The following is a 64,076-nucleotide window of genomic DNA, read 5'->3' as shown; positions in this document are numbered from 1 at the left end:
CTGAACGCTTCATCGTTGAATCGCCGTTCAACTTTCTAAATGTGTGTCGTCTTTAGGAGATGGGAGCTTATACTTTTAACGTGTTTAGCTTTTCAACTTTTAACGTTATTCAACATTTTTCCTCATGATTTTATAATGGTTGTCTATGGGAATTATCGTTCAACTTTTTGGTCAACTAGCCTCTTTTCGTCAGCTTCTGTCATCGTCATACTTTGGCGTAAAAACGCCAATGTCAAAAGCATCTATCATCTTTTAACTTTATCTGTGTAAAGCAGCGTCCTCGTATCTTTCATACTTTTCAACTTGTGAGAATTTAAATATTGTGTGTTTTTTGTTAAATTTTCAGCTTTTCCATTAGTGTGGATTGCGTGAGCTAGAGTGCGTGATGTCACAGCTACAGTGAGAGGGTGCGCTTTTTAAACACAGAACTTCTGTCTTTAACTCGTCACTACAGCCACAATTTTTACTCTATCAATGTAATTATTTCACTAAATCGTAGTCATACTTGTCTTCTTTCTTATGATGTGTCTGGCTATAACCTCAGACCTATACTTTAGTTGCTATCGACCTCAAAGCGCAGAGAGATCCTGAATCTTATAGACTCTAATGTTTATTTTTGGCAGACGTCTGGGGAGAAGAACAAGAGGAGACATATTTTGAAATTGCGACTGTGGCTACAAACTTTCATCCTCAAACATAAAATTAACTCCAGTTGTTTAGGGAAGCCTTGGGATTCATAAAATGAAAATACTTTTGTAATAACTATTGGGTTTTTTTTGGAATAAGCCTATTCATCAAGGGTGAAAGTTTGCTTTCACAGAGCAGAGTGAGCCTGATTTTCCTGCCTTTCGTCTCCATGGCGATGGCGCAGCTGCAGATTTGACTGACAGGGCAAACTCCTGATGCTTAGTGTACACAGCAGTTCATTGCTTATTACTGATTATTCAACTACACTATTGGATTGTGTAGTAATTAAGCACACACTTCCTCTTAATCCTTTCAAAATAAAAGCACCAATGCCAATTATTAGCTTTAACTGCATTGTTTTTGTCTTTGAATGGTTAATTATGATTATTTAAAGACTGATTGACAGTTACGGTATTACCCCTACACATTTCCTCTAAATCCTTTCAAAATAAAAGCACCATTGCAATTTATTTGATTTAAAGGAACATTTTTGGTTCTGACTGAATAATTACAGATCGTTAATGAGACTATTTTGCAGTTCAGCAAATACCCACACAAACGCATGTCACGTTTCATGTCACTTCCTGTTTTATCCTGAAAGGACTTCCTGTTTCACCTCAGCTGTTTCCTGTTCCTGCCGACCTTCAGGAGGAGGTCGCGCCTGCCGCAGTTCCTGCCGATCTCCATGAGGAGGTCGCGCCGGCTGCAGTTCCTGCCGGCCTCCAGGAGGAGGCCGTTCCTGTCGCAGCTCCCGCTGCAGTTCCTGTCGACCTCCAGGAGGGGGTCATTCCTGCATCGGTTCCTGGCGGCTCTGCATCGGTTGCTGGCGGCTCGGCTCCGGCTGCACCTGCATCGGTTCCTGGCGGCTCGGCTCCGGCCGCACCTGCATCGGTTCCTGGTGGTCCGGCGCCAACCGCATCTGCATCGGTTCCTGGTGGTCCGGCGCTGACCACGTCTCCGGTTCCGGCCTCGCCTCCACGTCTGTCCTCGTCTCTGGTTCCGGCCTCGTGTCCACGTCTGTCCTCGTCTCTGGTTCCGGCCTCGCCTCCACGTCTGTCCTCGTTTCTGGTTCGTCTGCCGGACTGGTGGCCTCGCCCTCGTCACCTCCTGCCGGTTGGGTGGCGTTGCCTCCTGCGGCGACGTCCGCCTCGGCTTCGCCGTCGTCGGGGCCGCTCGCCTGGGGAACGTCCCCTCCTGCCACGACAATGGCGCGGCCTCTGCCGTCGTCGTCCACCACGACTCTGGGGTCCTTGGATCACCTCCGTCGGGAGGAGGATGGATTTGGCTCCGCCCTCCCGGACTCGCCAGCCTGGCTCTTGGGCATGGGGAGTGCCGTCTCGGCCTGGCGGCCGCGAAACCTGCCCTCTCCTCGCCACCATTCCCCGTGAAAGGACAGTTTGGACCTTGTTTTTGTGTTACGGACTCATCATGGACTCCCATTCCTGCCCTGTCTTATATCATTGGGATCATTGATTCGGTCCCTCCTCCTGAGACCATCCTCCGCCCGCCCTGGTTTGGGGGGGGGGGGGGCTTCCGTGGGCGCCGTGGTAGACGCCCTAGGGGGAGGGGTACTGTCACGTTTCATGTCACTTCCTGTTTCATCCTGAAAGGACTTCCTGTTTCACCTCAGCTGTTTCCTGTATCCCGGTTTCACTATGCACACCTGACAATAATCCAGTAATCAGACCCTGTACTTAAACACCACCTCAGCCCACAGTCAGACGCCAGATTGTCAAGTCATAGTACTTCTATCCAGCGTTCTAGTTATCATCTCATGTTTTTGATCCTGCTTGCTCATGATCACCGAATCCTGTCTGACCGATAGTTTAGAAATCACTCACATGACTGCTCAATCTTTACAAAATAAAAGCACAATGTAATTTATTACCTTAACTGGCAAGATTTTTGGTTCTGACTGGTTAACTATGACTACTTATTAAACTATTACACAGTTAAGCAATTACCTACAAATACTTGACATACTTAAATACTAGACATCTTTTTACCTTGGTCAACTTTTGAAACATTGTCAACTTTTTAATCTTGTCACCGTTTAACCTTGGTCATCTGTTTAATCGTCATCTTTTTAATCGCTGTCATCGTTTTAATCTTTGTCAACGTTTTGTCGTTTTCATCTTTTGTCGTAGTCACATCAGCAGCTTAATCAGTGTTTGGCATCGTTGCAACAGCAGATCAGCTCTCCCGCGTAATTTCTCGAGAAATTACTTTTTCTAGTAGTATAAAGCATACTACAGACATAATAGTAAAACTATTTCAATTACATTTAACTAAATAAAAAGACTCACGAGAGTCCAAAAACAAACCCTTTTTACTCCATCAATGTTCATTTTCAATAATTGTAGCCCATTACTCTCAAAACATACTGTAACTCTTCAGTGAATATTTTTACCAAAGTTACATTTTTTGTGATAGGAGAAAAAAGTGTTCATACTTAGGTTACGGATACATTTGATTAAACAATTCAATAATTGCACTTGCTAATTGCTTTTCGTTTCGTCCTTGATTTACTTTACTTTATTTTGAAATGGGAAGTGCTTGCTTTTATCTCATTAATCAGCTTATAGTCTTTGTCCAAAATGTAATATTAAGACAAATCAAGTTTCTGAAAGACTAATTCAGGAAGCGTTGCTGTGGACGCCTCTCCAGATTGCTAAACTCGTACTTACGGTAAATCGGACATGACATCAAGCAGTGAATGTGGGTGTTTTCCGCATTCCCCGACTGCTTGTTAGCTCCAGCTCCAGTCCAGCGCGCAGTGGAGAATACTTCAATTTCAACAGACATTTCTCCAGAACAAAACAGTGATACATAAATGGGATAGAGGACGGTTCATGTGAACGTCCGACCTGGAAGCAGAGGAGTCACGGGGTAATTACACTAACAGCAGTCGCCGTTGAGGTTAATTCCATATTTATGACGACACGTTATTTCCCTGTAGGTTTATGTCCGTCGAAATTATTTCTTCTCTGTCTCTACAGATGAGATGAGACATTTTACTGACATTATATTCAGACAACGGTATAACAACAACAATAATAACACAGCTGCTTTTGGTATTTTGCTTGCGTGGTGAGTGTGGGGATTGACATCGACTTGGTTTCCCCATCTGTCAGACTGAATTACCATGTCAGAATCCTCTCTATCGTGCAGTACTCAAAGGAGTTAATTTCTGTGGGAGCCCCTTAGTTACTGAGTCAGATCCCCAAATACATGACTTGCAGTGGGAAACTGGAACTACCTGTTCTACTTTCTTCTCTGCACAGTTCAGTAAATTATTTTTACTGAAGTCACTGAGGCTTCTTTAGTTTTTTATGTTGAATGTTAAGGTTTATATCAGTACTTGTTCACTGTCCATATCTTATGTAATAAATGGAAGAAATATTAAATTGACAGTCATAAAAGCAAATACTATAAAATAGTACAATATTTGAACAAGATGGAGAAGCCCTTCTAAGCTTCGTTGTGTCTACATACAAAGATGTATAAACTAAAACTAAACTAAGTGAATTTTGAATAGTAAAGGACTTTTGTTAATGCGTGAGCTGCATCCTTTACAGTTTTACTTACTGTTAAGAGCATTAAAAAAAACAAAAACAAATAATCTACAAAATCTGATAAATTATTCTTAGGGACCTCCCCGTTGTCACTAATCTACTGTCCTGACAATCTACTGTCAGGTCTGTCCATGCAGAATCTCTCCCTTTCATTATTTCATAAAAGGAGCAGCGATATAGTTCATCACCTTTCTCTGGCCTAACATTGTTCACCACAGCACAGCATTGTTGGCAGGGTGACATTGTACCCCTCCTTATTATGTTTCACCATAATCCAATGTGAGTTCAGAATATTCCGCAACAAAATAATTGAAATCGCCATTGTATAATGTATATTTGGCCATGTGCCATATGCAGTCAAGACCACATGCTGTGTCTACATGTGTCAGCTCACACTCTAACTCTAACTAACATATGGCAGTTTTCAATTTATTCTCACTAGACAATTGCTCATTGAAGGCTCATGAAGGCAAAGAAGAGGTTAACTTCGGTTATTAGTGAATGTTTTAACCTCATCGCAAACTTCATGAGGTGAACATTCTCTGGTTCTGTCACTCACAGTTTTCACAGTGAGAAAATATTTGGAGACTGGCCCTGTGATTAGCTGAACATGTTTATACTTGCTTTTTACTATTGCCAAGGCAGTTTTTTGAGTCCCACATGGCAAACTCAATTCTTTAATCAGAGAGTATTCCTGGTCTCAGTTGACTACTTACTAAGGCATACCTTTATATACTTTGTATTTTAGGGGTGGAATAGTTTGCACAGCAGCCCTGCATATGTGTTTTTGTGCTCCAGTTCTTGACAAAATGGCTGTAAAACAGGTTTAGTTCCTGTGCTGGAGTGGAGGAACTGGTCACAGAAGTATATGTTGTTCCCTTATATGCTTTGATTCCCTCGCACAACTGCTGAGAAGTTGTTAAGGTATTGAAGTGAGCAGTTTTCTATAATTTGCTTTGGCTGATTTAATGCCATTTTATCAGCAGTCATCCATGTTTTTAATAGAAAAGATACAGATCAAGGGTATAGTTTTGTACACAAAAAGGTTCATATGATGCATAACTGCGGTAGTGTATTCATCAAGGAACCGGTACATTAATAATCAGCTTACAGCTATAGTGCTGAAATGAAAAGTGTGGTTGTTTTCATTTTCATCAAATAATTTATATACAGATGTTGGTCATGTAATTAGAATATCAGAAATAATTTATTTATTTCACTAATTCTATTCATTACACCAAGTCTGATAATTTTCAAATGTTTATTTCTTTAATTGTGATGATAATAACGAATACCCCAAATTCTGCATCTTAAAATTACATTATTACTTAATACCAACACAAAAAAAGCATTCTTAGAAATCTCGGCATACAGAACAGTATGTATGAACATGAAAGTATGAGCATGTGCAGCACTCAATACTTAGTTGGGGCTTCTTTTGCCTGAATTACTGCAACAAAGCAGCATGGCATGGAGTCGATCATTCTGTGGCACTGCTCAGGTATTATGAGAGTCCAGGTTGCTCTGATAGTGGCCTCCAGCTCTTCTGCATTGATAAATCTGAAACTTTACACTGGACCTCAAGCAATGCTTATTCTGTGCCTCTCCTCTCTTGCTCCAGACTTTGGGACTCTGATTTCCAAAGGAAATGCAAAACTTACTTTTATCAGAGAACATACTGTAACTTTGAAGCACTCAACAGCAGTCCAGTGCTTTTTGTCTTCAGCCGAGACAAGATGCTTCTCACGCTATCTTTTGTTACAGAGTGACTTGACATAAGGAATGCGACGGCTGAAGCCCATGCTTTGCATATGTCTGTGCGTAGTCCCCCACATTGTTGAATGGGTTTTGTTTCCCAATTCTTTCCAGGGTAACTCCTATTGCTTGAACACTGTTTTCTGCTACATCTTTCCCTTGCCTTTGCCTCTGTAATAATACGCTTGGACACAGAGCTCTGTGAACAGCCAGCCTCGTTTGCAATGAGCTTATGTGTCTTGCCCTCTTTGGTGTCAGTGGTCGTCTTTTGGACAACTGTCAAGTCAGCAGTCTTCCCCATGACTGCGTAGCCTACAGAACTAGACTGAGAGACCACTTTGCAGGTGTTGTAAGTAAAATATCTTTTTAGAGTGTGGCACCAAGTGTCTTTAGAATATTGTGAAAAGATTTAGTATTCATTTTCTGTGATACTGAATTTGGGATTTTCATTAGTTGTCAGTTATAATCATCACAATAAAAGAAATAAATATTTAAAATATGTGTTCGTAATGAAAGAAAATAATATACAAGTTTCGCTTTTTGAAAATTTGAAATTAATAAAAATAAATCATGATGATATTCTTAATTATATGATCAGCACCTGTAGTATCGAACTGTCCTTCCATGCGAGTCAGGATTTGTGTAATTTGTTAGAACGCCACTGTCTGTCTAGTCAAGTGCTCTGTTTAAGGTTGCAAATGTCTTGAGTTATACCATGGGCCCAACCTCACTGCCTCCTTCTTCAGAGGGACAACAGCGTCTAACATTGTACGCAGTGAAGGTGCAGCATCATCAACAGGGCGATTTTAACTGTTCATGAATGGGATTAAAGTGACTGCTCTTCTCTGTGAAAAAATTGGAACATTTGTTTCCAGCCAGTGTACAGTAATTCATGTTAAACTAGATAAAGCATTTCCATAGGAAAATGCACAGTGAATGCTGCCATGCTGAATGTATTCCTGGAGCTGAAACATTTACGTCAGCTGAAAATAGCTGAAGCATGTAAAGCACAGATGCATGTATTTGAAGAGAATGAGTTGTTTAAACTGAACTGAATGTTTGCAGAACAAGCTGAAGCAGTTAAATTTCAAATTGAGAAAAGTTGAAACAGATTTGCTGAAATTGAAGAACTGATGAAAATACAGAAAGACACAATATACCTAAATGTGACAAACAGCTAAATCTCAAATGAATAGGTTTAAGTTCAAGAGATAAAAGAATAGCTTAAGGTTATGGAAACATTTAATACACCTAAAAGTAGCTGTGGAGGGAAAAACTGGAGCTTTGACATAAATGTGTGCAGGTAATTGCTAAAGAGTAAAATAGTCTCTAGTCATAAATCAACTAAAATCAGAAATACTGCTATCTTTAGCTAAGGATAAGGATTGCTGCTTTTATTTTGAAAGGATATCAAGGAAGCCTGTGCAGGTAATTGCTCAACTGTATATTAGTCTAATAACTAGTCATAATAGAGCAGAAATATTGCTATTTTTAGCTAAAAATCAGGATTCGGGCTTGGAAGGATTTTAAGGGGCTGTGTGCTTAAAAGCTAAACTGTAAAATAGTCTTATTAACCAGTCACAATTACCCATTCAATACCAAAAATTATGTTATTAAAGCTATACATTTGGATTGGTGCTTTTAATTTGAAAGGATTCAGAGTGTGTGATTTATTTCTAAACAATCAAACAGTGTAACAGTGCATAGAGCTGCTACACTGAGCATTAGGAGTGTGACCAAGAGAGTTGCACCTCTGCTAAACAGGCTCCTTACAGCAATACCATTATACCTATCACAAAAATAAGTAAATGTAAGTAAACAATCGGTACGAAATAAATAAGGAGGGATGTACCTTAGGCTAACACATTCATAACTAAACAACTGTTGTAATGTGGTTTACCTTGGAGAATAATACTAATACCAATATTAGTGTTAAGGTATGTGCACTTACTCATACAAACATATACATATCATATACATACACATATGCATTGTTATACATATCCCATACTACTTAATAATAGTCATACAACACGACAATTTCTATATTCACACATTATTGATATTAGTAGTGATAAGTACCAGTAATACTTACAGTTGGGTTTGGAAAGCCTGTTTATCAGGTCAGGTGTTGAGTGTCCCACTACAAGGTTAGTAAAGCTGTAGCTTAACATTCACCCAAAGGGTAAGGCAGACGTTGGTGCATGAACAATGCCACTTGTAAAAGCCAAGGTGATGGGAGGAGCTCGGCCACTACGCACAGCACAAGGACGTGCAGACGGTCCACATACCCCGGGCGGAAAACAAGGACCCCCCACACTCCAAATGAACCACACGCATACAGACTCACACAAACACAGACGCACACACACCCACATGTATATCAACACACACACCATAAACTCTCTCACAACAAACTAGTCAATCGTACGTGAACCCATGCAATCTTAGATACATTCTCGCACGCACACTGTTCGCTTGTGGCCTTCCATTCCACAAAGGAAGCAAATCACTGGTCTACACTATCACTGGCTTTGGTTGGTTGATTGGTTGTTTCTCTCTCGTGTGAGGCTTACCAACATTACGAGTTAGTCTTTGCTGAAATGGAGGGTTTAGCTGGTAGTTCAGCAAACTTAGCAGCCTCCTCAGCCGAGTTTGGATTATGTTCTTTCATCCAACCCTGTAGCTCAAGGAAAAACCTTTCACAAGTATTGCTCCAATATTATAACTTCATCAACCTCATTGATTGTTTTTGGGACCTCGCAGCGTGACGTGCAACAACTTTTTTACGTTCTACAAACTTGGCCAGCGGATCTTGTGAAAATATCACACACTCTAGCTCACGCAATACACACAAAAAAACACCCTATGTCTAAACTGCTCTAAATGAGAAAGTATTGAAGATATTAAAAAGCTGAACAAAAGATCAATCATTGAATAGTTGAAGATTGTTTTGTAGTTCAGATGGTCTCTGTAGCTTAAAGTATGCTGAAGTAGTTAAAGCTGAAAAAAGACAAAGCTAAAGAGGGTTTGAAAATGGTTTTCCATCAATTTCAATAGGAGAATAGAGAGGGAGTTTCTCCTCTTCACTGTTGCTGTCAAATTAAAAGCTTGCTGTATGTGGGATTTGTTGGGTTTAGTTGTGTAAGGTCTTAAACCTTACCTTGTAAAGTGCCTTGAGATAACCTTGTTGTGATTTGGCGCTATATAAATAAAATTGAATTGAATTGAATTGAATTTTGCTTAAAAAAACTTAATAGCGTGAAAAATATAAAAGATATGGATGGGAAAATAATATCAGAAGAAGAAGAAGAAGAAGCTAATGTGGGAGAAATGTGACCTCTCTTCCTAAGTCCCATCAGAACTCTAGCTGCAGCATTTTGAATAAACTGTAGGCTTTTTAAGGAGCTGTTAGGACATCCTATGAGTAAGCAGTTACAGTTATCCAGCCTAGAGGTAACAAATGCATGAATTAGTTTCTCTGCATCGCTCTGAGAGAAGATGCTTCTGATTTTAGCTATATTTGTAAGGTAAAAGTAGGTGGTTCTGGATCCTGGTCAAAGATGACACCAAGGTTCCTCATAGTAGAATCTTAAGCTAATGTCATGTTTAGGTTATTTTTAGGCCTAACGATAAGAATTTTACAACAATTTTATCTGAATTTTAGTAAGGACAGAGACTAGACTATTGTCTGAAGCTAAGAGAAGATTTTTAATGACTCTAACCAGAGCGGTTTCTGTGCGTACAGGTTATTCCCAGTCAGGTGTTCAGATAATTGGTTAGCCACGATTTTTTTTTTAATTTTAGAAATAAAGGGTAAATTTGAAATGGGCACTTACAAGTTTTCATCTGGCCTTGCAACGGAAAGTAGTAAGAAACAATGACGGTGTAAGAATCGGTGCCATTTGAGGAATGACCAATCAGAGCAAAGCATTCTTTAATTTTATTAGTAGTTCTCAGCACAGACCGCTGATGGCTTGTTGAGAAATAGCATTCTAATAATAGGACAGTGACACAAAAGGAGAATAAAAAAATTAAAATAATTACATAAAAGAAATTAAAAAAAAAATCTCATTGCATTCAATATTTAAACACACAAGTATTGTAACACAATAATGGTCATTTAAGCATTCACAAATTGATTCGGAAAAATCAGTAATGATGCACATGTGGACTCTGAAATAGGTCTGTTGGGTTGTATAAAAATATCTTAAATGAAGCCCTGTAGTTTATGGCTCATGTGCCTGTTCCTGTGGTACTAGGTCCCTGTTCAGGTTCGAGAAGCTGACACACTCTTCACATTTAAGATTAGGCTTAAAACCTTCTTTTATGATAAAGCTTATAGTTAGAGATGGTTTAGGTCACTGGCAATGATCGTTAGTCACAGGAACCATCTAGTAGTTAAGCTGCAATAGACATAGACCCTGAGTGACTTAATTTAAACACTGAGCTCCTCTTTTTCCTTCTATCTCTATCATATAACCTCCCATCATTGATCTGTGTTTAACTAACCTTGTTTATTTCTCTCCAGTAGTTGTGCTTCTCCCTCTCGCTCTTCTCCCCACTCTGACCCCATTTAACATCAAACTCTTTTGTGTCTGTGATGGGCAGATGCGGATCCAACCATCTTGCCTGTCTCCAGTTCCTGGTCCCACCATCTTCTCTGTGCTGTTGTTGATCGTTGTTGTTGCTGTGCTTTTCTCTCTGTCTATCCCCTCACCCCAACCAGTCGAGGCAGATGGCCGCTCACATTAAACCTGGTTCAGCTGGAGGTTTCTTCCTCCTTAGAGAGGGAGTTTTTCCTCTCCACTGTTGCAGTCAAATTGTAATTAATTCCAATTAAAGGCTTACTGTATGTGGGATTTGTTGGCTTTAGTTATGTAAGGTCTTAAATCTTACCTTGTAAATTGCCTTCAAGATAACTTTGCTGTGATTTGGCACTATATAGATAAAATTGAACTGAATTCAAAAGACCACATTTTATTGTTATTGTTGTGTTCTGTAAGAGCAACTGTCTTCATGGTTGTTAAATTAATATTAGGTAACTCCTCTTTATTTTTTAATTTTGGTTTCAGGTGGTCAGGGAGCTGACACAGTATCTATGAGGAAAAGAATCTCCCTCCAATCCTGGCTCACTTTAAACAGGCAGGTGATCTTCCTCCCCAGAGGTGGTCAAACAGAGTCAGCCACGTAGCAACCGGCTACAAGAGTACGCTGAAAAACTCCACACTCTGAGCTGAAACAAAACAAATGCACAATTCCTTTTCTGTCAGTGGGTTTTACAACAACAAGCTTGCAAAACCAGCATCCTGGATGTAGCATAGGAGAGTCCAAACCACCCGTCTCTACAGAATCCCCAAGACCCACTCTAAGGAAATCTGTTACATGTTTTAGGATCCGCTATGAGGGTGTAATGCTTGAAGAGAATCTAGAAGGTGCATGACTCTGTGTCTGTGTCCTCAACTTCACTCTCGGTTGTCACGGTTTAAGGTGACAAAAACAGTTTATAATTATTCTGACACTGACTCATTGTTAGTCTTAGTGACTGTTGTAACTAGTCAATCATCAAAGTTATGTGACTTTTGTGGCCATATCTAAATCTGACAATCTTTACTTATACCTCAGGTCCAACAAGAGTTTGAAGTATGATGAACCACTCAGTGTTGCCTGATATATAACCTGGATAGAACTGGAAGAGGACTACAGGGACCAAAGCAAATCACCATGGCAGTTTTCAAGCCTGAAAACGTAGAGGACTTGTATGACATTGGAGATGTTTTGGGAAGGTATAGTAACAGTATTTACTCCCCTTGGCATTTCTCGTGATTTGGTGCCTCACAATCTGGAATTACAGATGCAGCGGTTCATTTTCACTGATTCGAGTCGGGTTACAGGTGCTGACCCTCCTCATAACAGTGCCACAGTTAAAGCAATTCCAGGGTAAAACCAAAAGGTGGAGCTTTGATCACAAAAACTTAGTCGTAGCACTTCAAAGCGACCACCTTTTTTACTGCAGTATGGTCGTGTCGCCACTACGCAACGGGTGCGTGCCCGACTAAAGATTTTTAATCCTACAGAAGGTGAAAAAAATCAGGGTGCTGGTCTCGTTTTTAACCACAAGATGGCGCAAAGATGTGAGGTTCAACTGTTCATTTCTTTCTGTGTCTGCACATTAAGCACAAAAAACAATGTCATGTTATTGTATCATTACATGTAGAGTAGTTCATTTTTAAATATTATAGATTATTTTGCGTCTTTGCTCGCTAGTGCGCACTAGTGTTTGTTGTCAACTGCCGAAGCTGCTGATGTCTTTACACAGTTCCCAGGCCAGCCGAGAGACACAGCCAATCCAATCCGACAATATAAGTATAATAACATAAAATAGGAATCCTTATTTATTCATCAATCTGTGTTATAAATGTATTTTATATGTATATTTGTACTTGTCTTCCGGTGTGTTGGTCATGAAGAAAAAATACAAAACAAACTGGATTCTCGTTTCTCTTGATATGAGCGACAAACAGAATTTAAGTGTTGTTGTTTTTTCGACACATGGCACGGAGTTGGAATTAAAGCTGATTTTTCGTTTTGAGAAAAAATCAGAGAATGAAAAAACAAGTCGTTCTCTCGTTATAGCAGCTTTTAAGTTGGTGGAGAAACCAAACTCTTAAAATTTACTCAGACCGCAATGACCTATAATTATAACCATATAATTATGACCATATAATTTGCGCTGACTCTGAACAGTTAAACCAGTAAGATTTAGCAAATGTTCTTTAAATGGAAGCTCCAACATTTTACCGGAATGACATTAATCACAATATCTGCAGAAAAACAAACTTTTATTACACAGGCAACACAGTGGATTTGGAACTCGCTCTGTGCCGTAAACACGGCGTCTGATGTTAATTCAGTTGCTAAAGCAAACTTCACATCCCTTCCCCCTACTCCATATTGGCACAGAGACATTAACTTATTGTCACCACTCGGTCAATAGGTGTAAAATACTTTAGCTCCGAGACAAAGAAAAAGCTCCACTTAACGTTTTTTAAACGCTCTTCCTATGGTATTTCACACAAGTCTGGCAGACTACCACTGCTAACTTGTAGAGGATATTATATAATAAAAATAAATTAATTGTATTAAACTCTCTCTCTATGGTATGCCAGAACGCCAGGAGTCAGCAGATCTCCGACTCATTAATGCAGCAAGTCTGCATGAGTTATAAGGACTGTTTTACACTTATTTAGTCGAAGAAAAAACTCGAGAGGAGATCGGACAATTCGCTCAGCTGCACCTAGTCTGTGGAATGCTCTCCCAGAGCACACGAGAACGCCACAGACTGAGGAGGCTTCGTAAAACTTATTTTTTTACCGGAGCTTTCAAAGTTGGCAAAATCCAGAGTCGCTCAGATTTATTTGCGACATCTGATTCTCCCGCAGGTATATGTCCCAATAAAATCGAACGCTGTACGTGGGAGCGCACACTCGGTCTGTCTAAGCATACAGTACAGCTGCTTATTTCGGTTTTGAACTGCCATAACTTGGAAATACTACTATACTAAATACTACAATCGTCTGCTAAATAATACAGGCAGCCAGCCCTATTAGTCATTTGTTATTATCGTGTAGGCCAAAATATAAAAATAAGATTACAACGCTGATTGTTCAGTAATTACAACTTCTGCTTCCACTGATATTCGAACCCGGGACAAAAAAAACTGATGAATCAAGACTGTTAAACATTAACTAACCATTACACCACCAAGACATTATAATGTTGCTCTACGTGGGCCTATATGACATGGTCTTAGTACGGCGTCATAGGTGCCAGTGTGGGGGCTGATCGCCACCTATAGGCCAAAAAGATGTAAGACACTGCAACGCGGTAAAAACAAGATAATACTGCGCTGCAAATGAAATCTGATTGCGGTAAAGGTTGACACTTCTGCTATCACAAGTGCTACGACTGTAGTACTTGTCATAGAACCCTGATTATACAGGTCAGACACTAAGTATAATGTAGAAACAGTTCTGAGCCCTTAGAACTGATTATGTCATATCACACATTGTTTGGTTGGTAGACAGACAGACAACAGGGACCCTACAGCCTCAACTCAAAAGCTGAGAAATTGCAGCTTTGTAAAATTGGAATTTATGTCAGAGTTGAGTATTGTACTTTCTTTATTCATCATAGACAAGCTTGCCAACTACCTTCTGGAGATTTATCAGTTACTGGGAATATTGGATTGAATTCGACTTTACCAAATGTACCTAATTTGTCATATATATTTGGTCAGCCACTTGGATGTAGTGTGTGTCAGCCAGCTTTCTTCAGGAGCTGTTTTCAATTTAAAAAGCATATCCAGAAATAAATTTACAAAGAAAAATCAAAGAAAGGAAAGAAAGGCACCTGGGTGAAGAGGAAAAGTTGATGCTCACACAAGGTGGACACCAAAGTTCTCTGAAAACAAAATCTACTTTTTAGACTTTTTGGAGCACACACTGAGCACGGTAGAAGTGCATTTTCTCCTTCATATTTTGAGACTTTATCCAATGGAGACGGACGTCGTCATACTCTGAAACGGCCCCCTGTCGTCACAGATGCAGAAAGTTCTCCCTGCAAATCCTGAACCACCACCCCCACAATGATACTGAACCAAAACTGGACTTCTGCCGTCCCCCCCCCCCCTCACTCCTCTCACACCATGAACAGACAGACATGGCAGCGCTCAAGTTCTTCTATACAAAGTGTTCAGTTCTTGGGTGTTTCAACGAACATCAAAGTCTATTCACTTTACCAAGGGATCAATAAGTGAGGACTTTGTGGGTCAGTTGTATTTTAAACGGCCCCCGGTGCCAGAAACACTGCTTCAGCATTTGTACATATGTGCATTTCAAACGAGGGTGCATACAATACTGGATTTGTTTCACGGCTCCTATTGGGAAAAAAGGATCTATTCTTACAGTCCGTCATCCACTCACTGAAGTAAGTACATGCTTGATACTTTTAATGTTTTAAAATGTTAGTTTGTCAGTTTAAAATGCAGTAACCCATGTGTGAGGCAAGCTAATAGCTTGCTATGCTAACAGTTACAGCCAGTCGACCGAGCCTTTGTCCCCTTTAAATGTGCTTATGTGGGCTCCTGCAGCCACATACCTGTGTGGAGAAAAGCTAATAGCTATCGGCCTTCGAGCGGCTACAGGCAGGGAGCGGTGGATCGAGCTTATGTCCTGTGGACGTGTTGCTGCTCCTATTTTTGTGTTGCGTTAGCCGTTAGCATGCCGTTAGCCCTTTGCACTTTAGAGCTACAGCTAGGCAATTACTACACTATAGATATTGCAGATGAACGGTTATGTCTGTTATTACCCCGTCCTGTGTCACAGCCTAAATCAACTTGTGATACGGGGGTATGTCACTGTTTTATCAAATTCTAACATGATTAGTTGGAATAGTAACTGTTTTGTGTTGCAAGCTTAGTTGCTAATTAGTCACATCTCTACAATAACTGCTGCTTATCTGGTCAGTTACCTATAGCGTGTGTACCATAGCCATTATATTTGTAGGACCAATACAATTTACAGTAAATGTAACATTAACTTTTTCTATACTGTAGGGGGGCACGTTACAGTTACCCACATGCAAGGAGGTTGTCAAACAGAAAAATCACTGCAGACTGTTTGTACACAGACATCTGCTGCCTAGCTCAGGAGTGAAGGTATGTACATTTGTATGTACCAACAGTAAGATAGGCAATAGAAGATTTTAATTTTAATTAGTATACACTGTTTAGATTTTATATTTGAATTGTAACAACTATGTTTATCTACTGTTTTAGCAAAGGCATGCCTGTCCTGTTGTTTGTTTTATCTTTTTGTCTGGTATTGTGTATTGTTACATTAGAGAAGGTTTTGCATGATACTGAATATTTCACTAATCTACATTTCAGATTGCAGTACCCTTGTTTTAATGAGGTGATGGTGAGGACAGCCACAGCTTCCATCTGGTAGAGGACTGCTTCAGCTCAGTCTTAATAGTGATGAGAACAAGAATCACCACATCTCCCTGGTCATCTGTCTACAACTATACAGTACCTGTCCTGCTGCAGAAACAAATCTCCAACATAACCAAGTTTACCCCCCTACCCAGGACATGGTCTGTCTTCTCTACATCAATCAAGCATTTCATCTGCAAGGCCCTGCAAAAGCTTCTGTCCTTAAACCCCCAGACTTCTTAATTAACTCAGTAACCTATACATTGCACATTGGAGTGTGGGACATGTCCGGAACACCTCCCCAGGGAGGCGTCCAGGAGGCATCCGAAATTGGAGTAGTGGTGCATTTTTTGGTTGACAATAAAGTTGGCTTTAACTATTACGTATTTCAATGAACTATGTTTTTCTGAGGGGGAAAACACTTTTATTCAGGAAATCATAGTAGCCTCTGTAGACTAGATACATGTAACAACTTCAGATGCAGAGCAATACAGTATTACTGTCAGATTTATCAAGAATGATCAAAAAACATAACTAAAAGCAGTAAAAATACGTTAGTTCAGTATAGAATTTGAACCAATGCTTTTTGTTCCCAGGTAGGTCATGCACTGATAGCTCTCAATATTAATGCACATTTTTTTAACAAAATTATGTCAGAGCAGCAGCACAAGTAGGACAAAAACAGTGTAAAATGGATTTATATTATTTCAGGTTTCAAACTTTTATATATTTGTATAATGTAAGCAAAAGTAGTGTTTTCTATTAACGAGAGTTTTCCAGGTAAGTTGTGTTGTGAATATTCAAGCTGCTTAGGCCATTTAGCATAAGCATTAACAACCTCTAGTCGCTTTGCAAATTACATAAATCAAATAAATTGAAGTAAATGCGATATTTTCAAGACACATCTTGCATTAGCCGAATTGTGGTGACCTCAACAGCCTCCTCGTCAGCTTCAGGGTGAGATTTGGGATCGTAGATGTATGGTTGTACTACGCTACCAGACCAGCTGGCTATTGTTGTGCAGTCCTGTAGTGGATCTTCTTCTGTGGAGGATTGCGTGACATCCACTGTTACAATGTTCCACCGCTATGTGCTTGGATTTACAACCTGAAAGGACGAGTGTCATTGTTGCGGTCTCACCGAAGGAAGCAATAAGAGACATCAACAATACAATAAGACAGTTTCAGGTCCTTTTCAAATGTGGCGAAGCTTTATTTACAAAAAAAGTAGTTCAAAAATGGTTTGCACTGTAACGTCACCAAAAATTACAGAAAAGATGACAGTACACCCATCAAGTTTTAACAAATGTGCAATAAAGATTATACGCTTGAATGCGTTTCAGTTTTATATTCAGTTAATTTCGTTATTACTGCTTTCACCTGTACCACATAAAGTCATTGCAGAGCTACAACCATGTTCCTACAAGGTTATCCAGCTGTTTATTTCGTTATTCCTTCTTTCCTGTCCGTCTGTTGAATGAAAGTGGGCGGGGCCATCGACGTCCCAGAGCAGGGACACTGGGGAAAAGGGGAAACGCGCATCAACATGCAGGACAAAGATCTGCGTTCCCAAGAGGTTCACCAGCCGCTTTCAGTGGTGACACGTACATGGACATTGTTCTGCCCGCTTTCATGTAGACACAAAACTCGTCAAAGCAAAAGAGCTCAGTGCAGCATTTGCAATTACATGTATATTAACACTAGAACTACTGGGTTTTCTAAATATACCCATTCCTACTACAAGGTGGTCAAATGATCTGCTCGGCTAGCTGAGACCTTGAATCATCTGTGAACAGCTGCTTTTGTTAGGTAAAGAGGGCCATCACTGACCACTCTAGGTGGTGGGTTGCGTGGGCTTGCTGATCCTGCACCTGCCTGCAAGGCTGCACAGTTCCTATGAATCTATGAGTGACATCCACTTCCCCTTTCCAAAGGGGAAACGCGCATCAACGTGCAGGACAAAGATCTGCGTTTCTCTGCCTGCTACAGCCTTGGCTGCGTTGGGTTGTTAGTCTCCCTTTCATCTCTACCATATGAAATGTGTTCCTACGAAGTTGATCAGCCGCTTTCAGAATCTGAATAATTTTTATTCCCCAGGTTTGAACAGGACAAACATTATTTTTATTTACAAAAAAATAAAAAATCAAACGTTCACATGTGATTTGCCCGCTTTGATGTAGACAAAACTTTTCAAAGCGTTTTACTTTACATTCTGTTTATTTAGTTATTCCCACTTTCATATGTGTCTGATTAATAAAAGTGGGCGGGGCTATCGGTCCCGTAGCAAAGGTAAGCGCTGACTGTGGGGGCTGGGCGCATCAACATACAGGACAAAGACCTGTGTTCCTCTGCTACAGCCTCCTCTTTCAGCATGTTGTTTTGGCCCGTTATTCCCCCCGTTATTCCACCTGTTCCACATGTTGACAAAGTTGACCAGCCGCTTTCATGTAGACACAAAACTCTTCAAAGCATTTTACTTTACATTCCGTTTATTTCGTTAATAAATGTCCACATACCAAATAACATGGCAATCAAAATAACTGACGCATTGTCCACCCACCGTCGTCATGAACGCAGACCGGAACGTTAATGGTCAGTCAAAACATTGACATTACGTCTGTATGGCAAACGTTTTCTAGGACCCCTTACAGTAGCTGTCCCATCTAGATGCCTGACTTAAAAAAGTAAGACGGCGGTATAATAACAATGGGAATTTACAACAAAACATTTATATTAATTCCGTGGCTTCACCTTTTATTTTAAGATAGGTCAAAGCAACATTTAACAAACCTGACCACTGAAATCCTAGAGACACTCAAAACAAATGTATTCTTGTTCTACTTTTATCTAAAATTCAAAATCAGAATTTACCAAACTGTTTCAATAGCGGGAAGACCCCCTGACTTTAATCTTACCTAACCAAAATTGATAAAGGTTATAAAAGACATTTCCCACACATTGGTCATTTGAATATAATAAACAGAAGCCCCCAATGTAATGCAACTCCCAACCAGACATACAGTAACTATGCCATACAATATACTATGTATATAGTACCAAACAGTGTAACATCACAAAGTAAGAAATAAATATCAGAACCCAGGCATGGGTTGATTTTTCATTGTTTAAATTTCAGGAGAATGCTCACTTCTACCCAGCTTAATCATTACAGCTGGTGCTAAACAAAGGTACAAGTGTTTTTCATGTATTTAGGGTAGTCCAGGTGGAGTGCATTAACCAGTCCAAAGATAGAAAATCAAGGGCAGATTGGCCAGTTCATCCATCACCACACTCCCCTCCATGATGATTCTCAGTCTGAAACACATGCATGGGGGATGACAGGAAAAGGAACAAGAGCAAAATGCAGAACACACAGAAAAAGCATATGAAAATGAACGTTATTTGTCCTTACATACACTAAACCTCGCAAAGGTTCTGGTGATATTGTTGGTCAATTAGCTTACATGTCTACTTTTAATTAAAACGTTTTCCTTAAACAAACGTCCTATGAAGAAAAGACATGTTGCTACGATAGCTAACACTATGACAGGCAGGTCAGTTAAATAATGTTTTTCCACTGCTAAGAAACGTCCCATGAAGCAAAGCCATGTTGCTAGGTTAGCTAACATGTGACTGACAGGTCATATACAGTTAAACATTTGTTTTTTGTTTGTTTTTTACCACTAACCAACGTCCCATGAAACAAAAATATGTTTGCTAACCTCTGACTGACAGTCCCGAGGTGAGCAAAGAAGTGAACTTAATGCTAACGTTAGTTAGCTAATAGAAAGGCTACACTACAGTGGAAAAACGTTCTTACTTACCAGATTTTACATTAGTTCAACCGTTGTTCTCAGGTGGAGATATGAGTCTGTCGGAGTAGATTTGTAGCTTTATCCGCTGTTTTGCAAGGCATTTAGTGCCTGTAGTCCGCGTCGCAGAATTGTTTGACTGAGAAGAAGGTTTTCTGCTGCGGCATGTAAATGAACATTTATTAACAAGTTATGGCCGTTTCAAACCTAAATAAGTGGCTGTGGACTGCGCTCTACATCATTACGAGGCCAAGCGTGCTGAAATTACTATTGAGTGCTGATATATTACTATTACCACGACCCATAATCATGGAAATATGTGAAGCCAGTATATTGTATCAGATGTTGGAACGGTGGGTGTGTACATATTCTCAACAGATGCCTGCTATCTAAAGACACAAAAAAGCGGAGAACGAAAAGCATGTCTTAAACTAGACAGAGCAATTATAACTTTGCAGTGAACAGAAAATAACTAAGACATTAACTATGTTGTTCAAAGAAGAAATTGAAGTTGCACAAGAAGAGCATAGACAAGGGATTGAACTCACACAGATGATTTTCATGATTTAAGGTGGTTCTTTTGTTGAGTAGGCAGTCCTTAGCTTTTGGCAGAGCATTCTACAAGCTTGTAGTTTGTCACTCTTGATTTTAATGCATTTTAACAAATGCATCAGTGCAAAAATACAGAACTCTGTGTTGGATTTGTTGTTTTTGTTATCTGTACTGAAATGCAGTTTACTAACATATGTACTGTATTTGTAAAGTTTGGCATAATATTGGGGGTTTAATAAAACTCTATGCCGTTATCTATATTTAATTCTGGGTTGCAGCCTCTCCAAACAAATTTAACCTTCATTCCAATACTTCAACTACACAAGTGAAGATTAATTTTGAGCATGGTAAAGGCCTCAGTGATTGAGAGTATTATCATGTTGGGTTGTAATTCAATGTCTCCAACAAGTTGGAATCAGTTTGGGTGTGTACAGGGGGGGGGGGGTGTTTTTGCAGTTTGATCTTCTAAAAACAAGAGCTTCATCTCTCACTTCCTACCTAACCTGTGGGCATGTGAGTTATAGTCTTGGCCTGGATTGTTTGATGTGATGTACTGTATTAATATCTGGTCAAAGTCTTTAAAAGCTCCTAGTAAAAACTTCAATTCTGGTATTCACAGTGAATTGTTTTCTTGCCTTTTCCAGTGGGCATTTCGGTCAGGTTCGACAGGTTCGTGAGAGAGCCACTGGGACTACTTGGGCTGCGAAGTTCCTGAAGATTCGGAAGAATGCGTACAGCCGACTGGGTCTGGACAGGGACAGTGTGGAGCGGGAGGTGGAAATTCTCCAAGCTGTGCAACATTCTAACATTGTAACTCTCAAAGACGTTTTTGAGAGTCGATCTGAAGTGGTGTTAATTCTGGAGCTGTGAGTTGACAATAGTGTGTGTGTGTGTGTGTGTGTGTGTGTGTGTGTGTGTGTGTGTGTGTGTGTGTGTGTGTGTACGTGCACGTACGTGCGTGCATGTGACTGGGACTTTCTCCTATGCTGTTGTTCTGGTTTATCCTTTTCCCAGACTAAATGGAGTGTGTAGCTGCAGTTAATAAATGCTACAGGAAAACCAGAGGTGTAGCTTGTGTTAGCTCATAAATGGTGGATTTGTTTTTGGTACTGTTATAATTAAGCCCTGTTATATGAGTACATATTGTTATTAATTGGATAAGGTAGACTGACAAGTACCTGTTTAAGAACAGGAGTAAAGAAATAAACATAGTCTAACAATACTCTACATAAATGAAATACCTGGGACGGGTATTGTAAATTATTCTGAGATTCTTACTCGTAATGATACTTGCTATTAAAACTGCACTAATACAAAACTAGATGTTTAGATTAGATGTTGAGATTATGCAAATGTCTGACCTTTTGTGTAATTATAAAAGTACACTAGTGACTGAGGGCCTCTAACGTAATATTTCACTGTATAAACCTGAATGTCCATTGTAATTTACTGACATGAGACAAGAGTTACTGGGCACGTTAATCAAAGGCTTGTTGGAATTTTTTTAGGGTAGCAGCTGGTGATAGCTGAGCTAAATGGGATACTTTGCAAACCCAGCGCTCACTTGTGTTAGCTAAGAGATAATATACACATGTGAGTGCAATATTATCTCACACTGTGCGACCTGTTTTGGCTTTGGGTTTTGCTTTAAAATGCAGTATGAGCCAAAAGTAATCAAAATTTTTTTTTGTACCAATTTTGAATTTAGAATATACTAAACTCACATACTGTAGAGATGCGCTGTAACAAAATAAAAGTAAAATACAGTGATCAAATTACATATTTTACTCTTATTGTTAGTATTAACCATGAATATGAACTTACAGACATGTTTTAACAAATCAGTTTTCTTATTTCACACAAAATAAGAGAAACACCTTGAACCTTCTGTTTGCTGTTTTAGTATTAGCGGAGGGGAGTTGTTTGACTTCATTGCTGAGAAGGAGAGTCTATTGGAGAGTGAGGCCATTGAGTTCATGAAGCAGATCCTGGAGGGATTGGGATTTATGCACAGCAGGAACATTGCTCACTTTGACCTGAAGGTAAAAGTAAATGGACTCAAATGATAGGTTGGTAAGCTCAGTTTAAACCCTGTTTGTACTGTCTCTAAATAGCTCACACACACTAAAAACCTAAATTGTGTAACAGCATGCACACATGTAGGACCAAAAAGGCTGTTGTTCTGCTAATGTGCTCCTCACACTTTGCCTTTTATAGAGCCACATGGTTATTGACTGAAACGAGAAAATGCAAAGAAAATATGCACTATGCAGTGCTGTAATGCTGAAATTATTCTACAAGAACTGCTGAAACATCATCTCTCTTATCTTGTTATCTTATCTTATAACTTTTAGCAAATTACATTGAAATATGTGTTTCCATCAAACCAACATTAATCTTTCTTCTTTCAGCCAGAGAACATTATGCTGTTGGACAAAGCGTTACCACATCCCAACATCAAATTAATCGACTTTGGTCTGGCCCACCGCTTTGTTCCGGGTGAAGAGTACAGGAGCACAAGTGGCACGCCACAGTACATTGGTAAGGAGTAGTGCTTTCATTGATAACATTTTTCGAATTGTAACTTTTAATTTGTAATGATAAATTGTTTGCTATACTGTAAAAGACATACAGTAAGTAAGTTATAGCAAGACAACAATGAAATGAAGCAACCACCAGGCCTTTTGAACAACAGTATAATTATTCAAAAAAAAGGAAAATAATCTAAACTACCAGATATTACAGAAAGTTGACAAGTGACAGACTGAAATTGTGGCCTGGTGGACCAACTGTCCAACTGGACCAACCTGAAAAAGAGCAAAAGTCTAGCCACCACCGAATGACAGGTTTTGACCCAGTCAGATGGCAATTGTTAACCTTTTTTTGTCTACTTTTTTTTAGATTTTTTTTTAAAATACATCTGATGGTTAGTGTTTAGTTCAGTGTACAGTTGTTGAGTTATTGTACAGTAATTGTTCAGACGCTAAATCAGGTCCCAGTTTTGGCACATTGGTAAGCATGTCGCGTTCCTGTCGCCCAGTAGTGATGTGTCGTTCGTGAACGATTCGTTCAATATGAACTAGTCTTTCATATGACTCGGGAGGAACGAGTCCTCTCAGTGAACGACTCGTTCAGTACGTGCAGTACCTTCTCTCGCCACATGGCAGCAGCTGCTTAAGCTCAGTCAGCAGGACAGAAAACAGAAATGATTTGTTCAGGACTGACTCAACTGAGCGTCGTTCCTCAAGGATTAGTTCTTTTGTCACGTGACAGTCGGACTGCGTAGGCTCTGTAGAGGAGCAAGCGCTCTAGTTCATTCCTAATTCGTTCCTACGGATTCTTATGGATCGTTCGTTCGTTCTTTTGTCACGTCACAGCTGTGGCTCAGCTACGGTGCTGTGTGGACTGATAAACAAGGAAATGAGCGATGTCTGATTTCTGACATTTATTTATTTGTTACCTGGCAGCCGATATATATTATTTATTCATGGAATCATAATTAATTAGTGGTCTTTGATTCTTGAAGATGTGTGTAATGTTATTATGTATATAATGTAAAGTGTGTTTGTAAATAAATACTTGCAAACATTATATCAACATGATAATTTTGTGGTCCTGTGTACTCTGCCACAATTATAAAATATATTATTATTATTATTATTATTAATAATAATAATAATAATAATAATAATAATAATAATAATAATAATAATAAATGCACCAATGCACCAGGTAAATATTTTAGGGAACTTATTGTTACTTTGTGCTTTATAAGTCTCACTAATTGTCAAAATAAGTTTCACTTTCACTTTACCAGCCATCATGTAAAAGGCAGCTCGGGCTGCACGGTTTAGTTCAACTTTCTCGTTCTCGTTCATAGTTCATCGTTCATAGCTCAGGCTCTGTGGCGAGCACCAAGTTCACTTGTCACGTGACAGCTGTAGCTCAGCTATGGGGCTGTGTGGACTGATAAACAAGGAAATTACCCATGTCTGATTTCTGACTTTCATTTATTTGTCACCTGACAGCCCACATACAATATTTATTCATGAAATCATAATTATGTGGTGGTCTTTGATTCTTGTAGATTTAATTGTGTATATAATGTAAAGAGTGATGAGTGTGTTCATAAATACTTTTGAAAATTCTATTAACTTGTTAATGGTGTAATACTTTGTCCTAAAATATTAATAATAATAAAATAATAATAATAATAATAATAATAATGTCACGTTTAGGATAAAATAAATGCACCAGGTAAATATTTTAGGGAATGTTTTTGTTAATTTTTGCTTTAAAAGTCTCACTAATTGTCAAAATAAGTTTTACTTTCACTTTACCAGCCGTCATGTACAGTCGTAGCACTTCAAAGCTACCACCTTTTTTACCGCAGTACGTGCGCGTCGCCAGCGCGCCACGGGTGCGTCCCCAACTAAGGATTTTTAATCCTGCAGCCAGCTGAAAAAAATCAGGGTGCTAGTCTCGTGTTAACCACCAGGTGGCGCAAAGATGTGAGGTACTACTGTTCATTTCTATCTGTGTCTGCACATTAAGCACAAAAAACGATGTCATGGTATTGTATCATTAAATGTAGAGTAGTTCATTTTTAAATATTATAGATTATTTTGCGTCTTTGCTCGCTAGTGCGCTAGTGTTTGTTGTCAATTGCCGAAGCTGCTGATGTTTTTACAGTTTCCAGGCCAGCCGAGAGACACAGTCCCTCCTCCAGCCAATCCAATAGAATAATATTAGTATAATAACATAAAATAGGAATCTATATTTATTTATCAATCTGTGTTATACATGTATTTTATATGTATATCTGTACTCGTCTTCTGGTTTGTTGATCATGAGGAAAAAACACAAAACAAACTTGGTTTTCGTTTCAACTCGTAATATTAATTAACGGAATTCAGGTGTTGTTGTTTTTTCGACACAATTTTCGACGCAATGACCTATAGTTTGCTCTGACTCTAAATGAAACGTAAGAGCCCGAATGACAGATGATGTGTCCAGGTAGAGCTTAACGGGAAATGTATGCTTGTCAAATGCAGGCAACAAAAGAATCGGGGAAGTGGCGTCACCGTCTGAAGCAGACAGTGACGTGACGTTACGTGCTGAGGAGCCACTTATTCATAGGCAGATGACTTGGATCAAGTTGTCAATACGCGCTAGTGTTTGTTGTCAGTTGCTGATGTCGCTGCTGTCTTTATACAGTATATCCTCGTGTTTAAGTGTCGGGTCCGTGTTTGATTTTCCCCTCCAGAATAAAAGCTGGTAAGACAAGAAAACGAATTGACTGTGGCATTGGGGCATTTTGCCAGAATGAGCTTTGCAAAGAAAGAACACTTGGTTTCCAAACCGCGACCCAAGCGTCCCCTTAATCTCCATTCTGGAGAATGGAGACAACTCAACGCATTAATGCAGCAGCTTGTTTGTTTTACATGTGCTTATTATGCACGATAAATGTTAACGTTTTTCACTGAATGAAAATGAAAATAACTCCTGCTCCGCAGCATAAACCACTTTGACCACTTTTAAGTTGGTCAAGTTAAACAGTCAAAACAGTAAGACACAGTCAATGTGTCCTTTAGACGGAAGCTGGATTATTATACTTTACCGTAATGACATTTACCACAATATCAGCAGAAAAACAATGTTTTATTACACAGGCAACACAGTGGACTTGGAACTCGCTTCGCACGAGTTACGGCGTCTGATGTTGATTCAGTTGCAAAAGCAAACTTCAAACTCCATCCCCTACTACGTATTGGCACAGAGACATTAACATATTGTCTCTACTCGGTCAATAGGTGTAAAATACTTTAGCTCCGAGACAAAGAAAAAGCTCCACTTAACGTTTTTTAAACGCTCTTCCTATGGTATTTCACACAAGTCTGGCAGACTACCACTGCTAAGTTGTAGAGAATATTATATAATAAAAATAAATAAATTGTATTAAACTCTGTGGTGTGCCAGAACGCCAGGACTCAGTAGATCTCCCACTCATTAATGCAGCAAGTTGTTTGTTCTGCATATACTGATTCTGCATGAGTAATAAGGACTGTTTTACACTTATTTAGCTGAATACGAAACTCAAAAGAGAGACACCCATCAAGTTTTAACAAATGTGCAATAAAAGAATATAAACAGAAAACGCTTGAAAGCGTTTCCGTTTTATATTCCGTTTATTTCATTATTACTCCTTTCACCTGTTCCACATAAAGACAGCTGGTTAACTTTGTAGGAACACGGCTGTAGCTCTGACACGACTTTATGTGGAAAGGAGTAATAACGAAATAAACGGAATATAAAACGGAAACGCTTTCAAGCGTTTTCTGTTCACCCAAACTACATGGGTGTACTGTCATCTTTTCAGTAATTTTTAGCATTTGCATGTTGTTGTATATGAATAACGAAATTAACAAAATCTACGTTTGAAAAAACTGTGAAGAGGTCCGTGTTTACATGAAAGTGGGCAGAACAACGTCCGTCTATGACTCACTGCCGAAAGCGGCTGGTGAACCTCTTGGGAACATGGCTGTAGCTCTGCTAAATAATACAGGCAGCCAGCCCTATTAATCATTTGCTATTTTCTTGTATGCCAAAATATAAAAATGTTCAGTAATTACAACTTCTGCTTCCACCGGGATTCGAACCTGGGGTAAAAAATTGACACATCAAGGCTGTTAAACAATAAACAAACCATTACACCACGGAGGAGTGAATGCGCATCTCTACATGGGCCTATATAACGTAAGTAAAGGACAGCGTCATAAAGGCCAGTGTGGGGGCTGGTCGCCACCTATAGGCCAAATAGAGGCAACACAGCTCCAACGCGCTAAAAACCCGGTGATACCGCGCTAAAAATGCAAACAGATTGCCGTAAAGGCTGACACTTTTAAGTGCTACGACTGTAGAAGGCAGCTCGGGCTGCGCGGTTTAGTTCATCGTTCTCTTTGGTTCATCGTTCTCGTTCATAGTTCATCATTCACAGCTCAGGCTCAGTAGCGAGCACCGAGTACTACAGTTCTTTGGGGACTCGTTCCCATGGGCCGTTCATTCGTTCACTTGTCACGTGACCGCCGAGCCGCACAGGCTCTGTAGCGAGCAGCAGTCGCTCCAGTTCGTTCCTACCGCTACAAAGTGACTGTCGCGCTGTTAAACAACAATGGCAGGGAAGATGCAGGACATAAGTCATGTTAATGTGGTGTGTATTTGCTAGGTTTTCATATGGTTTGAATTGCTAGTGGTCAGTATATAGTGTTTGAGAATCGCGGCCATTATTACAACGCCCACAGCGCCACCTGCTGTAAATGAACGAAATGAACGACTGACTCAAAATGATTCGTTCACTTCACTGAACGAGACTTAAAGATCCGAGTCAGTTGAAAGAACGGAACTTCCCATCACTATCGCTGAGGTCAGAGAGGGGTTGCGTCAGCAATGGCATCTGGCGTAAAAACTACAAATCTATCTATCTCAATGTGAATCACTCACTGTGGCTACCCCTGATGAGATAAAGACGAAAAGAAAACTTTCTTGCGATAAAACCAAATCAGTCTCTAATGTCCTGTATTGGAATTGAATTTAATTAGTTCAATCAAAATAGCGAGTCAACTCAGCACTGTTTGTCATAGTTTCAGTTTCCCTGAGTTTCTTCAGATGACTTTCTAAAGTAACAAATTTTGCTGCTCATTCGTTTCTAAGTTTAACATAGGTTTATTGCAACGCAAAAAGAAAGGTGAAACAAGTAGATAGAGGGAAATTTGATTCAACTAAATTTTGATTTTTGCTCATAACTAAGATAACTAAGCCGTCTCCATCAAGCTCAAAGTTCCATCGCACCATAACACAATACACATGTAACGATCATTTTGAATAATCAGAATGGTTAATCAATAAAAATAAATGCATAGATTACTAAGGTTTTATACTTGGTCCCTTAAAATGCTGTAACAAATGAAATGTTATTCCACGATGAATGGTCTTGTCCGTATGTAACACTAAGTGAACATACACAAATAATAATTTAAAGCATCAAATGGCTTAATCTAAATATTACTAATTAAACTATTGTAACGTTGACTTAAAAAAACACAATAATGAGGTTTACATAATTTACCTGGTGTACCTAGCATATATGTTTGGTGCGCAGATTAAAAGAAGAAGGTGAGTATCTTTATTTCGGCTTTATACATCACACAAAGGAAAGCATGGTGATAAGTTGTCTGATGTCCCTTTGTTGTTCTTGAGGAATTTCCTGCAAAATCTGTAGATCAGGCATTGAACATCACAGAGAAACCAATCTAATATCAAATAATAGCATTTTGTACACAGAATACAATGGCATCAGTTTCATGACAGTGCATCTGAACCCGAACTTGTGTCCAAATGAAGCGTTTTCCTTTTTATTAGTTCACATTCACACTCTGGTTTACAAACCAGATCTCCTGGGCTTGTGGTAGAGTCCATGAAATGAGTCTTGGTAGAGGAATTATGAGACAAGTCTGGTTAGTAAAAAGGCAGAGGAGGACCCTGGTGAGATTTAGGTGTCACCTAAAAGTATCCATGTTCTTTTGATGTGCACTTAGCCATATGTGTGTTGTTTATGTTAAACTCACAGTTCTGTTGTGAGAGGAAACAGTGAATCGTAGCTTTGTCTCTGTGGAAGGGAGTGAAGCTTACACGTTGTGTTAAGTTACCTAGGTCCAGACATGGATTGCTACATTTCTCTAAAGGTGACTGGTATATAACACAAAACTCTGGTGGAGACAGTAGCAGTAGTAAGTAACTAAAATAAGCATACGGTAGACGCATACAAACACAAGGAATAATACAGATAATGGAACTAAAAATTTAGAGCACTGGAGAGAGAGAGAACTAACACCAATAATTCTACAATCTTTAGAAAATGTATTGTTCTTTAAAGGGCCAGAATAACCAATGCAAACTTGGCTTCCCAAGCCAACTACTACTACTGATTACTAATTGCTTTTATAACTTAATATCAGTGTCTGATGAAAAACTGAAAGAATCAAAAACTCTTCACAGATATTAGAAATAGTGGGGTAAAGCAGCCTGTAGATTAGAGAAACACTGTAGTGCTAACGCTACTCCTGACCAAACACCAGCAGCAGCCCTAAACTGTACTCAAACCTTACAGCACAAACAATAAACGGTTGACTATATTACTCACTGTACTCTGCTCATTCCACCATTCTGTCGCGGTTGTTTTTTTTTCTGGTTTGTCTTTGGCCTTCTGAAGCTAGTTTGGACTGCTGCTTTGTTTACAAGGAGTACAAAACTAATGTTCCCCAACACACGTTCCCCCATCAGCAGTAAAAACCACAACTTCATCTTCTAAATAATCTATAGCTTTCTATATATATATTTCTGCATTTTGCAGAAAAGTTATCATTTAATGCAAATTATGGAGCAATCTGAGTCTCTTCATTCTTAAATATTATCCAAGGTTGTTTTGTTTAACCCCCATTGAAAGGTGGTTGAAAAGAATTAAGGTGGTAAAAACTTACTCATACAGAATTTTCATTTGGGAAATTTTAAATTTATATGTTCAAACTAGTGTAATGCCATCTACTTAATAGTCCTCTGCTTTTCATACAACTCGAGTATTCTTCCTGTGATGGTGCATCTTGAGAAGGCTCACAAATGTCGTCATCAGTTGCGATTTGATTAACGTTCCTCAGACTAACATCTTCCAACACTAATTGACCTGCAGTTTGTAGCTATCCACCTAACTATGGCATTTGCTAGCTTGCCTTGCTTTGGTTTATACATCTCCCACACGCTACATACAGTGTAGTCTGCCAAAGTCTCCCCCCGCTATTTGTTTAGGTAGGTGATTTGCTGGCATCAACAGTGTGTATTGTATTTAAGTGATACTTCAGACTCAAAGTACTACAGTGATTTAGCTGATTCAGATTCAGCCTTGCCATGAATAACTTGGTTTTATGAACTCTGCCATTCGGAAGACATTTTAATTGATAATGTCCACGTAAGACACTTTATTCTATTCGGTTCCAGTTCAGTGAGCGCTGCAGCGGTCTTAGGCCCTGCCCCCAAAGGCTCTGATTGACGAGTTACTCAGATTAGCACAAGCGCTTCAGAGCTCCTTGGCCTCTCAGTTACTCTCACTCATTCTTCTCTCTCTTTTAGCCCCTGAGGTCATCAACAATCAGCCTCTGAACACAGCAGCAGACATGTGGTGAGCCTTCTATGATGTTTTTTCACAGTGTGGTCTGCTCACAGTATATTGTCTGTGTCTTATGTTTGTCATAGTGTAATGAAAAACATCAAATCACACCACATGACTGTCTTTGTTTTCATTTCTCCTCCAGGAGCATAGGAGTCATTACCTACATTTTGTAAGTTACAGTAGGTGTATGAGTATTTCTTGGGTGGCATATGAGTATTTAATGAATGTGAGTAATTAAATTGGCATGGAACTGTATGCTGCACTGCTGCCTTTACAAAACAGTACATCACAATCATAAAGTGCAGTGGAATCACTAGTCATTTTATTGTGGATATATAGAGATGTGTACATCATGCTGTGTATGCTGCTCTTCAGGTTAAGTGGTTTGTCACCGTTTCAAGGCGACACTGATGAGGAGACTCTAAAGAATGTTGATGCCATGATGTACAGGTTTGATGCACAACATTTCAGCATGACCAGCTCAATGGCCAAAGACTTCATCCAGAAACTTCTAGTAAAAAATCCCTGGTATGTTCTGCTATAAAACTGAATCTGTAATTGTTATTCAAAATAAGCTCTATTCTCCTGTTCTCATTAGAAGTCACTTATCAGCAGGGTTGTGGAATAACCTAGCAACTGCTATTACTGTGTAGAGTAGTATTTGTAGTATAGAGTTTGTTTAATATTGCATTTAAAACACATTCATTTGACTGATTTGTTTTTGCTTATTTTGTTCCTAAATCAGAGTTACCTAGCGTTCCTTTACTTCCTACAATAACAGTGTAATAACACTGTACAACCATCATCAAATCGGGCCCATATTTCTTGAAGGATTTGAAATTTAAAGCCTAAGGTGTATGCAAAGATTTTCAATTCAAATATATTTTCAGCTTCAGTTTTTATATTTTCAAGTTTCAAGTCTTAATTTTGCACTTTCAAACCTTTTTTTTCAGTTACAGGTCTTTTATTTCAGGTTAAGCTCCTTTTTTCATGTTCAGCTCTTTTTTTTCAGCTTCAGCTTTCCTTTCTGTTTTTTTATAGAACTAATATAGAGGACCTATCAAAGGTTTTTTATCAAAAATTTAGTTTGCTCATTTTGTACAAAACATGAATAGGAAAATACTTTTTATAACATCTTTTTATGATGCCCCACAGCAGTACACTCACCGCGTGGATGACCCTCGCCTTGAGTCCAGCATAAGAGAGCTTCTGCCCAGCGGTGGCTGTGGCTGTCCGGCTGTGGCTGGTCCTGCTGTGGCTGGTGGTAGTAAAACATACTGGGTGACGAATGGGAATTTGAAGAGCTGAACCAGAAAAAAAAAACGCTGAAACTGGAAAAAACTTTAAAGTGTAACTGGAAAAAAAGTTTGAATGTGACAAATTAGGACTTAAAACTCAAACTAAAGCTAAAAATATATTCGAATTGATTTTTTTAAATTTAAGCTTTCAGTTTCAAATAGTTTTATTTTGCTTTTAAGACATATGGGCCCAATTTAGACACTCCTGTCCTCTTCTGCTACTACATCATTCACCTGACACACGTTGTCATCCTACTGACTTTGCAGAACAGCTGTTGGCCTCTAGCTAAAAAGTGATAATCACTTTAAACATTTCAATATGTGATATGACGAGGTGTTAGTGTTAGTGATTTAGTGTTCATACAGTCGTCTAACATATTTTACACCTGCAGATCAAATGTTACAAATGACATGTGTAACTTGTCACATCTGTTTAGAAGCAGAGGGTGGTTAAAAAAACTGTTAAGCTACAGTCGTAGCACTTCAATGTGTCAGCCTTTACGGCAATCTGTTTGCATTTTCAGCGCGCTATCACCGGGTTTTTAGCGCGTTGGAGCTGTGTTGCGTCTAATTGGCCTATAGATGGCGCTCAGCCCCCACACTGGCCTTTATGACGCTGTCTTAGACTTATGTTATATAGGCCCATGAAGGACTACGTAACAACGCCTCCGTGGTGTAATGGTTTGTTTATTGTTAACAGCCTTGATGTGTCAATTTTTTACCCCTGATTCGAATCCCGGTGGAAGCAGAAGTTGTAATTACTGAACATTTTTATATTTTCGCATACATGATAGGCTGCTTATATTATTTAGCAGAGCTACAGCCATGTTCCCGAGAGGTTCACCAGCCGCTTTCGGCAGTGAGTCATACACGGACGTTGGTCTGCCCTCTTTCATATAGACACGGAACTCTTCACAGTTTTTTCAAACGTATATTTTGTTAATTTCGTTATTCATTTACAACAACATGCAAATGCGAAAAAGTTTCTGAAAAGATGACTGTACACCCATCAAGTTTGGGTGAACAGAAAACGCTAGCGTTTTCGTTTTATATTCCGTTTATTTCGTTATTATTCCTTTCACCTGTACCACATAAAGTCATTGCAGAGCTACAGCCATGTTCCTACGAAGTTAACCAGCTGTTTACTTCGTTATTCCCTCTTTCATGTCCGTCTGGTGAATGAAAGTGGGCGGGGCCATGCACGTCCCAGAGCTTGAAAGCGTTTCCGTTTTATATTCCGTTTCTTTCGTTATTTTCCCTTTCACCTGTACCACATAAAGTCATTGCAGAGCTAGAGCCATGTTCCCAAGACGTTCACCAGCCGCTTCTAGCGGTGACACACGCATGGACGTTGTTCTGCTCGCTTTCATGTAGACACAAAACTCATCAAAGTAAAAGAGAGCTCAGTGCAGCATTTGCAATTACAACAGACTGAAAGAGGAGGCTGTAGCAGAGGAACACAAGTCTTTGTCCTGTACGTTGATGCGCCCAGCCCCCACAGTCAGCGCTTACCTTTGCCCAGGAATCTGATAGCCCCGCCCACTTTTATTAATCAGACACGTATGAAAGTCGGAATAACAAAATAAACGGAATGTAAAGTAAAATGCTTTCAAGAGTTTTGTCTACATCAAAGCGGGCAAATCACATGTGAACGTTTTAATTTTTTTTGTAAATAAAAATAATGTTTGCCGTGTTCAAACCTAGGGAATAAAAACGATTCTGATTCTGAAAGCGGCTGATCAACTTCGCAGGAACACATTTCATATGGTAGAGGTGAAAGGGAGACTAACAACCCAACGCAGCCGAGGCTGTAGCAGGCAGAGAAACGCAGATCTGTGTGCTGCGTGTTGATGCGCGTTTCCCTTCCCCCGAGTGTCCCTGCTCTGGGACGTGGATGGCCCCGCCCACTTTCATTCACCAGACGAACATGAATAACGAAATAAGCAGCTGGCATACCACAGAGAGTTTATTACAATTTATTTATTTTTATTATATAATATCCTCTACAACTTAGCAGTGGTAGTCTGCCAGACTTGTGTGAAATACCATAAGAAGAGCGTTTTAAAAAAGTCAAGTAAAAGCTTTTGGCGTCTCACAGCTACGTAGGTGCAGCTGATCACGCTGCCCGATCTCCCATGGAGCTTTTTCTTTGTCTCGGAGCTAAATATTTTACGCCTTTTGACCGAGGGGAGACAATATGTTAATGTCTCTGTGCCAATACGTAGTAGGGGATGGGGTTTGAAGTTTGCTTTGCAACTAAATCAACATCAGACTCCGTAACTCGCGCGGAGCGAGTTCCAAATCCACTGTGTTGCCTGTGTAATAAAACTTTGTTTTTCTGCAGATATTGTGGTAAATGTCATTACGGAAAAGTATAATAATGCAGCTTCCGTTTAAAGGGCACATTGACTATGTGTTAGTTTTAACTGTTTAATTGAGCACCTTAAAAGTAGTCAAAGTGGTTTATGCTGCAGAGCAGGAGTTATTTTCGTTTTCATTCAGTTAAAAACGTTATCAATTATCGTGCGTAATAAGCACATGTAAAACAAACAAGCTGCTGCATTAATGCGTTGTTGATCTGCTGAGTCCTGATGTTCTGACGCGCCATAGAGAAAAAATTTACAGGACATACTGTATAAAGACAGCAGCAACAAACACTAGCGCGCATTGACAACTTGATCCTAGTTATCCGCCTATGAATAAGTGGCTCCTCAGCACCATCGTTGGAACGTCACATCACTGTCTGCTTCAGACGGTGACGCCACTTCCCCGATTCTCTCGTTGCCTGCATTATCACATGCATACATTTCTGGTTAAGTTCTACCTGGACACATCATCTGTCATTTGGGCTTTTTATTCAGAGTCAGAGCAAACTATAGGTCATTGCGGTCGGAGTAAATTTTAAGCATTTGGTTAACCTTAAAAGCTGCTATAACGAGAGAACGACTTAGTTTTTTGTTCTATGCTTTTTTTCTCAAAACCAAAAATCAACTTTAAATCCAACTTCGTGCCTTGTGTCGAAAAAACAACAACACTTGAATTCCGTTTGTCGCTCATATAAAGAGAGGACGAAACGAAACAAATCCAGTTTGTTTTGTATTTTTTCCTCATGATCAACAAACCAGAAGACGATTACAGATATACATATAAAATACATTTTTAACACAGATTGATGAATAAATATAGATTCCTATTTTATGTTATTATACTTATATTATTCTATTGGATTGGCTGGAGGAGGAACTGTGTCTCTCGGCTGGCCTGAAAACTGTGTAAAAACATCAGCAGCTTCGGCAATTGACAACAAACACTAGCCCACACTAGCGAGCAAAGATGCATAATAATCTATAATATTTAAAAATGAACTACTCTACATTAAATGATACAATACCATGACATCGTTTTTTGTGCTTAATGTGCAGACACAGATAGAAATGAACAGTCCGACCTCACATCTTTGCGCCACCTGGTGGTTAAAACCTGACTAGCACCCTGATTTTTTTCAGCTGGCTGCAGGATTAAAAATCGTTAGTCGGGGACACACCCGTGGCGCACTGGCGACGCGCATGTACTGCGGTAAAAAAGGTGTTTGCTTTGAAGTGCTACGACTGTAATTCACCATAGTTGAGTATAGCATGTGCCACAAATAAAAGAAGACTGCTTATACTTCTTGTCATGCTAAAGAATATTGGAATTTCATGTCGTTATATGATGTCTGTAAATTTTCAAGCCTAAGTCGCAGTATACAAAATAAATAAGTGGCAAACTGCACCTGTATTCAATTAGTAGTAATTATTATCTCTAGTCACCTGATTTTTTGTCATTAGTTTTTCTTGTTTGTTTGTTTTTGTGTTGAAGTGAAAGAATGACAGCAGAAGAGAGTCTTCTTCATCCATGGATTAAGGTTAACACTATGTTCCAGATCAAATTTTTAAATGTGTGCTACAGTTATTTACTGATTGTCACTGTATATTGCCTGCAACGGGTACAAAATGTTCTATGTTTCAGCCAATCACAAGCAAACAAGTTGCCAATAGGAATCGGTCCTCAATCAATATAAAGAACTTTAAGAAGTTCAATGCAAGGAGGAAATGGAAGGTGAGTCCTAGCAGACAGTGCAGACATGATATAGAATTAGATGCTAAAAATACACGTTAAAAAACACATAGTCTGATTGTATATATATATATATATATATATATATATATATATATATATATATATATATATATATATATATATATATATATATATATATATATATATGTCTTTGCAGCAAAGCGGTTTAATCATCACAGTGATTTCTGCAGTGTAATCAAAGGGCATATTATTATCTGTATAGATTTCTGAATTAAACAAAACAAAAATATCGGAATCTGAGCTGATTTACCACTTGCTGTTAATTTAAGTCTATAGACCTGGTTGGGTTTCAATAATATCAACTGTAACACGTCCCTTACTGCACCCCATACTTAACAAACCCTCTTTCTCACCCCCAGATGTCTTACAACATGGTATGGATGTGTAACCGGCTGGTCCAGTTGAAACCTTTTAAAGTCAAGTCAGAACCAGATCCACTCGAGGTAAGATTGTGTTATTTTTAGTCAACTCACATAGTTACTGTAATATTCCACGTTAAAATAATGCCCATTAGTAATGCATTTATAAGGCATTAGTGTTGAAATGATGTGTTGATAAAGTGTTTCTTTTAATCTTAAAAGTCTTATTTGAAAGTGTGGACCGGATTGAATAAACTATAATGATCCTTCTTTCCAGAGACAGTGTGAAAGTGATGTAGAGGACACAGAAAGCAAGCCTGCTTCACTGATACGTCGGAGACTCAGCAGCAGTTCATAGAGCATAAACCGGCAGATGAGGCCCCCCAACCCAGACAAGAGAGAATTGCTTGGCTTTGTGTTTACTGAAACAGAAGACTAAGTTGATTTCAGGTCATATCGGGTTATTTGATGAGTATTTTAATTAGCTACAATTAGCAGTGTATTTCTACTGCCTAAATGATCAGACTAATTGTTTTCTCTGACTTTCTATTTTTAAAAATGTTTTATTCAAATATATTTTAGTTTAAAATGGTGTGCAATGGCTAATACTCGTAAACATATTTACAGTAACCATACAAAACCATCAAAATTAGGGATGTAACTGTTTTGAAATGCAGTAAAATCTCATGTTTTAATTAATAATTAAATGAATTAATACGAAATTATGCACTGCCTTTAACAGAAGTCAGTAACTTTAAGCAAAATTGCCATACTTTCTTTGAATAGACTGTTTGAGCCAACAGCAGTGTACACTTTACGCCACTGCAGTTGCCATTAGTAGATTTAGAAATTTGTGCCTTGAAAGACAAAGAAACAAATTCAAAACCTATGTGTCAGAACACATGATCTGATCCATTTTGAAGATGATCTCATTACCAATTAAAAATTTGTGTACTGTGAATTCTTATCTGTTATATGTAATATTTTCTTTTAAAATGGCACAGTCATGTTGTACACGACCTAACTACCCACAGCAAAATGTATAAACATTTATTTGTGTAGTATTTTATTTTATTAACATTTTTTTTTAGTGTTGTAAGATGCCATCACTACCAAAACTGCCACTTCTGTCACTTATTTTTATGGATATGTTGGAGAACTTACTGTTTAACTGTTTAACTGCTGCTTGTTTGTCATTTTATTCATCAGACAGAACAGTTAATCTATAATTTCATTAAGCATACAGCATTAAATTTCCTTCTGTTAATGAAAGAAAAACCCACAATGGTCATGAAAATAACTTGAAACTTATGTAACTATTAATAAATACAGTAAAGATGTACTGAAGAGCTACGAAGCTATGAAAATCAGATGTTGTTTTTGAATTGTGGCTCAACAGAACTGTATTGAAAATTTAAAAACAAACTAATGATACAGCCCTGGACAAAATGTTGGACTTTTCAAGGTAATCACTGTACTCAAACGATTTCTGTAATGTCAATGAGTCTTTTGTCAACAGGTATTTACGCTCCTCGTGAGCAAACTGCTTCAGTTGTCTCAGGTTTAAAGGCTTCCTTCTCTAGATATGTCACGTTTAAGGTCCTTCCAAGGATGTTTAATGGGATCCAGAATAGTCCAATGTTTTCGCTTTTATGCATTCTTTATCTATTCGTTCCGTTTTGGGTTATTACCCTCTTGGAAGACTGAGACTAAGCTTTCTGAAACTAGGCAGCACATTTCTGAATTGTTGTTTTTGATAGTTTTGAGATTCCACGGTACCCTGGAGATTGCAGACACCCACTGCCAGATGCAGCAAAGCAACCCCAGAACATAACCTCCACCTCCATACTTTACAGTAGGGACAGTTTTCTTTTCATTTGGTTCATTTTTGCATCTTTGAACTGATGTGCCTTGCCAAAAAGCTCTGGTTTTGTCTCATCTGTTGAAAGAGCATTCCATAAGAAGCTTTGCGGCTTGTCAACAATTTTAGTCTTGTTTTTTTATGATTTACTTTTAATAGTGGTGTGTTCCAGTTATGTTCACATTGGCTCAAACAACAATAGATGGTGCGAACTGACACTGATATACTTTGACCTGGGAGTTAACTTTGTGGGTTGTGCTGGGCTCCTTGGTTACCATTTTTATTATCGGTTCCTTTTTCATTTGTTATAAAATTTTCTTTTGTGACTACTTCCATGAAGGTTGGCCACAGTCCAGTGGACCTTAAACTTCTGAATACTATATGCAACTTCAGGGACAGGGACATCAAGCTGCTTGGACATAATAAACTTAAAGCCTTAAACATGCTTGTCTATGATTTTCTTTTCAATCAAAAAAAGACAACTCTCTACTTCTGTATTTTGTAGTAAATGGTGGTACACACCATGTAACCAAACAGCACATTTATATATATATATGTGTGTGTGTGTGTGTGTACAGTATATGTATATATATATGTGTGTGTCTGTGTGTGTGTGTGTGTGTGTGTGTGTGTGTGTGTGTATATATACATATAATAATGGCTTTTGAGCAGTACTTTTATAATATTATGTTGTTAAGTGGTGATATACTGTACTACTGTAACATCAAGTGCTACAGTAAATACATGCATAAATCGTCCTGCACCATTTTTTTCAGCATTTAATTTAGGCAATCTATTGCTGTAGCCTATTGGAATCAAATACGTTAAACTACTGTATGGTTTTCCATATTTCTAAATAAAGCTTGGAATTACAAGTGCCTCTTAGAGTTTATATATATATATATATTTTTAAAGTAATCCAGTCAGTGTTTTTAGTCTAAATAAAAATTAATAAATGAATTAATAAATGATTAAACTGAGAAACACTCAGGAATAAGCAGTGATGATTTATGCATTTATGCAGTTTCATTATCACATTTTAAGGAGCTGTCAGGACATCCTATGACTTAGGGCAGGCATGTCAAACATACGGACCCGGCCCGTTGGATGATTTAATCCGGCCCGTCATAAATTTCTGAGTATGTCAAAAAAAAGAAGCGAGTCACTAGCTCATTTCTTTCAAAAGTTATGATTTTTTAAAATAAATACAAACCAAATGCTCCCTCTGGCCGCTAGAGGGCAGTAAATGTGTAAAAGAGCTCACGTCCAGCATGTGGCACTGACACGAGTTAGTACCAGGAAATAAACATTCGCAACGTGATGTGTCCAACTAGAAATAAACCGGCAAGCTTGCTTCACCATTCACCACTACTACTAAACAAGTTATCGGTCAACACACCCTTCCCAAAATGGCACTGTCAAAAAAAAAGAAAAGTGGACACGGAGTGCAGGGTTTTCCAGGAAAAATGGACTGAAAATTATTTATTCACAGAAGTGAATGCAAAACCAGTGTGCTTGGTTTGTAATCAGCAAGTTGCAGTGTTCAAAGAGTTTAATATTCGGCGCCACTACAAGACTCATCATGAAGACAAGTATGACCACTTGAAAGGACAAATAAGAAAAGACGAGATAAACAAATTGGTCGTTGGTCTGAGGAAACAGCAGTCTGCTTTTACGCGCAGCCGCGATATCGCTGATGGGGCTGTAAGAGCCAGCTACATCATTGCCAACGAGCTGGTGCAGGCATCCAAGCCATTTGCTGATGGGGAGTTTGTAAAAACATGCATGCTGAAGGCTCCAGAAGTCGTGTGCCCTGAAAAGAGACCTGCCTTTGCCAATATTAGTCTAAAGAGGAACACTGTCACTGAACACTGATGAGAGCACCGATGTCACAGATATTGCTCAACTGGCCATTTTCATTAGAGGTGTTGATGAAACTTTGACCATCACCAAGGAGCTGCTTGAATTGATGCCCATGAATGACACCACAACAGCAGATGACATTTTCTGCGCTCTCATTGGAGCGCTGGACAAGGTGGAGGCGGACTGGCCCCGTGCTGTGAGCCTGGCGACCTACGGTGCGCCATCAATGGTGGGGAGAAAGGCAGGCGTTGCCACAAAATTCCGTGACAAAGTACAGACCGCAAATGGAGGACAGGAGTTTCGGGCATTTCACTGTATTTTGCACCAGGAGGCGTTATGTTGCAAAACACTGCAAATGGACCATGTTATGAGCGTGGTTGTGAAAACTGTCAATTTCATCAGAGCTCACAGTCTAAATCACCGCCAGTTTGACTCATTTCTCAGTGATCATGACATTCATGCTGGCCTACCATACCACACTGACGTGCGCTGGTTAAGCAGAGGTGCAGTACTTAAGCGCTTCTTTGAGCTACGAGGCGAAATTGGACAGTCACATGGAGAAGAAGGGACGCCCAGTAAAGGAACAATGCAAGGAGTGGGTGCAGGATCTTGCCTTCATGGTTGATATTACGCAACACTTGAATACACTTAACACTACATTGCAGGGCCGTAACAGAGTTGTCACTCAATATTACGACAGCATAAGTGCGTTCAAGATGAAACTGTCACTGTGGGAGACGCAGCTATCCAGCGGAGACACCACGCACTTCTCATGTCTCACAGCTGTGCGTCTGAAGGCACCGGATCGTCCCGATTTGGATAAATATAAAGACAACATAACAGATTTGCTGCGAGAGTTTGAGCGGAGGTTTCAGATTTTCAGTGAACTTGAGAATAAATTCGTCTTTTTTGGCTCGCCATTTACAGTGAAGTCTTCTGATGTGCCAGCTGACATTCAGCTCGAGCTTATTGACTTGCAATGCGATTCCGCTATGAAGGATAAATTTGGGTCCGTGGGATTGGATACATTTTATCAGTATCTTGTGCCAGGTTACTCCAAATTAATAGCCATGGCTGTAAAGGTTCTCTCCATGTTTGGGACTACTTATCTTTGTGAACAGGTGTTCTCTGTGATGAACAATAATAAAACAAAGCAGCGCTCAAGGTTAACAAATGAACACTTGAATGACATTGTTAAATGTGCTGCTACTCAGGATTTGACACCTGATATCGACGCACTTGTAAAGGCAAAAAGATGCCAAGTATCAGGAGCCAGCAGCAGCAAGTAGACTGCAGGAGTGCAGTGAGAGAGAAAAAAGTGTGATGACACGATATTTGTTTGCACTCATGAATACAGATCATTAAAAACAAGATTATTCTGGTTTCATATTAAAGACAATTAATTTTGTGCAGTATATTCTCAGCTTCAGTAGGCGTAGACTAGTAGTTTGAGCTGATGTAGTCTAATCTTATTGCCCATGCACTGCTAAAACTTTTATTTTGTATTTTTATTTATTATTATATATTTTTATTTATTATTATTTCAAAGCAGTATGACAATTAAGGCAAAACATTTTTTTTCATAGCTCCCACTTGAGTTTGTTTAGTGTGGTGAGTTGGTTCAGGTGTAAAACTGCATTCACTCAACTGTTAAAATAAACCAGTTGTTAACACATTCAATGCCAAACATGAAAATCATTTTTTTCTCCATTGTTTGTGAATAAATGTGTTGTGCTTAGAAAAGATCCCTTGTCATCCGTGATTATAATATGTAGGGTAGGCTACAAATGTAGGCTGAATGATAAAGCATAGTACTGAAAAACAAAGCTAAATAGTTGGAGTTGACATTCTTTTACTGATCCGGCCCACCTGAGAACAGAAAGTCTGGATCCGGCCCCAGAGCCAAACTGAGTTTGACATGCCTGACTTAGGGAGTTACAGTAGTCCAGCCTAGAGGTAGCAAATGCATGAATCAGTTGCTCTGCATCACTTTGAGAGAGAATTTTAATTTTAGTTATATTTATATATTATATTTTTATATTTAATTTTTAAATTTATTTTTATATTTTTTTATATATAAGGTGAAAGTAGGCGGTTCTGGAGATTTGTTTAATGTTTGATGTAAAAGAGTGATCCTGGTCAAAGATGATACCAAGGTTCCTCACAGAAGAATCAGAAGCTAATGTTATGCCATCCAGGGTGGCTATCTAACTCAGTAGTGTCCCTCTGTGATTTTTAGGCCCAACGATAAGTACTTCAATTTTATCTGAATTTAGTTGAAGAAAGTAATGGGAAATCAAGGATTTGATGTCTTTTAAACAACTTTGAATTTTTACTAGTTGATCTGTTTCACTTGGTTCCAAAACATCTATAGCTGAGTATCATCTGTTTAACAATAAAAATTAATAGAATGCTTCCAAATAATGTCACCTAGAGGAGACCTGTATAGACTGAACAGTATTGGACCAAGCACAGAACCCTGTGGTACTCCAAATCTAATCCTTGTGCATATGGAGGATTTGTCGTTAACATGAACAAAGTGAAATCTGTTCAAGAAAATAGGATTTAAACCATACCAGTGCTGTTCCTTTAATTCTGATGCTATGTTTTACTCTCTGTTATAGAATGTCATGATCAATTGTATCAGATGCCGCACTAAGATCTCAAAGGACAAGGACAGAAACTAGACCATTGTCTGAAGCTAAGAGAAGATCATTAGTGACTCTGTTTCTGTGCTATGATGTTTTCTAAATCCCGACTGAAAATCTTCGTCCAGATTATTCCAACTCAGGTGGTCAGATAAATGTTTGACCACGATTTTTTCAGGAATCTTAGAAATAAAAGGTACATTTGAAATAGGCTTATAGACGACTAGTTCTCCAGGGTCCAGAGTAGGTTTTTTCAATAAAGGTTTGACCACAGCCACCTTAAAAGCCTGTGGTACATAGCCTAAATGTAAAGATTGGTTGATTTGATTTAATATGGATGAGCTGATTAAAGGTAGAACATCTTTGAGTAATCTGGCTGGGATTGGATCTAAAAGACAAGTGGACGACTTGGAGGAGTTGATTATTGAGGTTAACGCCATATGAGTTATGGGGAAGAAGCTGTCTAGGTAAGACAAATAAATAAAGTTGATGGATCTAGGCAGTGCTTTCTGTCATTTGGAGGAAGTTGCTGCTGAATGTCTTCTCTAATGGTGATAATTTTATTAGTAAAGTAGTTCATAAAGTGATTGCTGCTGAGATTTAAGGGAATAGTAGACTCAACAAAGCTATGACTCTTAGTCAGCCTGGCTATAGTGCTGAAAAGAAACCTGGGGTTGTTTTTATTTTCCTCAATTAAGGAGGAATAATATGTCTTTCTAGCAGCACAAAGTGCTTTTTTATGTATTATTAGACTGTTCTTCCATGCAATGCAATTTACATTTATTTTGTTGGAACGCCACTGCCTTTCTAGTTGTCTGGTCCTGTGCTTTAGGCTGCGGATCTCTGAGTTATACCACGGAGCTAACCTCTTATTCACTGTCTTCTTCTTCACAGGAGCCAGTGTCTAACATTGTACGTAGAGAAGCTGTAGCATCATCTACAAGACAGTCAAACTGTTCATAAGGATTAAGGTGACTGTTCTCCTCTGTGTATCTACAAGACATTAAGGCAAAAGATGGTGGAATCATCTCCTTGAATCTGGCAACAGCGTTGTCAGATAAACATCTGCTATAGTAACATTTCTTTCCAGCTATTGTAAAGTCAATTATGCTAAGTTCAAAAGTTAATGAGAAATGGTCAGATAACAGAGGGTTTTGGGAAATATTATATTATGAATTTCAACCCCATATGTCATGAATAGATTGAGGGTATGGTTATGGTTATGGTTAGTTTATGTAACCCATTGGAGTCGACTCATTTAAAGTAACATATTCATCCTGCTGCAGCCAGGTTTCAGTGAGACAGAACAGATCTATGTGATGGTCACTTATCAAGTCATTTATTAACAAGGATTTAGATGAAAGAGATCCGATATTTAAAAAACCACACTTTATTAACTTACTGTTACTTTGTTGTGTAAGAGGAATAGTTTTGATGTTTATTAAATTCTGATAAGTCACTCCTCTTTGATTTGTGTGTGACTTGTACAGTTTAGGTGTTTGGGGAGCAGACACAGTCTCTATGCGATAACTAAGACTAAGAGTGGGTGGCGGCTGTAGAGAACATGCAGAGGGGCGTGTAAGACTGCGACTCTGCATCCTGGGCTCCACTCTGAGTTCACACGGAGCGGGGAAACTAAGCAACATGGTCATGTTACTAGAGAGCAGAGAGGCTCTATTCAACGTGGGATGGACGCCATCTCTCCTAATCAGCCCAGGTTTTCCCCAAAAAGTGCTCCAATTAGCCACAAAGCCCACATCGTTTGCAGGACACCACCTAGACAACCAGCGTTGGAGCGATGACAGCCGGCTATACATGTCATCGCTGGTCACATTGGGGAGGGGTCCAGAGAAAACTACAGAGTCCGACATTGTTTTGGCGAAGGAACATGCCGACTCAATGTTAGTTTCAGTGACTTCCGATTGGCGTAACCGGGCTCCATTAGCTCTTGCGTGTATTACAATCTTAGCGTACTTACGCTTATCCTTAGACAGGTGCTTAAGAAAAGACTCAATGTTGCCCGCTCTGGCCCCCGGCAAACACTTATTAATATTTATAATATTTAGAAAAGAGCGGAGAGTAACGCTGTACACACACAGCGGCAGCAAACCTCAGTAACCGGAAGTGACGCGATACGCTTACCGTCAGTCAGCCAAGTATCTGTTGTGTTCCTTAAATGTGGAGAGTATGAAGCGCAACATCAAATAAATATTGTCGCATTCAAATTGAAACATTATCCATGACTGGTCATTCTGCATTCCTATATCCTCCGTTAGTCCAGTGGTTAAGATGAATGATGTTTTTTTCCGTTTTTATTGCTTTTACTATGCAATTGTTTTTCTTCTGTACTTTGTTTACATTCTCCTCTGCTTTTCATGTCTTTAAATAGCAGACGTCTCATACATACCACATAATTCCATGATTATGCGTTGCGGCTTAATTAATATACTTTGAATGCGCATGGCCAAGTAAAGACGCAGAGCGCAGTTCATCTGCGACTACAGCCACTTATTTAGGATTTTAACTTCCACAACTTGTTAATGAATGTTTTCCAATAGTCGTAGATTTTACGTAAGTAACTGTAATAATCATAGGAATTTGTTTTACAGTAGTTGTCGATCGTAATTTTGACAGGACGCCAGGACTGCACGTGTGATTGTAACTGAGTGGCTGAGATCAATCTTAATCAGCCGTGTACGTTTCAACACTTTCATGCGTTTTTGTTTATCTTGCAATAAGCGGCAAACAGATTTCATTCAAAGCACCGCCTTACAAACCAATAAACCAGGCAAATCTTTTTTTTACCAAAATACACAGAACTGGAATTTTTGTTTAGAGACAAACAGAAAACAAAAAAAGTCGTTCTCTTGTTACCTCTGCTTATAATTTGGTGGAGACATTAAACTCTTAAAAGTTACAGAAACACGTGATGTGTTTCGGAGTCATGTGTCCAGACAGAGAGTAACCAATACAAAAATGTATGGATGTGCAAATGCAGATTACGAGAGAAATGGGGGAGTGGTGCACTAGATGTAGCAAGAATTTGTTTTGACTGTGGTGTCACTGGCTGATGTGACTTATTCGGCCCGTGTACGTTTCAAAACTTTGATTTTCCATGCGCCCATCCATCCACCTTCACCGGCCTGTCCTTTCTCTTGCTGTGGGCGGCAAACAGATTTAAATAAAAGCACCGCCTTACAAACCAATAAACCGAGCAAAAATTGTTTTAACAGAAACACAAGGAATTGGATTTAAAACTGTTTTTTCGTTTAGAGAAAAACGAAAAACAAAAAAACCTCTGCTTTTAATTTTTAATCGAGGCTCATCCGTGGATGGGTCGCAGGGCAGCAGTCTTAGCAGAGACTGCTGCTGGAATGAAACACGAGATCGAATGATATGTGATGTGTTTCATACTCAGATGACTTGGATCTGAGTTCGAACAAGCTTTTGTTTGTCTCATGTTTGCTCACAGTCGCAAAGGCAAACTACACACACCTCCCACCTCCTTCGTAGAGGCGCATAGACATGCTTATGCTACTACTCGATCAGCAGGTGAGGAACACTTCAGCTCCGGAGCAAAGCTCCGTAAGAGACTGGGCAGCATCGGGCGGCGTGATCAGCTGCAGGTCTAAGACTCAATAATGCAGCAAGTAGTTTGTTCTACATATGTTTACTCTGCAAAAATAAACGTATGTATTTATCGTAGCTTTCTGGTCTAATTTATTTGTAGCACTTCGACGTTCGTTTAAAATATGCAGTGCATTTTAAATTGAAAATACTATTATTATTATTTATTACCTTTATTGTAAACACAGTATTAATTGCACAATTTGGACTGGCGATGATTTGCGAGTCTTCCATAATAATCATGGATAATCAAGGAAGAAACTGCAGTTCATAGATGTTATTCAGGGGCGGTTTGTAAAGATTCAGTGTGTTTTTCAACTGACCTGTCAGCCAAGGTAAACTGTAAATAAAAATCTGTATATTTTACGGAAAAAAACTGGCAGCTGTGGTTGCCAGAATATTTCCGTAAAAATAACATGTTATTCTGTAAACATATCAACATGTTTTCTTTGTTATTAAGTTTACATATTTTTTCTGTTGATTTTGACAGAAAAATCAACAGAAAACAATCCTCAGCTGCAGGATTAAAAATCTTTAGTCAGCGACGCACTCGCTGCGCCGTGGCGACGCGGCGGTACTGCAGTAAAAACCCTAGTCACTTTGAACCGCTGCCACTGTACTGTCACTTTAAGGAGCTGCTGCAAGGTGCTGTTGGGTGCTTTACCGTTTTGACCCTCTCAGAGAGGAGGTACGTAATTCCAAGACAGTGATAACAGCAGTCATAATTAGCGACAAATATGCCACAATGAGTCCGTAGATTGCTAAGTAAAGTAAACATGGTCTTTTTGGTTCTTTGGAAAACAAACTTAAATTTTACTTGCCGAGTTATGAGCGGAGCATATTTGAAGTGCTCTAGCTAATAAAAGTTTCTCTTGCTAATAGGAGCCAGGTTACTGCAACATGTATGGCTGATGGCATTTTGTTTTATTGATGACAATACAGGTACGCTCAATACCCAGTGTCTATGTTGTCTTAGTCATGATTCATAAATGCTGGATGTCTCTTACTATAGATTAATTCAAATTTACATTTATGATTTGTCATTTTTATCTATGGTTTTAAGTATAAATATGTGATATTGAATTTTATATTTTGTAAAGTTTAAGTTAAGTGCACTGCAGTTCGCGCTGCTTGTGCTGAGAGGAGGAGCCAGGTTACCGCAGCATGTGTGGCTAATGGCATTTTGTTTTATTGATGACAATACAGAGACCAGTGAGACAACAAGGTTGCCAGTGTCTTCTCTGCAGCAGCGCTGCTCATCTGAACACAACGCAGACTATGTATTAAACCACGTCACAAGTGTGTGTACAGGTAGTGGTTGGCTACAGTATACAGCTGCTACAATGGTGCCGTAACCTTTTCAAGGATTCAATTGAGTACGACAACAGTTTGTCCACCATGGGAAGCTGCAACGACTTAAGGTGGAGGTACTTTTTTGGACTGACTGTTTTTTTTCTGCACTAATGCTGTACACAGAACTTTGTTTGGTTTTCTTTTATTGTTAATAGACTTGTAGTGGAGTAATTAAATTTTTTTTCTTCTCTCTAATTTGTTGTGAGGTCGAATCGTGTACTGTTAAACAACACAGTCAATCCTGCTACGTTATTGTCTGTGGGATGTGTCTTTCTGTTTTCCTTGCAGACTGATTTTGAATGCAGATAGTGACAATATGGCAGAGGGCAGGACATATTCTGTTGGGAACATGGGGGATGATATAGATGATGATTCCTTTCAGTTACAGTTTGGTATGGGGAGAGGTTTGTTCAAACAACCGCTAGAAGCCAGGACACCAGGGTCAAAGGTTAGAGCATTAGACATCCCAGTTTTGACCACACGTTATGTGGAGCCAGCTATACATGGTCAAGATGAGCATAGTAATCAAAGCCTGGACTTAAGCTCACTCATTACACATCTAGCTGATAAAATAGGACAGTCCATTGTGGAGAAGCTCCATTTTGAAGGGAATACGCATGTGGGTGATAGCCCATAAAGAACCACGGAGAGGACATTACCTGATGTGAACTCATCATGCAGTCTGATGCTAAGGAACCCCCAATTTTTAGAGGTGACAGCTCAGACAAATTCACAGTACATGAATGGGAGAGTCTGATGACACTTAAAGAAGTGATCCCACACAGGTCACAGGAGATTATGGATAGACTGATGTGCAAAGCAGGAGATGATGTGACGATAAAACTGCACAATGACAAATCGATTGACCATTTTCAGCACCCTCGTGATTTTTGATATCTTAAAACAACATTTGAGTGAACTAAACTACTCAAATATGCCTCCAGCTGACTTTTACAACACACTGCCCATGCCTGGAGAGGATGTTCTAGAATACTGGATCAGGCTTAACAAGACTATGGATGTTGTGTGTGAGTGCCTGAAGAGACAGGGGTTACGTCCCTGTCTCTTCAGGCACTGGCATTGGTGATCCCAGCCATGAGGTAACTTTGATGTTTATTAAACATTATCCAGATCAGTGTCTTGCAGGTGTATTCAAGTTAGGTCCGCGGAGAAATGGTCAGCATCAGAAATCCAGGAAAGACTTGATGAGCATGCACGAGAGAAGAGACTTAAAGTTGCTCTCCACGACAATCTTGCACCACTGAATACAAGTCCCACTTCCAGAGTTGTCAACCACTGCTTAAGGATGCATCAGAGACATCGGATGCTCCGCCTTCGGTGCACCACAAAGCACCCACAGTCCATTCCAGCTTGGATAATGATTTCCTTAGGAGCTTGGTGACCTTGTTGGATCGCAGACAACCTGTGTACTCACAGCCTCATCGCAGGGTGTGTGCAGTCTGTCATGCTCCTAATCATTCAACTGTGTCTCATTGCAGAAGAGAGAATCGAAGTATAAAATGCCTTACTCCTGGTCACTGGAAGAAAGACTGCCCCCAAAATGGTAATCAGCACTTACCTCAGACTGATGTCAACACAGGTGGCCATGAGCGACAGTTAAACTAGATGTCCCACATCTGGAGAGGGGAGGTGTGGGTGATGCAATTGATTCCGTCGCTGTAAATACTGATCTGGCCTAGTTGTATGAGAAATGTTGTGCTGAGGCTCCAAAAGGTAGCAAAGTCACGGGCGAGCTCTTCTATGTCCCAGTTCTTGTTAATCGTCATGAGACACAGGTATGTTAGATTCTGGATCAGTGGCTTGCACCATTAGCAGCAGAGCTGAAACAAAGCTTAATGCTGCTGGTGTTCTACCAAGAAAACAACAACCAAGGGAGAACATTATCTTGGTTGCCTGTGGGGGACTACGGACCCAACCTGAAGGATTCTATGATTTGGAAATGGGAGTCTGATATCTGATCTGATATTGGGCTCAAACCTCATCAAACAGCTGATCCACACTCTCAAGGGAGATGACCTTTACTGGAACATAGCATCTCGACACGACTATCAGTGTGGCCCCGATGTTGACACATTTCTGTCAATGTTTACTAATGTGCAGCGTTGGAGAGGGGATAAGGTTCCAGATAAAATAGGGACTGTTAAACTCACTCAAGCAGTCACACCTTTGCCTAGACATGAACACCTGATATGGGGGCGACTCCCCTCCAGAGTCCATGTGTTGCTTGGTAGCACTGTGGTAGTTGAGCCCACTATTATAAAGGCAAGACCAAGGAATGTGTTGGTTGGTCACCTCGTCACACCTCTTTGGGGCGACAGGTTGGTTCCTATGACAGTGGTGAACCTCTCAAACAAACCTGTCACATTGAGAAGAAACATGAAGTTGGCTGATGTGTCTCCATGCCTTGCCATTGAGCACTTGGATGTTTTTCAGGATTTGCAGTCTGTTTCAAGGACACCACCAACAGCTTTATCTGACTTGGGGTTGGATGACATCAAGATTGACACATGTCAGGTTAGCGATGCTTATAAGTCAAAGCTAGTCCAATTGTTGACCGACTACCAGGACATCTTTTCAAGACATTCATTAGACTGTGGGGAAGCCAAGGGACACATGCACCGCATTCATCTCACTGATGGACGCCCCTTTCGCTTACCATACAGGAGGGTCCTCCCAGGCCATTACCAGAAGCTGAGGCAGGTTCTTTCTGACATGGAGGAGAGAGGCATCGTCCAAAAGTCGTTGAGTGCCTATGCATCTCCCTTAGTGATTGTGTGGAAGAAAGATGGTGGTTTGCAGATTTGCACAGACTTTCGATGGTTGAATGCCCGAACTATGAAAGATGCACATCCCTTGCCACATCAGTCGGACTGCTTGGCTGCTCTTGGTGGAAACTGCTTTTTCAGTGTGATGGACTTAACTTCAGGCTTCCATATCATCCCAATGCATGAACATGACAAGAAATATACAGCATTTACCACCCCAATGGGTCTGTATGTGTCAGGTTTCTGTGTTCACATCCTATTTTACTGTCTAAATTCCGGTTTCCAGTGGCATTTCGTTAACTCTAGCTTTACTTCCAGTTATCATTACACGCACCTGTTTCGCATTTAACATCACTCACCAGGATACTTAACCACCACCTGTTACCACAGCAATCCGCCAGATCGTCGCCAGAATCCATGACTTCACTTTCCAGCATTGTCTCGTTCAGCTTATCCCGTTGCCGACCTAGTTCCGTGTTTCTGACTACCGCTTCTCGTTTGATCCTGACCGGTACTGTAAACCCCTTGTCTTGGTTCCTGAATTCTACCTGTTACTGGAGATGTCTTAGCCTGTCGATTCGAACTTGGAAATTTGAGCCTCCTGGTTTTGACCCACGCCTGCTATTGGAACCAATCACGCCTGTCCCTCCTGTACCTCAATCCCGTGTCTATCCGTGCATGACCTGGACTGTCTGTGATTACAAGAACTGCATTAAAACCCTTGAACTTTACCATCTGTCTGTCGCCTCATCGCTGTGCATGTGGGTCCGATCTCTGCCTAAGCCTGACAGTATGAATACAACCGTATGCCTCAGGGTCTGTGTAACAGCCCAGCATCTTTCATGAGGATGATGATAGGAATCTTTGGGGACATGAACCTCACAAAACTCTTGTGCTACCTGGGTGACCTCCTTGTTTTTGCAACCTCAGAGCGTAAAGCGCTGTCTAGGCTGCGCACAGTATTTCAGAGGCTGCGTGAGAATTACCTGAAGTTAGCTAAGAAATGTCATCTGTTGCAGAAACAGGTCAGGTTCCTTGGGCATATCATTGATGGTGGAGGGGTGTCTGTTGATCCTGACAAAGTTGAGGTCATCACCAACATGCAGGTAGAGGACTTAATGGAGGAGAATGGATGCACACCTTCTGTTAGGAAAGTTAGAACGTTCCTTGGCATGGTCTTCTATTATCAGCATTTCTGTTCAGCTATCGCAAAGCCCTTGTTTGCAATCACCGCAGGCCAGAAAAGAAGAAGAAAGGCAAGTGGTCTAAAGCCCCACAGTATGTATCGCAAGCTTGTTGCTAAGGACTGGAGTCCTGAATGTTAGTCAGCATTCACAAATCTAAAGACAATGTTAGTGGAGTGTGTTGTGCTTGCTCATCCAGACTTTAGCATGACATTCATTCTGTCAGTGGACGCATCACTAGACGGCCTTGGAGGTGTTTTATCACAGGTGCCCCAGGGAGAGGCCAAAGCTAGACCAGTTGCTTTCGCAAGCAAGACTCTCAGCACATCTCAACGACGATATCTGGCTCATAAACTGGAGTTTATGGCTCCCAGCTACCCCTGGCCAAAGTAGGCCTGCTGAAGTTGACAATGGTATCAGGACGCGTGCAGGCGGATTCGTAAGGTTTGTAAACAGGCTTATAGAGTCCATGGTTCAGAGACCAGTTCTAAGTCCAAATATTTTGTTTGGTGACAGTTCTCAGTTTTCCTTTGTTATTTCAAAATGGGTAAATGCCTAGAGTGTGTGGTGCATGTATTTTGATGGTAATGTAATATTCTGAATGTATGCTTTGGGGCACAAGTGTAGTGTGGCGTAACAGGCGTCACATTTAGTTAAGTGTATTTAGGGGCCTGATCACCCTCTTTCTTCCCTGAACTTTGCATGGAGTAACTTCTAAGTTGCTTAGTGGACTAGGTGTTACTTTTTGTTTGTGCCAGATTGTAGCAGTGTCCTGAATAGTGTTGTATAGTAGTGTCAGGAGTTTTGTGGGTTTCAGGAGAGGTGAATGTAACCATTGTTAAAATGCTGGTATCCAATCTAATGAGTTTGATATTGGTATGGTGTTAAATGAAACTTCATCAAAATCCAGACCATTATTGTTCTGAATGTAATCATTGAAGGTGGGTTGTATTGTTGACACTGGATATTACGTAGGTACTGTCACTTTAAGGAGCTGCCGCAAGGTGCTGTTGGGTGTGTTACCGCGCTGACCCTCTCAGTTTGCGCTGCCTGCGCTGAGAGGAGGTACGTAATTCCAAGACAGTGATAACAGCAGTCATAATTAGCAACAAAAATGCCACAATGAGGCCGTAGATTGCTAAGTAAAGTAAACATGGTCTTTTTGGTTAATTGGAAAACAAACTTAAAGTTTACTTGTCGAGTTATGAGCGGAGCATATTTGAAGTGCTCTAGCTAATAAAAGTTTCTCTTGCTAACAGGAGCCAGGTTACCGCAGCATGTGTGGCTGACGGCATTTTGTTTTATTGATGACAATACAGGTACGCTCAATACCCAGTGTCTATGTTGTCTTACAGTAGTCATGATTCATAAATGCTGGATGTCTCTACTATAGATTAATTCAAATTTACATTTATGAATTGTCATTTTTATCTATGGTTTTGAGTATAAATATGTGATATTGAATTTTATATTTTGTAAAGTTTAAGTTAAGTGCACTGCAGTTCGTGCCTGCGCTGAGAGGAGGAGCCAGGTTACTGCAGCATGTGTGGTTGATGGCATTTTGTTTTATTGATGACAATACAGAGACCAGTGAGACAACAAGGTTGTCAGTTTCTTCTCTGCAGCAGCGCTGCTCATCTGAACACAACGCAGACTACGCATTAGACCACGTCACGAGTGTGTGTATAGGTAGTGGTAGGCTACAGTATACGGCTGTTACATTTGGATTAAAAAATTAATGTTGAATGTTCTCAAATAATATAATATTGCCGCGGCTCCCAGTGTTTGATTTTTTCATTGAAAATGTTAATGTTACTGGTGGCCGACCTTATTCATGTTTTTTTTTTAAACCTTATTCACGTTTAACAAGCAGCATATCTTACGCTGAATGCCATATTGTGATGGACAGCTTTGCTTTAACAAGATTTATGGTTTATTTAGCTATTCCCAAATATGTGTGATGTTGCTTTGTTGGGGGACAGGTGCTTTAGGGTGTGTGTGCGGGGTGCAACCAGTAACCTGAAACCAAGCAAATCTGTTAAGTAAACATCCATCCATCCATTTTCCAAGCCGCTTATTCCCTAATGCGGAGTCACGGGGGTGCTGGAGCCTAACCCAGCGAGAGGCAGGGTACACCCTGGACGGGTCGCCAGTCCATCGCAGACAGAGAGACAGACAACCATTCTCACTCACACTTACACCTACGGGCAATGGAGAGAGTCCAAACAACCTAATGCACATCTTTGGACTGTGGGAGGAACCCGGAACCCGAATGGTCCCTCCATCCGCAGGACGCCCCTTTCAGACCTAAGTGGATGAATGTGGAGAAATGTAGTTGGGAAGCAGAGCACCAGGGTCCGCAGAGCCAGGTTCCCAACTGGCTCTGCTACCCATCCCACCGCCCGAACAACCCCCAGCCAGGAATAGACAGCCGAGACCCCCAGGGACCGCAGTACTACTGCCCAGGCACCACACGCAGCACAGCCAGAGCCATCCTCACCCTTCTTTCACACTTACCCCTTATTTACTTTTTTAAATTGTAGTAGTGTAACCTTGGTTAGTATTCCTTTTTATTTATTTTTTATTTTATGTTTGGAAAACGTGGCATTTCAGCTACTGTGATTTTATTTATAATTAACATTAGTCCCTACCTGCCCTTTTTGACGGGGCCAGGAAAGAGGTGACGCGCGTTGGGTAAGAGCGGAGTAAAGAAAAAAGTGTACCGTGCCGTACTGTCTTGCCATATGGTGCATTAAAGAAAAATACCACATAAAGAAAATTGTAGCCCGTACCAACAGCAAGAAATCAGGGTTACAGTAGCTTGTCTGACACAAATCGAACGCTGCACGCGGGAGGGCGCACCGTTCAGCTTGTTATTTTTGGTTTTAAACTGCCGTAATTTGCCATAACTTACTTACGTTAATAACTATACTAAATACTATAATTGTCCGCCACAGGCAACCAGCAGTTCGTAGTCTTGGGGATCCATGGACTAAATATTAGGAAAATGTTATGTCGTGGGTCAAATGATAATGATGATACGCTGTTTTTCCAATAATTAAAACTGAAAGAGTGCTCCCACTGAGACTCGAACCTGGGACGACAAACTTTGCAGACACTCTTCTTAACCACTAGTCCAGCTGACACTTGAAAAGTGGTCGTTTTCAAGAGCCTATATGACATAGTCTACTACGATGTTTTAGGACAAAAGGTGGGAGTCATTCGCCACCTACAGGCCAAAGGGACGTAACACACTCTTCACGCAATACATATAACGCGCTGACACGTCGCAATCAGGGGCAAAGCACAATGGGGGTAGACACTTTTAACGGCTGCCACTGTATATGCCACATTTAAAGGCCCTTAGAGTTCTATTGATGTTGTACAGCTCCAAGCATTCTGTGAAATCTCTCCTCTGACCTGGCGTCCCGACTCCCCCTTGCCGTAGCATTTGTGTTAGAAAACAGGCCAGCTAGCCAGGTCCCTTTAGCCGGTGCGGAGCCTCCTAGCTTAGCTGCTACCAGTCCCCCGGCAGGTCCCAGGCAGCTGGGCAACGACTGGGTCACGGCTCGTAAGAAATGTAGCTTTAGGCAGGCGCCCACGGTGCACCACCAACCGCTTCACGTTTCAAACAGATTTTCCCCACTCAGCGACACACCCGCTGAGAAACCCACTCTGATCATTGGTGACTCCATAGTCCGAAACGTGAAGTTAGAGAATCCAGCGGTCATAGTTAGGTGTTTGCCTGGGGCCAGAGCGGGCGACATTGAGTCTTATCTTAAGCTCCTGTCTAAGGATAAACGTAAGTACGCTAAGATCGTAATACACGCAGGAGCTAATGACGCCCGGTTACGCCAATCGGAAGTCACTAAAACTAACATTGAGTCGGTGTGTTCGTTCGCCAAAACAATGTCGGACTCCGTAGTTTTCTCTGGACCCCTCCCCAATGTGACCAGCGATGACATGTATAGCCGGCTGTCGTCGCTCCACCGCTGGTTGTCTAGGTGGTGTCCTGCAAACGATGTGGGCTTTGTGGCTAATTGGAGCACTTTTTGGGGAAAACCTGGGCTGATTAGAAGAGACGGCGTCCATCCCACGTTGAACGGAGCCTCTCTGCTCTCTAGTAACATGGCCATGTTGCTTAGTCCCCCCACTGCTTGACAACTCAGAGTGGAGCCCAGGACGCAGAGTCTTACACGCCTCTCTGCACGTTCTCTACAGCCGCGACCCACTCTTAGTTATCGCATAGAGACTGTGTCTGCTTCTCGACCACCTAAACTATACAAGTCACAAACAAATCAAAGAGGAGTGACTTACCAGAATTTAATAAACATCAAAACAGTTCCTCTTACGGAACAAAGTAATAGTAAGCTAATAAAGTGTGGTTTATTAAATATCAGATCTCTCTCATCTAAATCCTTTTTAATAAATGACTTGATAAGTGACCATCACATAGATCTGTTCTGTCTCACTGAAACCTGGCTGCAGCAGGATGAATATGTTACTTTAAATGAGTCGACTCCAATGAGTCACATCAACTATCATGTTCCAAGAAGTACAGGTAGAGGTGGAGGAGTAGCAGCAGTTTATAAATCAGATTTATTAATTACTCCTAAACCTAAACATAGTTATAACTCATTTGAGAGCCTCACTCTGAGCCTTTCTCACCCAGACTCTAAAACTCAGAAACCAGTTGTGTTTTGTATTGTTTACCGTCCTCCTGCTCCATATTCAGAGTTCTTAACTGAATTCTCTGAATTCTTATCTGACTTAGTTCTTAGCACAGATAAAGTCATTGTAGTGGGAGACTTTAACATTCATGTAGATGTTGACAGCAACTGTCTCAGCACTGCTTTTAACTCCTTAATAGACACTATTGGTTTTACACAGCAGGTAAATGAACCCACTCATCGTTTTAACCACACCCTAGATCTTGTCCTGACATATGGAGTTGAAATTGATAATTTAATAGTTCTTCCCCAAAACCCTCTGTTATCTGACCATTTCTTATTAACTTTTGAATTTAGCACAACTGACCCTATAACAGCTGGAAAGAAATGTTACTATAGCAGATGTTTATCTGACAATGCTGTTGCCAGATTCAAGCAGATGATTCCATCATCTTTTGCCTCAATGTCTTGCAGATACACAGAGAACAGTCACCTTAATCCTTATGAACAGGTTGACTGTCTTGTAGATGATGCTGCAGCTTCTCTACGTACAATGTTAGACACAGTGGCTCCTCTGAAGAAGAAGACAGTGAATCAGAGGAGGTTAGCTCCGTGGTATAACTCAGACATCCGCAGTCTAAAGCAAAGGACTAGACAACTAGAAAGACAGTGGCGTTCCAACAAAATAAATGTAAACTGCATTGCATGGAAGGACAGTCTAATGAAATATAAAAAAGCACTTTGTGCTGCTAGAAAAACATATTATTCCTCCCTAATTGAGGAAAACAAAAACAACCCCAGGTTTCTTTTCAGCACTGTAGCCAGGCTGACAAAGAGTCATAGCTGTATTGAGTCTACTATCCCCTTAAATCTCAGCAGCAATGACTTTATGAACTACTTTACTAATAAAATTATCATCATTAGAAAAAACATTCAGCAGCGACTTCTTCCAAATGACAGAAAGCACTGTCTAGATCCATCAACTTTAAATTTATTAAATCCTCTGTCTTACCTAGACAGCTTCTCCCCCATAACTCATATGGAGTTAACCTCAATAATTAACTCTTCCAAGTCGTCCACTTGTCTTTTAGATCCAATCCCAACCAGATTACTCAAAGAACCTCTACCTTTAATCAGCTCATCCATATTAAATCAAATCAACCAATCTTTACAACTAGGCTATGTACCACAGGCTTTTAAGGTGGCTGTGGTCAAACCTCTATTGAAAAAACCAACCCTTGACCCTGGACAACTAGCCAACTATAGGCCCATTTCAAATTTACCCTTTATTTCCAAGATTCTGGAAAAAATCGTGGCTAAACAATTATCTGACCACCTGAGTGGGAATAACCCGTATGAAGATTTTCAGTCAGGATTTAGAAAACATCATAGCACAGAAACAGCTCTGGTTAGAGTCACTAATGATCTTCTATTAGCTTCGGACAATGGTCTAGTTTCTGTCCTTGTCCTTAGATCTTAGTGCTGCATTTGATACAATTGATCATCACATTCTATTACAGACACTAGAACATAGAATCGGGATTAATGGAACAGCATTGGGATGGTTTAAATCCTATTTGTTGAACAGATTCCAGTTTGTTCATGTTAATGATAAATTCTCCACACGCACAAGGATTAGCTATGGAGTTCCACAGGGTTCTGTGCTGGGTCCAATTCTGTTTAGCTTATACATGTCTCCTCTAGGTGAGATTATTAGAAAGCATTCTATTAATTTTCATTTTTACGCAGATGATACTCAGCTATACATGTCCTTGGAACCAAATGAAACAGATCAACTAGTCAAAATTCAGGGTTGTTTAAAAGTCATCAAATCCTGGATGTCCCAAAACTTCCTTCAACTAAACTCAGATAAAACCGAGATTCTTATTGTTGGGCCTAAAAATCTGAGAGAGACACTATTAAGTCAGATAGCCACCCTGGATGGCATAACATTAGCTTCAGATTCTACTGTGAGGAACCTTGGTGTCATGTTTGACCAGGATCTCTCTTTTACATCATACATTAAACAAATCTCCAGAACCGCCTACTTCCACCTTAGAAATATAGTTAAAATCAGAAGCATCCTCTCTCAGAGCGATGCAGAGAAACTGATCCATGCATTTGTTACCTCTAGGCTGGACTACTGTAACTCCTTACTCATAGGATGTCCTAACAGCTCCTTAAAAAGCCTACAGCTCATTCAAAATGCTGCAGCCAGAGTTCTGACAGGACTTAGAAAGAGAGATCACATTTCTCCTACATTAGCTTCTCTGCACTGGCTGCCTGTAAAATGTAGGATAGAATTTAAAATTCTCCTACTCACATACAAAGTACTCAATGATAAAGCTCCTTCTTATCTTAAAGACCTTATAGTTCCTTATGCTCCCAGCAGAACACTTCGTTCTCAGAGCGCTGGGCTACTTACGGTTCCTAGAGTGTTTAAATGTAGAACAGGGGGCAGAGCTTTTAGCTACCAAGCTCCTCTCCTCTGGAACCAGCTCCCTCTTCAGGTTCGAGAAGCTGACACACTCTCCACCTTTAAGATTAGGCTTAAAACCTTCCTTTTTGATAAAGCTTATAGTTAGAGATGGTTCAGGTCACTGGCAATTATTGTTAGTCACAGGAACCATCTCTTAGTTAAGCTGCAATAGACATAGACTGCTGGGGGACTTAATTTATACACTGAGCTCCTCTGTTTCCTTCTACCTCCTCTGTCCCATAACCTCCCATCATTGTCCCATGTTTAACTAACCTTGTCTCTTTCTGTCCAGTAGTTGTGCTTCTCTCCTCTCTCCCCCCCACCCCCACTCTTTCTCCCTCTCTGTCCTCACCCACAGGTATCATTGGACTCAAAGTTTGGTGTCTGTGAGGGGCAGCTGCGGATCCAACCATCCTGCCTGCATCCAGTCCCTGGTCCTACCATCCTGCCTGTGCTCTGTTGTTGCTTGTTGTTGCTTGTTGCTGTTGCTCTGCTTTTCTATCTCTCTATCCTCTCACCCCAACCGGTCGAGGCAGATGGCCGCCCACATCCAGTCTGGTTCTGCTGGTGGTTTCTTCCTCGTTAGAGAGGGAGTTTTTCCTCTCCACTGTTGCTGTCAAATTAAATGCTTGCTGTATGTGGGATTTGTTGGGTTTAGTTGTGTGAGGTTTTAAACCTTACTTTGTAAAGTGCCTTGAAATAACTTTGTTGTGATTTGGCGCTATATAAATAAAATTGAATTGAATTGAATTGAATTGTGTTGTACCTCGTTAATCTCAAGTTGTGATAGCAGTTGCCGTTTGTGGATGCTGGAACACTGAGCTACTAGTCGCTTCGCCATCAGCCTTGAATGTGGGTTTCTGTGCATGGGAAACCCACATGGTTTGTGGGAATGCACATGGAATGTGGAATGTGCATGGGGTTACATGCACAGAATGTAGCCCCATGCAGTAGCCCACTTCTCACCAAGGTGCTCTGGTTCCCCAACACCTGACGTAGATCGGGCGACGTCTGAGCTGGTATCTCATGTGCTTCATTGTCTCTCATCAAATATATATATATATATATAATATATATATGTGCATATTATATAAACAACTAGTAACTCAGTGTTCCAACATCCACAAACGGCAACTGCTATCACAACTTGAGATTGGCGAGATACAACACAAATGCTACGGCAAGGGGGAGCCAGGACGCCAGGTCAGAGGGGAGGTTTCACCATCTCCCCAACCGGAAATTTGGTACGAAGCCCCAATGAGCACAGATACGTTGAGCGAGGCAGCGACTGACCTGAAAGATAAGATCATGGCGAGATTGAACAGGCAACCCCGAAGCCAACTACAACGACTAAGTGAAGTACTATCAGAAAGTCTCATGGAAAATGTGAATGCAACATTGAGAGCGATCCCTACCACAACAATCACAGAAACCAATGAGTTGATTTACGCTTCAGCATCAGTGATCCTAGAGGTGCTTGGGTATAAGAGCAACCATGGGAGCCATGAGAAACAATACCCACCATGGAAACGAAGTTTGGAGGCAAAAATCAAGGCAGCTCGGAGGGAAGTGAGGCAAATGACAGAGGCCCAGAGAGGTGCAATGAAAAGACCGATGCCCAAGAGGTACAGCCAGATGACCATACCTGAAGCACTCGAAACTTCCAAGCAAAGGCTACAAGCCCTGGCCAGCCGCCTAAAGAGATACACCAGAGATAACGAAGCGAGACGAATCAACCGGCTGTTCGCAACACAACCTGCGAAGGTGTACTCTCAATTGCAGGGTAATAACAGCAAAGCAGACCCACCAAGACTGGAAACTGAACAGTACTGGAAGGGTATATGGGAAAGGGAGGCATCACACAACAGCGATGCACAGTGGCTGGTGGATCTGAGGGAAGACCAGAGCAACCTCCCTGAACAGAATCCAGTGACTATCACAGTGGCAGACATCCAACAAAGAGTCTCAGGTATGAAAAACTGGACAGCACCCAGCCCTGACATGATCCATGCCTACTGGCTAAAGAAGCTCACTGCAATCCATGAGCGCCTGGCAACACAAATGAACCAGCTGCTAAGGGATGGGACTCACCCTGAATGGCTAACCGAAGGGCGAACGATCCTGATAATGAAGGATCGCTCAAAGGGTGCAGTCCCATCCAACTACCGGCCAATAACCTGCCTCTCCACAACATGGAAGCTCATGTCAGCCATCAACGCAGCTAAGATAAGTGGGCACATGGGTCAATACATGAGTGAAGCACAGAAGAGCATTGGTAAGGATACCAGAGGAGCCAAACACCAACTCCTGGTAGACAGAACAGTCGCCGAAGACTGCACAATGCGACACACCAACCTGTGCACAGCCTGGATCGACTACAAGAAAGCCTATGACTCAATGCCACACACATGGATCACTGATTGCTTGGACAATGCTGTACAACATCAATAGAACTCTAAGGGCCTTCATTGCAAACTCGATGAGGTTGTGGAGAACCACCCTTGAAGCCAACGGGAAGCCACTTGCCCAAGTATCCATCAAATGCGGCATAAGGAGATGCACTGTCCCCACTGCTGTTCTGCATAGGTCTGAACCCCCTCAGCCAAATAATAAACAAGACTGGCTATGGATACCGACTCCGGAACGGGGCCACCATAAGTCACCTCCTCTACACGGACGACATCAAGCTGTATGCTAAGAATGAGCGAGACATCGACTCGCTGATCCACACCACAAGGATCTACAGCTCAGACATCGGGATGTCATTCGGGCTCGAGAAATGTGGGAGGATGGTGACAAAGAGAGGCAAGGTAATCCACACAGAAGGGGTCTCACTTCCAGAAGGAACAATAGCAGACATTGAGGACAACTACAAGTACCTTGGAATACCACAGGCGAACGACAACCTTGAACAGGCAACAAGGAATGCGGCAACAGCCAAATACCTCCAACGAGTAAGGCAAGTCCTAAGAAGCCAGCTCAATGGCAAGAACAAATCCCAGGCAATAAACAGCTACGCCCTGCCAGTGATCAGATACCCTGCGGGAATAATAAGGTGGCCAAAGGAAGAGATACAGACCACAGATGTTAAGACACGAAAGCTCCTCACCATGCATGGAGGGTTCCACCCCAAATCCAGCACCCTGAGACTATACGCTAGCCGCAAGGAAGGAGGCCGAGGACTAGTGAGCGTGAGAGCCACTATCCGGGATGAAACATCCAAGATCCATAAGTACATCAAGGATAAGGCCCCGACAGATGACGTGCTGAGTGAATGTCTCAGGCAGTGGAGCATAGAGGATGAGATGCTGGAAGAGGGACCATCATGGGAGGACAAGCCCTTACACGGGATGTACCACCGAAACATAACTGAAGTGGCTGATCTCAGGAGCAGGCCCTGAGCACCAGAGCCATAGAGGCCCAGATCTACCACACCAGACAAGACCCAAGGTGTAGACTGTGCAAAGAGGCCCCTGAGACGGTCCAGCACATAACTGCAGGGTGTAAGATGCGTTTCATTAATGTTACACGTGATGCAACGAACAACATGTCTAAACAATTGGCTCCTACATCCCAGATGGCATGGCAAAATCAAATGGCTGTAGAAATGTTGTTAGCAGAGAAAGGTAAGAGCGGAGTAAAGAAAAAAGTGTACCGTGCCGTACTGTCTGTCTTCACCAATTCTCCAAGGGGTCCAGCAGACAGAGCCATCAATGTGAAGGCTCCGTCCACTGGCCCCCCCGGAAGGAGCCCCCAGATTCCTGGACGAGTGTGTATGACTAATGCAATTAAAACTGCAGAGCATCCCACTTGGGAGGGACGGAACGACTTCCCGGTAGCCCCGGTCCCTTCATCAGCAGGGCGCCCCTGCAGACCTTAGTGGATGAATGTGGAGAAATGTAGCAGAGCACCAGGGTCGGCAGAGACAGGTTCCCGACTGGCTCTGCTACCCATCCCACCGCCCCCCACAACCCCCAGCCAGGAAGAGACAACCGAGACCCAGGGACCGCAGTACTACTGCCCGGGCACCACACGCAGCACAGCCAGAGCCATCCTCACCCTTCTTTCACACTTACCCATTCTCTCGCTCAAGTATGTCCGTGCTCGCCCCGTGTAGTGCTACACTCAAACCTACACACATACTCTGCGGTTGTGCATTGAGGGCCATCCTCCACCCAGGGCCCAATGAAGGTCGTAGCCCGAGTAGTCCGCCAACCCCCACCGCAACAGGCCCGAGCTCACAACAGGAATGACTCCTTTACCATTTGAGTAGAAATGTGTTTTTTTGTGTGTACAATACTCATTAAGATTTTTTTTTTATTTTAATTTATATTTACACATGCTTTTTTCTTACGACCGGTTCACATTTATAGCTTACCATATTAGAAAGAGAAAAACATGTAATTTGAATACTATGATTTCCTGAATAAAAGTGTTTTCCCCCTCAGAAAAACAGAGTTCAGTGAAATACATAATAGTTAAAGCCAACTTTATTGTCAACCACAAATTGCACCACTACTCCAAAACTGGAACTAACTGTTATCTTCACACTCAATTGTGCAATGTATAGAGTACTGAGTTAATTAAAAAGTCTGGGAGTTTGAGGACAGAAGCTTTTGCAGGGCCTTGCAGATGAAATGCATGGAAGTAGGGTAAACAGTCCATGTCCTGGGTAGGGGGTACACATGGTTAAGTTGGAGATTTGTTTCTGCAGCAGGACAGGTATAGTTGTAGACAGATGACCATGGAGATGTGGCGATCCTTGTTCTCGTCACTATTTGGGAGACTGAGCGGAAGCAGTCCTCTACCAGATGGAAGCTGTGGCTGTCCTCACCATCACCTCATCAAAACAAAGGTACTGCAATCAGAATTGTAGATTAGTGAAATGTTCAGTATCCTGTAGGTCAAAATCTTCTCTAATGTAACAATAACAAATTACTAACAGACAATCTAACATTTTAAAACATTATAAGTATCAAGCATGTACTTACTTCAGTGGATGACTGACAGTAGGAATATATCCTTTTTTTCCATCAGGAGCCGTGAAACAAATCCAGCATTGTACGCACCCTCGTTTCAAATGCACATACATATAAATGTTGAAGCAGTGTTTCTGGCACCGGGTGCTGTTTAAAATAGTGACCCACAAAGTCCTAACTTGTTGATCCCTTTGTAAAGTGAATAAACTTTGGTGTTGGTTAAAACACCAAAGAAC

At 40.6% G+C, this 64,076-nt stretch overlaps 1 protein-coding gene across 3 annotated transcripts; it reads left to right on the top strand.

Annotated features, from left to right (window-relative positions):
- The first annotated feature begins 3,394 nt into the window (after positions 1 to 3,394).
- Positions 3,395 to 38,692, top strand: si:dkey-240h12.4 (death-associated protein kinase 2). 3 transcript variants are annotated; one of them, XM_029168072.3, is made up of 13 exons: positions 3,395 to 3,576; positions 11,093 to 11,162; positions 11,643 to 11,803; positions 21,019 to 21,240; positions 22,278 to 22,416; positions 22,786 to 22,915; positions 30,554 to 30,602; positions 30,736 to 30,762; positions 30,969 to 31,121; positions 35,750 to 35,795; positions 35,900 to 35,989; positions 36,391 to 36,474; positions 36,668 to 38,692. In XM_029168072.3, exons 3-13 carry the CDS (start codon positions 11,742 to 11,744, stop codon positions 36,746 to 36,748), a joined length of 1,083 nt encoding a protein of 360 aa, XP_029023905.1. In that variant the 5' UTR covers positions 3,395 to 3,576; positions 11,093 to 11,162; positions 11,643 to 11,741; the 3' UTR covers positions 36,749 to 38,692. The 3 variants fall into 3 exon arrangements, with proteins under 3 accessions (XP_029023905.1, XP_029023906.1, XP_055368964.1); XM_055512989.1 differs by lacking the exon at positions 3,395 to 3,576 and adding an exon at positions 3,603 to 10,842; XM_029168073.3 differs by lacking the exon at positions 11,093 to 11,162.
- Positions 38,693 to 64,076: the final 25,384 nt, after the last annotated feature.

This window comes from Betta splendens, chromosome 11 (genome assembly GCF_900634795.4).
Source record: "Betta splendens chromosome 11, fBetSpl5.4, whole genome shotgun sequence".
In the NCBI taxonomy this organism is placed as follows: domain Eukaryota; kingdom Metazoa; phylum Chordata; class Actinopteri; order Anabantiformes; family Osphronemidae; genus Betta; species Betta splendens.
Note: the sequence above shows the minus strand (reverse complement) of the source record. Positions and strands in the feature narration are given on the sequence as shown.

Coding starts and splice junctions, on each gene's coding strand:
- si:dkey-240h12.4 (XM_029168073.3), top strand. CDS start 11,742: ATGGCAGTTTTCAAGCCTGAAAACGTAGAGGACTTGTATGACATTGGA. Junction 30,763..30,968: donor GGAGTCATTACCTACATTTT/GTAAGTTACAGT, acceptor GCTGCTCTTCAG/GTTAAGTGGTTTGTCACCGT. Junction 36,475..36,667: donor CAGAACCAGATCCACTCGAG/GTAAGATTGTGT, acceptor CCTTCTTTCCAG/AGACAGTGTGAAAGTGATGT.